Source organism: Tenrec ecaudatus, chromosome 14 (assembly GCF_050624435.1).
Source record: "Tenrec ecaudatus isolate mTenEca1 chromosome 14, mTenEca1.hap1, whole genome shotgun sequence".
NCBI classification, from domain to species: Eukaryota; Metazoa; Chordata; class Mammalia; order Afrosoricida; family Tenrecidae; genus Tenrec; species Tenrec ecaudatus.
The window spans coordinates 94979707-95051795 of NC_134543.1; the positions used below are offsets into that span (position 1 = coordinate 94979707).

The window sequence follows — 72089 nt, forward strand, 5'->3', positions numbered from 1 at the left end:
TGTATTACCCTAAGGCAGACTCGGCTGCAATGTCTCCCATAGTGAACCAGTGTCCTGCCTCTAGAGAGCTAGTTATCTCCTTAGCACCTCCAAATGAGTTTATCAAGCTGCAAACTTATTGACAGGCTAAATGCCACCCCTTCACTCTTAATCCTCGCAAATTGACAACAGATTCTATAACTACCTCAATATCTATTCTACATCAACTGAAACAGCCTAACAAATTCAAGAACAGTTGATAAGACTAAAGGAGTTCACAACATTGTCAACTTTGCTTTAAGAAAAAATTAGTTTTATTACCTAAATGTCTTCCCAAAAAAGTCTGAGTAAGAATGAAACTTCATTTGAAGAGACTGATGAGTCATTGGTTGATGGCAGGTTCCAACTATGGCCCATTCCCATGGAAACCTATGGAGGAAGCTGAGGAGTGTTCACCAAGAGAACAGGGACCTGTGCCTGAGGCTACAGAGTATAGACAGTGATAGCAATAACCGCTAAAGAACACATCCCACTAGGCTTTGAGGAGAAAAAGTGACGCAGCTGGACAGGATTTGAATGTCTTGAGTGACTCTAAAGACTTACTGACTCAGCAAATTTTGAAGAGCACTGTCTTGTGAGCTACAAAAAAGAAAAATATATGAATCTTGGTCTTAGGAAGCTCTTCAGAACAGGTCAGAATGAGGAGTCTTGGTGAAGTCGTGGGATGTGTTGGGCTGCTAACCACAAGATCAGCCGTTTGAACCCACTAGCACATCCAAGAGAGAAAGATGAGGCTTTCTGCTCCCATCAAGTTTGCGAGCCTTGGAAACCCACAGGGAAGTTCTACTCTGACCTATAAGGTGGCTCAGAGTCAGAGTCTACCCAGTGACAGTGAGACGCGTCAGGATCGACTCGATGGCAGTGATTTCGGTTGTTTTGGTTTTGCTTTTTGAGAGGAAACGACTTTTGTCTCTCCCCCATCCACGTATTGTGACTTGAAATATGGGACTGCTGTAAGCATCTTGGTGCCATGAGGTGGTACACACGCCAAAAGAGGAAAACTAAAAGATTGAGACAAACCATGAGGTGTAAAGGCCTGGAGAGCCTGAATCCTGCTGACATCCTTAACCCTCTGCACAAACACCGCAGCCTTCCCATCCCCGGATTGCTGGTTAAGAAAATAGTAAGGGCCCCTGCACTTTAAGTCTGCTCATCAGTTATTTGGTATTTGTAACTGATAACCAATTATTTATATATATGTTTTAGGGAACAGTACTCTATTAATATCATCCCTTTAGACCTGTACTCTCTGGCAGAGCAGGCTCTGGGGACACATGGGTATTGAGCACTTGGAATGTAGCTAGTCCAAATTAAAAATTAAGATGATCTAGATGTGTACAATGTCCATCTGATTTTAAAAGTCTACTGCAGAAGAAAGGGGGTACAGGACATTTTATTCATTGTTAATAAAATGATATTGAAATCATACTTCAGACATTTGGAACTAAATAAAATGTGTTAAAATAGTCACCTGTTTGTTTTTTACCTTTGTAGTGTAACAACTAAAAAATATAAATTTATCCATATGTCTCACATGCATTTCCTTTCTACTGAACAGATCTGGTTAGAAAATAAAGCCGTTCCACAGATAAGATTATATTGGAAAAACAGAAGAGGAGAGAGATCAAATTATTAGGACTTGGTTGGGATAGATCAGTTGATCCAAATGTTTTGCACTATTGACCTAAAAGTTGGTAGTTTGAGCCCAACTCAGAGCATGATATGGAGTTCTGGTGGTGTTGCACATTACACAATGAGCTGCTAACCACAAGTTCAGTGGTTTGAACCTGCCAGCTTCTTTGTGTGAGAAAGAAGAGGCTGTCTATTCCTGTAAGATGTGACGTCTCAGATACCCAAAGGGGCCGTAATACTGTTTTAAAAGGTCATGATGAGCCTGAATCTATTGGACAGGGTTGCTATGGGTCTGAATCAACTCAATGACTGTGCATGCAGGACCATGAAGAAAGGGCTGGTGATCTGCGCCTTTCAAATGTATCGCCAAGAAATTCATATGAAGCGATTCTACTCCTGAGGTCACATGAGTCAGAATTGACTCAACAGCAATGAGTTTGGTCTGTGTGGTTTCAGGTAGTGGATCACGCCATAAGCTGACACCATTGAGCTTTCTTCACAGTCTCTCTACTCCCTTTACTTACATGCATTTAGGGACCAAAGAAAGTATAACATAAAGTAGTGTATGTAGCTGATCGGTCTCACTCTATCTAGCCTTTTCTGTCATTTTACCAACATTGACAACTTTCTCCCCTTTCTGAATTTAAAAAAATAAATGCGCACCATCACTCTGTGAATCCTCTATCTTAATGCTCATTAAGATCTCGGCTCGGAACTCCGTCCAAGCACTTCTGTCTCCCCAGTCCTCCTCCTTGCTTTCCTGCTTCACTCAGTGTTCCTCAAGACCCTTGCTGTCCCACCCTTGGCCTGACCACATCAAGTGCATCAGAATTGGATCTCTTCACCATAGTTGAGCTCAGGTCAGTATGTATATAATGGGGCAGGGCTGGAGGCAAGGGGCGCTGCACAGGCATGAGGAAGCTACTGAAAATGTCGGAGGTGTAACTAGAAGAAGCATAATATTCAATCATTTTCCAAGAAGAACATGGAGGCACCATGGGGGCTGAACTTTTTCCAAAGGAGAATGGAGGCACAGAGAAGGTTCCCCACTGCTCCTGTCAGCAACCTGAAATCTAGTTGAATGTGTGAGCAGCCGATGCAATTCAGCTAATCAGAAAAATGTGCAAACAGTTGAGTTGCTGTCTTCTACAGAAAACTTTAACACATGACTTTTGAAAACATCCCAAATTCTAGGGCAAAAGAAAAATCAGTCTAAAAGCCGTTGGCGTTATCTTGTCATCAATAACCCACTGCTGTGCAGTTGAATTCTGATTCATAGAAACCCTTTTAGACAGAGTGGAGCTGTCCCACAGGGTTTCCAAGGTTACAATCTTCCCCGACACAAGCTGCTGCATCTTCCTCACTGTCATACACTCAATGCCAACTCACAGTGACCAGAGGGCAGCAGAGAACTGCCGCTGTGAGTTTCTAGAGATCAAGATTGTCAAGTTGTTCGGTGCTGTTAAGTCAGTCCTGACTCATAGCAATGCTATTGTACAACAGAATGAAACACAGTCTGGTCTTGCACCAGCCTCACAATTGTTCTTATTATGTTTGTAAGACTGTAACTCTTACTATAAGAGAAAGGCTCATCATTAGCCTGAGGAGCAGCTGGTGGTTTCAAACTGCTGACCTTGTGGTTAGCAGTCCAATTCGTAACTACGCCACTAGGGGGCTCCTGGTGCGTTTGAAACATTGACCTTTTGGTGCGCAGCTGAGGACTTACCCACTCCACCACCAGAGCTCCCTTATCGTCAGCAAGTCCACTCAGTTTCAAAAGATTTAGTAAAGTCGATTAGGCCCAAAAAGAGATTTCTTGAGTACCCTTTTATCAGAAGAGAAAAGTCACATATGTGATGAGAAGGGAATAAGCCCGACAAAGTAAGCATATTAAAAAATTTTTATTTGGATCAAAGAACTTAGAGAAAAAAATAAATGATCTTTCTACCCTTCCTATAGAAAATGCTATTAAAAATGATACTAAGAGGCAAATTTTAAAGTTTCAGCCAAAATAATGGAAGGGGGAAATTAATATAAATAAATGTCAGAGAGCAAAAGTATTGTATTGATTTTCTCTTTTATTTAGTGTGGTATTTTGTGCTTTTTCTCTGTGTTTCAAAATCGATCATTTCTTCGTGATTCTCCCCACCCTAACACATGTAGGTTTTGTCTACTTTTGGATTTCCTTACTTATACCAGGTCCCCATGCAGTGAAGCATCAAATGCCATAACTTCTCAATCCACCTTTGGATCTCAGAGTTAAAGGCAATGCCCTTACCATTTGGCCAGTAACGCCTGCTTGCTGGAGCTCTTCTGCTCTCTGACTTCCTTGTCAACAACCCCAGCCTCACTCACTCCACTCAAGTCCCTCTCACCTCTTGCTGTTCCCAGATCACACCAACACGTCCCTGCCACCAGACCTGTGTACTGACTGTTTTCCTGTCTGAAATGCTCTTTCCCCAAATATCACCCTGATTTTTTTCTCACTCTCTTTGGGTCCCTTCTAAAATAGTACCTGATTAATTACATCCATCCTTTATACCTCTCATCTCTAGCACCTTTTCTTGCCTTGTTTTCCTTGTAACTATAGCACCATCTAATGATTTAAATGGGAACTCTGATGGCCCACTGGTTAAGTGCTCAACTGCTTGCAAAAAGGTGATGGTTTGAACCCACCAGTGGTTCCATGGGGAAAAGATGTGTCCAGGAAGATTTTGACCATGTTTTTACTTTATTTATCCTTTTGCAGATATAGCTATTAGCGTTTTATTACCTATGTTGAACTTATTGGGAAGCAGGAGCTTAGTTCTTGTCAACTAGGACGTGGTTACATATAAAAGAACCAAAGGAAAGAAAGGCTCCAAATACTACTGAGGATATAGATGGTGTAGGCGCACAGGTTACTCCCATTTCTGAGATGATAAACTAGGTGAGCAATATTTTCACTACTTAGCACCTGAATTTAGCTTATTCCTATTGATTAAGTGGTAAAGTCCCATTGATAAAAAGCAACCTGGAGCTGATCCTATCCCACTCATGTTTCAATACCCTGGTGCTATGCGTGAGGTTTGCTGCCCCGACAATGTTTGGATGCCATCCATAAGGTCCTTCCGGAGTGGACATCCTATTCCTTCTTTGTAGTCTGTTCTTAATCCAGAACTTCTGCTGAAACCTGTCCACCTCGGGTGGCCCTGCTAGTATTTTAAAATGCCAGTGGCACAGCTGCCAGAAGCACAGCAACACACAAGCCATGGCACACAGTCATCACAACAATGGTGAGGATGGCGCATGACTGGGAGGTGTTTTAATCTGCTGTGCACAGGATCGTTGTGAGTCAGAACTGACTTGACAATGTCAAACAACTCTTGTTTAAGTAGTTGACAATCGTGACATCTAGAAATGAATATGCCCACAGTCAAACCTTTAGTCATAGCCTGACTTAGAACGTGCATCCACATCTCTTATTCTAATGCTGGTGCTGTTAGATGGCATCAAAGTCTGCCAGTCCACAGCACCTCCATCGAAAATGGACTCTGACAGGATCTTTCTCAAGCTCATGGTGGTACCACTTCGTTAGTGAATCACAGGCAGGTGCTAGTTAAAGGTCAAGCCAGCCAAACCCATTGACCATGACACCAATCTGTAATAGTATTTTCCAAACTTGCCCGGTCAAAAAATTGGGTGGGGAATTGTTAATAAAACAGATTTGTTGATCTCTCCACTAGAGACTAGAGACTATGATTGAGTACATCGTGGTAGGGCCTGAGATGTGCAAGCTTATCAGCTTGCAGCCAATTCATCTGCTCTGCCAGCTTGGGGCGGGGGATGGGGTGAAATGTTATAAAAGTAATAAAATGTTATTGGTTGGGATACATGATATTTTTATATCACTTATTAATGATTTCCCCATGTGACTCTTAGATCCGTAGTCAGCATTTTTTTCCTGCAATGAAGCAGATCGAAATAATTTGACTTTGCAGGCCATATGGGCTCCACATTAACGATTCTCCCGACCACTGTAGTGTGACAGCAGGCAAGCACACTGTGCAATGAGTGGAAGGGGCTCTACTAAGACTATTTGCAAAAGCAGGTGCGTTGCTGGATTTGGTACATGGGCTGTAGTTTGGTGGTTCCTAATTTAGAGACCTACCAAAATATAAATCTGTAATTGTATGATTAAAAAGAGTTTTGCTGCAAGCAGTAAAAACAAATTATTAGTGAGGTAGGGTTTTTTTTGGGGGGGCGGCGTTTCTTGCACACAGTAAATAGACTTAAATGACTACATTATTAGGTTAGCAATTAACAATATGGAAATAAAATGATAATTATTATTATCTAACTCCAGAAACTTCTTAAACATAAGTTCCCAAACTTATTTGGGCTACTGTTGCCTTTTCATTAAAATTTTAAAAAATAATTTTCGGCTCAGTAGTCCCTTCGCGTTTAGAAACTTTTGTACCGATGACTTCTGGGAAGATGGGGCTCAGGTAGAATCACCCACCCGATGCTCCCATTGTTCGACAGGAAAATTAAGAGATAGAAATGATAGGCATTCCTATGGAGACAGCGACTGGATTGACGGTTTCTGGGGGGCGTGGGCTAGGTGAGCGATGAGCCAATAATGACAGGAAGAAGGGAATATTAAGGTTTCTAAAATTGATGGTGAGGAGGGCCTTTCTGGTCATGTTTGATCAATAGAATTGTATTTGAGAAGAAGTACTGAGAGGTGAATGATGGGTAAACATGATAATGGGACAAGAGGAAAAAGAAAAGGAAAAGAGGAAAGAAGAAGAAAGGGGAAAATGTCAATATTTAAATATAAGTATATCTGTTTATATATGTATATAAATGCAAATGCAACAAGGAAGCAGAAGGATTTGGGGCCTCTATTTAAATCTTACTTTACTACAAGAACTTTTTTCTAATAATGTGGCACTGTATAATACTCACCTTCCTGCCATGATAACTGAAGACAAAATGGGTGCATAAGCAAATGTGGTGAAGAAAGCTAATGGAGCCTGACTATTAAAAGATATAGTGTCTGGGATTGTGTTAGTCTGGGTAGACGAGAGAAGCAAATTCATAGACACTCATATGTGTATAAGAGAGAGTTTTATATAAAGGGTAATTATACATTAAGAAAGCATCTCAACCCAGTCCAGTCCAAGCCCATAAGTCCGATATTAGCTCATATGGGAAGTGTTATAGATCCAGTGGCATTGTAAATGTCTTAGCTCAGGCAGGGGTCTCCATGTGGCTTCTCCAGGTTCAGGGTTCTGGCTGCATCAGGGTAAGTCCATGTGGCTTTTCCTCAGGGATGTCTCGCAGGGAATGGGCCTTGTCAGTAGAGTCTCCAAGGGAGTGAGCTGAGAGAGAGAAAGTGTCTCCTGCCTCCAAGGAGGAAAAGACAGGAGTTCCCAGAATTCTCAGGAGAAAACTAGGCCCACACAGAGGCCTCATTGGCTATGATCTGATTGACAGACTAGACTCCAGTCCTTCACTCTTAATCCTCACAAGTCCCAAATTGACACCAGATTATGTAACTACCACAGGGGTATTAAAGGCTGTAGTCAAACAAGCAGCCATCTAGTAGGGAAGCAACAAAGCCCACATAGAAGAAGTACACCAGCCTGTGTGAACATGAAGTGCCAACAGGAGAAGGTATCACAAGCTCAAAACCAAGCAACCAAATCGATGCGAAGGGGTGGGGATGCAGTGGAGACCCAAAACCCACTTGCAAGTTAATTGGACAGTCCCTCTCAGTAGGACCACATGGAAGGAATGACTAACCCAGGGTGCAGAAGCAAATAAGTATCTTCAAATTCTTTAATATTTCCTCCCCTTACTATTATGGTTCTTATTTATTTTACCTCATTGACCATGTTAGACTTGTATAATTAAGATGGTTTGATACATGAAAGCCAAGAGAGATAATCCTTCAGAAATAGTAATGGGAGTAATGGTTCCCTGCCATCAGGGAAGTGAGGGGGAGGTGGAACGGGGGAGGAGAGTTAGGGGGTGTTGACAGCATTGATGGCTGCATAAATCCACTCGAGGGGAGTGGACAATTGAATTGTATGTGAACGGATATATTGGATGATGTAAGATGCGGCAAATAAATAAATGAATAAGGGTTCCTGGGAGAGGGAGGGGGAGGGAAGGGAGCTGATATCAAGGAGTTCAAGAAGACAGAAAATGTTTTGAAACTGACTGTAGTAGCAAGTGTACAATACTGCTTGATGTGAATTAGGGAATATTATGTTATCTGTAAGCTCTCCCAATAAAATGATTAAAATAATTTTTGTACCATAATCCATAAGCCAGAATAAAATATAACCCTCTGGATCATTCTAGCATTCCCCAAGTTACGGTATTGCCCACTTTGGGAAACAATGTTCTAGAATTTATTTCCTTTTATTTTATTGCCTAAACATGGATCATATGCTAATACCAGGACCCATGATTAAGTTTACCATCCCTTAAAAAAAAGAAAGAAAAGAAAATTGCCTAAAATTTGGTATAGAAAGAACCTGAGATCCACTAGTATGGATGTTATAGCATGACTGTAGGGGAGTCAATTAACCATGTCCACCACAATCTGCCCCACTGATAATTCTAGCTTTCTCACAAACCTTCTTCCAACACATGTAGTTTATACAAGAGGCTACAAAACAAAAACAGAATTGTTTTTCCAAAGCTAGTATTTAAATTTTTTTACAAAACACCTTATCACCTTCAAAGTCCTCTCCATGACACTTGATACATTTGTCAAAACTGTGATTACATTCTTGGAAACATTTTTCCAACTCATCTGGTTGGATGGCTGACAGCACCTCCCTTGTTTGTTTGTTTTTTCCTTCGTCTCTTCTACATTCTTAAATCACTGTCCTTTCATGTCCCTCTGAATTTGAGGGGGAAAAAGTTGCACAGAGCAACATCAGGTGAGTCAGGTGTGTGGGCTCACTGAGATGGCTGCGTGAGCAGGCATATTGTTGTGGTGGCAAATCCAGTCCCCCGTCTACCACAAATCAGGCCCTTTTTGTCACACACTGTCATGCAATCTTTTCAGAACTTGTAAATAGAAAATTTGATGAACAGTTTGAACTGGTGGAACCAACTCCAAATGCACTATTCCCCTCACATCAGTGGAGCACTTTTTCAATTTTGGGGGGGTAGGGCGGGGTGGGCAGGGGCCTTATATATGTGCATTCACCTTCTTCCCAAGTGGGAGAAACAACAAATCACAAAATCATATTGAATTATTATATCTAAGTTAAAACCTAGAATTTCTACCCAACCATCTTCTTCACTTGGTACAGAGATAGCTTCTTACAGACCTAAAGGCTACTGCCAAAGAAAAATCTAGCTATTCCCAATACACTCAATGTATCATGGTCAAAAACACTCAATAAATCATTTTATTTACTGTTTACTGGTGTATCCTCTCGCCTGTTAGACAGGGTTAGAGAGGAATCTGTGCCTCTTCAATAGAGAGATCTGCAGTAAGTGCGTGGTGAGTCCATCTGAGCATTCTCTCCATCACCCTTTGTCTCTGTGAACTCTGGTCTGTCCTTTGGGAGGATATCCTTTCATTATTAATTTCCACATTTCTGTCTGTGATGCACATTCAAGATAAAGCAGAAGTCCAGGTACTTAGGGATTTTTCCTCGAGGTTCAAAAAGTATATGCAATAAAAATAGTTTACAAAGACAATGTTCTACATCCTACTTGGGTGGGCAGTCACTGAAGTCTTGAAAGCTCATGTGGAGACATCTAAGGTGCAGTTATTGGTCTCTCCTTGTCTGGAGGAAAGAAGATGGATATAAATCATAAGGCATGAAGAAACAATTAATCCAATGGGTAATGAACCATGCACATATCAGTCTCCACAACCCTGAAACCAGAAGAACTAAATGGTGCCAAACTACCACTACCAAATGCTCTGGAAAGGAAAGTCCTGGTCATCATAGGAGGAAAAAAATGTAGGGGGAAGCTCAAACACTTAAAAAACAAACAAACACAAAAACAGGATGACACATTGAATAGAGGCAGGTATGATCCCTGAGACTATGAGCCTTGGTTACTCTGCTGGTCTGGAACTGGACTCATTACTGCAGAATTCTCAGTCATTTAAGATCAAAAGAGCAGCAAGAAGCCAACAACAAAGTTCAGCATGTTGGGAAAGAAGGAGATACAGAAAGAGCAAACACAGGGAGAAAGCAGAATAAATGATGGTACATTGAAGGGGATTGCGTTAGACATGTTGAGACAAGATATGTTGGAATTGTTAACTATAAGACTGATGATCTGGTTTTTTAAACCCTTACCTAATTCTCAATACTTTTAAAAAATTATATGTAATTGTTGTCTCTGCTTGGAGTATCGTTACAATAAAGTTCCATTAAAAAATCAACAGATTCAGTCCACTTGCTTCTGGTCAATTTCTTGCATTCATAACCACAGCTAAAGATCCCGTCTAGACACAGTCTTTGAGGCTGAGAATTTTTGTCTCCTTACTGCCAGATCTTATGTTCTTCCCAATCCTCTGGCATTTAACACATAAGTAGATCTTTGTGGTGAGATGCTCTAGTGTTGTCAGTCTTAAGGGTACCACTTTCCTGAGTCTGCTTCTTGGAACTCGGGGTAGCAAAGGCAGCTTCTCCAAGCCTGCAAGAGTGCAAGTTTGGAGATGAATCCATTCATTTAGATAGGTCATAGTTCGAGGACACGTCTCTTAGCAAAATCACACTTTCTTCCCACTCTGCTTATAGATTAAAGATCTCATCTAAGTGGACCCTTTTCAATAGGACTTCTTGTCTAACAGCTACTAAAATAAAGCAACATATGCAAACACCCTTCTTTATCCCTTCAATCCTCGTACCCCTATAATGTCAATATGTCTCTGAATTCAAAGACTTGTCTAAATGTTTACTGTGCCAAAAGCTCCCAACTGATAGTTGAGCCCGCAGTGCTTACCCTCACCTGCCCTTTGAAGTCTATTTCTTGCACTATTGTATATACAAAGGTTCTCCCCAAATGGGAAAGGGCTCTGCTGGGCAGAGCTTTCATGGTATGCATTTTTCCTGCTAGGCAAGCATCCAGCAACTCCCTCTGAGTTACTATACCCAGTGGCACTGTCTAGGAAGGGTCTCTTTTTGCGTGAAAGCAGTTTCGCTTGAACCTCGTTTTTTGTGATGGCCAATTTAAGAGAACAGAGTGCGGCTGTGAAATTTTGCTTCCCGCTCAGGAAAAATGCTGCAGAAACTGTTGTGATGTTGAACATAGCTTACAAGGACAGCGCTATGGTAAAAACTCAACTGTACAAGTGGTTTTCTCATTTCAAAAAAGGTGAAATGTTGATTGATGACAAATCTTGTTCTGGACATCCATCAACTTCCTGAATGGATGAAAATGTTGACTTGGTGCATTTGGAGTTGGTTCCACCAGGTCAGACTGTTAATCAAGCTTTCTATTTAGAGGCTCTGAAAAGATTGTGTAACAACATGCAATAAAAAGGCCCGATTTTTTAAAAAGTATTTACAAAATAAATAAAGAATATCTGAATATGTACTAGAGAAATCGATGAGGTCAAACTCAGTGGGCTGAGACTTTGCTTTTCTCAAAGTCTATGTTTATTCGATTTTGGGGTCTTGGGGTAGCCACTTACCAAAATTAATTTGGCGATGAGCCCATCAAAATACTTACAGAGTCAGATGGTAATTGAAGCAAAACAAAAGAACATAATACAAGAAAACAGATTAATTCAGAAATTCTTTTACCTGGGATGACTCCTGGCAGTCTGTGGACACAGATAAGATTCAAAGGGCTCATCTCAGTACTGAAACGTGGGGGTCCTCCATATGGGGGTCCTTGGTGTCCTGAGAGCTGCCCAAAGAAATGCACCTTTGGGACGGTTGGGGGGAAAGATCTAATAACGATTAGTAAAAAAATGAAGATGTTCTATTATGAATTATGTGTCAATGAAACTGTTTAAATTTTTTTAAGGCATGATTTGTGGCAGATGGGAGGCTGGTTTTGTCACTACAACAATGCACCTGCTCATGCTGTCATCTCAGTGAGTCAGTTTTGGGCAAAAAACATCATGCCTCTCTTGCCTCGTTCCATGCGACTTTTTTCTGTTTCTGCAAATGAAGAGGGACATGAAAGGACAGCAATTTGACAACATAGAAGAGGTGAAGAAAAAAAATGAGGAGGTGCTGTCAGCCATCCAAACAGATGAGTTTGAAAAATGTTTCCAAGAATGGAATTTGACAAATGTATTAAGTGTCATGGAATGTACTTTGAAGGTGATAAGGTTGTTTTGTAAAAAAAAACAATTTAAATACAAAGCTTTGGAAAAAAATCCGTTTGGGGGAGTAGGAGTGGTACCCCCTCAGAGTTGAAAATTCAATTAGGTGCAATATAGGAAAGAAAAAAAATTTTATTCTCACATGAGGAATCTACATGTAAATACGTAATGGCACTGGTTCAAGACAGCAAGACCTTGAATCAACACTGTGATTCTTTTGACCACCACCTCATGTGTGCAAGATGGCTGCAGCACACCATCACACCACATCCAAAGATAGGTGTGGTCATTACATAATGTCCTATCAACTTGATAAATAGGTGTAGGGGTGGAGTCTAGACTGCCAATCAGGTCATGGCTTGATGATGCCTCCTCATGGGTGTGGCCTTCTCATGAGGATTCTGGGAACTGTCTCTCTCTCTGCCTTTGTCTTCCTGTTGACAAGCCAATTGGAGACTTTCGGAGACCTGCGAGAGCCCCTTCCTCTGTTTTCACCTCCATGTTGATGAGACGCATTGAGCTACGCGGAGACCTGCAAGAGCCCTGGAGATGTTTCTACACCTCTTGATCCACAAGGCTTTGCACCCACCAGCCTGCGAGCTTCATGCATTTTGCCTTATTGCATGTGCTGCCTGAGTCTGCAGAGGGATTTATGGACTCATATTGGACTTATGGGCTAATATCGGAATTATGGACTTGATCTTGACTGGGCTCGGTGGGACATTTTCTTAATATACAATTACTCTTTAATATAAAGCTCTTTCTTACACATAGATGAGTGTCTCTGGATTTGTTTCTCAGTCAACCCAGACTAACACAATAGCTCATAAGGAGCAACACTATACAGAGCATTTCTCTGCAACTTCTGTCCCTTACATCCCCACACCCTCCAGCAGTTTTCTGGTTAAATTTCATTGGTCTTAAATCTCTTAAGTCTGCTCATCCATAGCCAAAGGTTGGGCTTACCTGCCATGAAATCCAAGAATTCCTGCCTGGAAAAAAAACAAAAAAAAATTCCTTCTTTTAGCAAGGAAGAGGTTCAGGTAATATGTTCAGGTACTGAACTCTAAATATCAGCGTGGTATTTTTCCCAACAACATTAACAGGAACTTGGAGCATAAATTACGCAAAAAAGTAAAAGAACAATTCTTTACATACACTTTCTTGAACCTCTGCAAATGACACAGTGCAGCTATGGGCTGTACAAGAACATCTAAATCAAGCTGCATTTCTTGTCTTTTGTTGCATAACAAATCACCAGAGATATATGGCTTAAAACAAAACACCGACACAACATTTACCCACTATCTCACCCAGCATTTTGCATTTATGGCAACTTTGAAAAAATTCTCAAGCATTGCCTCTGAGGATCTGGGCACTGTAGAAGGCTATCGCTGGGCCTAAGGTGCACTCCAGGGACTTCCCAGATGGTACTCTGGAAGCACGAACAATGGCAGGGAAACAGGAGGAAAAGTGGCTGACTGGCCACAAGACACCTTCTCCTTTATACACCAACAGGGTCTTGGCCAGCTACCCAAGAGGCAGGCAGGCAGGGGAAGTCTGGGCTTGGAGTCAAAGGTGGCAGGGTGATCAGTGAAGGAGGTGGGGAGGGAGGGGAGATGGAAAGGGACTGCATGGGGGCAGCAGAGCCATGGTAAATGGTAGATGAGAAGGGTCTCAAGCCAGGACAGACTCTGGGAGGCAGTGGTTGGCAGGTAATACCAGTCTCCAAATTAAACTCAAACTCACAGTCATTGAATCAGTTCCAACTCATAGACTATGGTACCCACCACCAACCAGCTCCCATAGGCTCTGCAGTGGTGGCAAAAGCATGGTGGGAAAGAGGGACCACCACACCACATGCATCCAAGACATGCCCAAAGTCCCTAGCAGACAGTCAGTGATGGAGAGAAAGAGGGGAATGGCATTCAAGACAAGGCAGGACCCTGACTCTCCCAAAGCTCTGATTCCACATATAACAAAGTACTGTGTTTGGAACACAACCACGTCAATAAGTGAGGAGTGGCCATACCAATTTAGTATCACGGTCCTGTAATCAAGACACGGAGCCCTGGTGATGTAATGTTTACACGTGGGTTGCGATCTGCATGGTTGGCAGTTCAAAAACACCAGCCCCTCTATGGGAGAAAGAAGGGCCATTTTACTCCTATAAATTAGTTACAATTTCAGAAACTCTTAGGGGCAATTTTATCCTGTTTCTTAGAGTCACTACGAGTCGGCATTGACTCAATGGCAGTGAGTTTTATTTTGTTTGTTTTTATTTTCTGGTCATCAATACTGGGCAGTTTTGACTGTCTTTTGTTTTTGTTTTGTTTCTGCTGAGGTTCTCCGAAGGCTAAAATCAAGGTACCAACTAAGAGGAAAATTACTTTCAGGCTCCTTCAGAATTCGGTTGCCTGTGGTTGCCATGATGTCCCTGTTGCCTTGCCACCTGGCAGCCAGGGGCCTCTCATCTCCTGAGGCAGCGGTTCTCCACCTTTCTCCTGCTGCGACCCTTTCACACACTTCCTTCTGTGGTGGTGACCCCCAACCATAACCTTATTTTTGTTGCTACTTCATCGTTGTCATTTTGCTCCTGTTATGCATCGGGTGACCCCGCGAAAGGGTCCTTTGACCCCCAAAGGGGTCACGATCCACAGTTTAGGACCTAAAGGCTGCTCTCTGGTCCTTGCACGGGACCCCTTTTGTCTTCAAAATTGCCAATGACATGCTAAATCCTACCTTTGCTTCAAATTTCTGACTTTCCTTCCCATCCCCAGCTGGCCAACATGCTCTGTTTTCAAAATGGTAATGTGATGGGATTAACCCAAGTTGATTGATAATCTCTGCATCTTAAAGTCAACTGATTAAGAACCTTAACTACATTAGCCAAACCCCTTTCGCCGTGTAATATAACATAATCACAGGATAACACGAGGGGATAAAGCACCTGGGGCATCTTGGAATGTTGCCTTCAACGGTAACTGTCACAGTAAGCTGAAATGCTGAAAACAAATCATGTATGATTAGTGCCGTCTACTAGGGATAATTAAATTACTTAATTACCCAATTTGAAAATTACTGAATGTGTCTCCAAAGAAGATGCCTATTTTGGAAAATTACAAAAGAAAACTGAAGAAAGGATAGATGTTTCTGCAAAATGGGAAATGTTTTGACATCAAGAAGGGTAGAAATTATAGCAAGTTAGGAAGGCCCCGGTAACTGCTTCCACAGAAACAGAATCTTTTCACATAAGGAGTAATAAACACCACCCCGTTCTGAGGAGCATAAGATTGTGAAATGAAGGATAATTCACAATACATTCAAAGGTTATGTTTTTGTTTTGTTCTGTCTTAGTATACGCATGAGTCCCTTATGTAAAACCCAAAGAGATGCCCAATGTTCATGAACAGAAAATTAGGTGCCTTGTTGATTCCACCAGCCAAAGAAGTATAAACAAATACTTAAAAATAATCAGTCTGAAGTGACCCTAAGTGGTTCCCACAGGATGGTCCCATGTCGTGGTGTAAGGACTGCACCAAATGTATGTGCCAGAGGAGTAAGTGCGGGCTGCTGGTCAAGTCAATCTTGCACACCGACAAAGAGTGCCCACTCTGCGACAGGCATGGAGCACTGGACGGGATCCCTGTGCCTCAAAGAGCAGCAGATTCCAGTGCCGAAACCACAATGCTGAGGAGCGAAGGGATGTGGGCAGTGGAGGGATTAAAATAATTTAACACCCAGTTCACTGCCCTAATAACTGTTTAAGTATAAAAATATGATATATCAAAAGGCAGTTTATAATTTCATCCGCTTAATGCGTACACAAAATTAGATGGTTATAAGACATAATTTTTAAATATTAATAAACGTATTAAATAATACCTGACCCAAAAAAAACCCAAACCAATGAAACTCCTATTTAAGATATTTCCATACGGCTTCCTGATTGGCATCCTCACTTGCAGCATTCTTTGCCTTTATCCAAGCATCATCGTCTGTGTGATTTATCCTTAATCATCACTTAAGTGGAAGAGTAGGATTCCATTCCTTTAGGCAGTAGTCATTACGTAGATATTAGATATATTTGAGATATTAGATATATCAACTTGTCTTCTCTGAACATATTATGTTCAAATTTGGAAGAACCCTTTCTGTTTATGCTAATATTATAGCAATAGTTCCGATAACATTTTGAGCTCTTTGAATTCTGAGGAATTGCATGATTCACTCAGAACATCTTGAGGGGCCTTGGGGCATAACACAGACAGCATGCGACCCTCTCTTTATGTGGCACTTTTTTACTCATGCTATATGTTTATTTACTAAAGTAGCAATCGCAAGGGAAGAAAAATGTGACACTTCATCAAAAGTATAACAAGTTTTAAGAAATGAATAAATATTATAAGCATGTTTCTGTCTAATTTTTTTTAAATCATTTTATTGGGGACTCATACAACTCTTATCACAATCCATACATACATCAATTGTATAAAGCACATTTGTACATTCATTACTCTCATCATTCTCAAAACATTTGCTCTCCACTTTAGCCCCTGGCATCAGCTTCTCATTTTTCCTCCTGCCTCTCTGCTCGCCCCTCCTTCACGAACCCTTGATAATTTATAAATTATTATTTTGTCGTATCTTACACTCTCCGACATCTCCCTTCACCCATTTTTCTACTTTCTGTCCCCCAGGGAGAAGGTTATATATAGATCCTCGTAATCGGTTTCTCCCTTTCAACCCAACCCTCCCTCCATCCTCCCAGTATCGCCACTCTCACCACTAGTCCTGAAGGGATCATCCATCCTGGATTCTCTGTGTTTCCAGTTAATATCTGTGCCAGTGTACATCCTCTGGTCTAGCTGGATTTGTAAAGTAGAATTGGGATCATGATAGTTGGGGGTGGGGGATGGGGAACAGTTAGGAACTAGAGGAAAGTTGTATGTTTCATCGTTGCTACACTGCACCCTGACTGGCTCATCTCCTCCCTAAGACCCTTCCATAAGGGGATGTCCAGTTGCCTACAGATGGGCTTTGGGTCCCCACTCTGCACTCTCCCTCATTCACAATGATATAAGTTTGTGTTCTTTGATGCCTGATAACTAATCCCTTTGGCACCTTGTAATCACACATTCTGGTGTGCATCTTCCATGTGGGCTCTGTTGCTTCTGAGCTAGATGGCCTCCTGTTTACCTTCAAATCTTTAAGCCCCTAGAGGCTATATCTTTTTATAGCCAGGCTCCATCAGCTTTCTTCACCACATTTGCTTATGTACCCGCTTTGTCTTCAGCAATTGTGTCGGTAGGTGAGCATCATGGAATGCCAGCTTAATAAAACAAAGTGTTCTTGAATTGAGGGAGTACTTGAGTGGAGGCCCAATATCCATCTGCTACCTTAATACTAAACCTATACATATATGCACATAGATCAATTTCCCCATCCTCATAGATATATATATTTACATATGTACATGCCTTTATTTAGACCTCTATAAATGCCTTTGCCTCCTAGCTCTTTCCTCTATTTCCTTTTACTTTCCTCTTGTCCCACTGTCATGTTCAGCCTTCATTTGGGTTTCAGTAATTCCTCTCGGTTACATTACCCTTGATCACACCCTATCAGGACTCCTATATCCTCCTCACCACTGATTAGGATCACTTGTTGTTCCCTTGTACTTGGGTTTGTTAACACCACTTCCTTTCCCCCCACCTTTGCCTCTCCATGTCCCCCTAGAACTCTCAGTCCCGTTGTTTTCTCCTCCAGATAGTTCATCCAGCCTATCTTATTTAGACAGACCTGTGGAGATAATAACATGCACAAAAACAAGACAGAACAAAACCAAGCAACAAAAGAAAATAAAACAACAAAAAGCCAATGACAAACAAAACAAAACAAAAAACACAACAACAAATAAAACCTTGTAGTTATTTCAAGTACTGTTTGTTGGTCTTTAGGAGTGTTTTCCAATTGAGTCTAATGGGGTGCCAAGTCCTGGCCCCAAAGTCTATTTTTGGTATTACCTGGGGACTTCGTTGCTCTGTTCCCCCTACTATTCTGTTGCACTTCCTCAGTGTTTTGCCTCGGTGGGTTGGGATCAGATCGGACACAATTCCCACACTGTGTCTCCAGTGTTGTCCCCTGTAGGGCTATAGGTCAGTGAGGATTGAGGCATGTCGTGTCTCATAGTGGGGCCAGCCATATGATCTTCTTTGTGGATTGGCTGCTCTGAGTGGGAATCTCTTGGTCAAGGCTCGGTGGGCCAGGATGTGCTCCACTCTCTCTTCCACCCCCTTCATTTACTCCCGTGTGCTCTGATCAGACATGTCCATCTCCCTGAGTTGCAGTTTCAGTGCTTTCCTCTGAAATAAATTCTTCTGGGGGGAGGGGCAGCTGTCAACATAGTTGGGATTGGGGACAGCCCCTCAGACCTCTTCACTGATTCCCTACTCCATGCCAGCATGTTGCATTCACATCTTGTAGCACTGGGTTAAAATCGGATCCCTCTTTACCTGTGGAGATAAAAACAATACCCTCCCTTGGGTGGGTTAGTGCCCTGTTCCCCTGCCACCCATTTCTTTTTTATTTTTTCCTTTCCCCTCCTCCTTTTTAGCTGGCTACCATATGTATTGCTGGATTTGGCCTGGCCCCTGCCATATTACCTGATCCTTGCCCCAGGAATGTTTGTACACAGTAGCTTTTTCCTATGCCCCTTTTGCATTTTTTTAAAGCTTGCATCAGTGGCCTCATGTTGTCCTTGTCCTTTTGTGCTTGGCTTATTTCGCTTAGCATGATTTCCTCCAGTTCTTCCAAAGCGGTGATGTCCTTCATAAGTTCATAATTGCTTTTTAGTGATGCATAGTACTCCATTGTATGTATGTACCACAGTTTTTCAGTCCACTCATCAGTTGAGGGAAATTTGGGTTTCCAACTCCTTGTAATTATAAACTATGCCGCGATAAACATTGGAGCACAGATGTCTGGCTGTGGTTTGTTTCTTGACCCTTCTGGGTATGTGCCCAGTAGGGGGATTGCTGGGTCATATGGTGGCTTGACTTCCATCTGTTTTAGATATTGCCAGATCGATTTCCATAGTGGCTGTACATACCTATAGGTCCACCAGCAGTGGATGAGTGTTCCTGTCACCCCACAGTCTCTCTAACACTTGTTGCTTTCTGATTTTTTTTTAATTAGGCTATCTTTGAGGGTGTTAGGTGGTATCTCATAGTTGTTTTAATTTGCATTTCTCTCATGGCTAAGGATCAGGAACATTTTCTCATATCTTTATTGGCCATTTGGATTTCTGCCCCTGTGAAACTTCTGTTCAGGTCCTTTGCCCACCTCCTCAGTGAGCAATTAGTATTTTTGTATTTGGATGCTGGCAGAGGAATGTGGGTTTTAGTAATAAGGCCTTTGTCTGATGTGTCATTGCTAAGGATATTTTCCCAGTCCATGGACTCTCTTATTACTCTCTTGGTGAATACTTTAGATGTACACAGTGTTTTATCTTCAGTATATCCCATTTGTCAATTTGTGCCTCCTCTGTGTTTGTGTCCTTCCCTATTTCTGATAGCCTATGTATTCCCTGTGCCAAAGTTCTCAAGTTGGTCCCAATTCCCTCATTGATGGCTCTAATAGTTTGGGGTTTAACTTCAAGATCTGTGATCCACCTTGAGTTCATTCTTGTGCATGGAGTAAGATAAGGGTCTTGCTTCGTTTTTCTGCAGGTAGATATCCATTTTTTCCAACACCACTTGTTAAAAAGGGCATCTGCTTCCCATTGGATATTTTTGGGGCCCTTATCAAAGATCAGTTGTCTGTATGTGGATGATTTTATTTCTGGGTTCTCAGTTCTTTTCCATTAGTCTGAGTATCTGTCATTATACCAATACCATGTGGTTTTGACAACTGTGGCTGTATAATATGTGCTAAAGTCAGGTAAAGCAAGCCCTCCCACTGTGTCCTTCTTGGAGATTTCTCTGCTAATTCTGGGCTTCTTTCTTCTCCATATGAAGTTGGTAATCAGTTTTTTTTCCATTTCCTTGAAGAAAGATGAGGGTAATTGTATCGGGATTGCATTAAATTTATATAGTGCCTTGGAAAGAACTGGCATCTTGACTATATTGAATCTTCTAATCCATGAGCATGGGATATTCTTCCATCTGTTGAGGTCGCTCTGGATTTCTTGTAATTATGTTCTGTAGTTTTCCTCATATACATCTTTTGTTCTTTCAGTCAGGTATATCCCTAGATATTTGAATTTATGCTTGGATATTGTGAAGGATACCACCTTTTTGATCTCCTCTTGTGTGGTCTTCTCCGATGTGTATAGCAGTCCGATGGACTTCTGTTTGTTGATCTTGTATCCTGCCACTCTGCCAAACTCCTCTATTGCTTCCAGTACTCCCCTTGCGATTTTCCATATGTAAAATCATATCATCTACAAATAACAACAGTTTCACCTCTTCCTTCCCCAGACGAATACCTTTGATGTCACTTCTTTGCCTTATACTGTTAGCTAAAACTTCCAGTATGATGTTAAATAGGAGTGGGGACAAGAGGCATCCTTGTCTGATCCCCCGTTTCAGTGAGATTGTGGTAGTCTTTTCTCCATTGACTACCACATTAGCTGTGGGATTTTCATATATAGCTTATATTGCCTTGAGGAATTTTCCTTCCATTCCGTTCTTCTCAAGTGTTTTAAACTGGAATTGGTTTGGGATGTTGTCAAATGCTTTTTCTGCATCTATCGAAATTACCATGTGGTTCTTATAGTTTTCCATGTCCATGTGGCGAATGATACTAATGGTCTTTCGTATGTTGAACTATCCCTGCATCTCTGGTTTGAATCCCACTTGGTCATGGTGAATTATCTGTTTTATATAGTTTTGTATTCTATTGGCCAGTATTTTGTTAAGGATTTTTGCATCGATGTTCATTAGGGATATTAGTGTGTAGTTCTTGATTCTTGTGGGATCCTTACCCAGTTTTGATATCAGAGTTATAAATAGCTTCATAGAAGGAGTTTTGGAGCTTGCCATCTTTTTCTATGTTCTAGAGGAGTTTGTGTAGGATTGGTGTTAGTACTTCCCTAAGTGCTTTGTAGAATTCTCCAGTGAAACCATCTGGTCCAGGGGATTTTTTTGTTGGAAGTTCCTTGATAACATTGTCTATTTCTTCTATTGCTGTGGGTCTATTGAGATTCTTGACATCCATAGGGGATAGTCTAGGGAGGGATGGTTTTTCCAAGAATTTGTCCATGTCTTCCAAATTGTTGAATTTATTGGAGTATAATCCTTTGTAGTAGAGTGTAATTATCCTTTTGGTTTCATTAGGGTCTGTTGTAATGTCCCCTCTTTTATCCCTCATCCTTGCTATTGAAATTTGTTCCCTCCTTTTTGTGGGTAGGTTTTCCAGCAGTCTGTCGATTCTGTTTATTCTTTCAAAGAGTCAAAGTTTAGCAGCATTATTTTTTCCCATAGTTTTATTATTTTCTCCCTCCTGAATCTCAGCCTTGGTTTTTATTATTTCTTTTCTTTTACTCTTCGTGGGATTGTCCTGCTGACTGTGCTCTAGTTGTAAATTTTGTGCCAGCATATCAATCACGAGTCTCTCTTCCTTTTTCAGGTATGCATGTATTGCTATAAAACTTCCTCTGATAACTGCCATTGCTGTGTCCCATAAGTTTTGGGACGTGTTCTCATTCTCGTTGGTTTCTAGAAATTTCCTAATTTCATCTCTGATCTGTTCCAGTCACACTCCTTCTACAATAGAGAGTTATTCATCCTCCAATTGTTTGCTCTTGTTTTCTTCCTCTTCCTTTTGTTGATTTCCAGTCTTATGGCACAGTGGTCAGAGAGGGAGGTCTGTAGGATACCAATGTGCTTAAATTCATGTAGATTCACCTTATGGCACAGTATGTGGTCTATCTTTGAATATGTGCCATGCAGGTTTAAAAAGAAGATGCATTTTTGTATTTTTGTGAAAAGCTCTGTAAATATCTATCAGGTCCAATAGTCTAATTGTAGTGTGTAAATCTCTATCCTCCTTGTTGATTTCCTTTCCCTATGATCTGTCTTTCTCAAGTGGTGTATTGAAGCCACCCACTATAATTGTTGAGGCTCTGATTTCTTTTTTAATCTTTTGGAGTGTTTGGTTGATGTATTCAGCTCGTCTCTCATTTGGGAAATATATATTTACAATGATTACTGGTTCTTTGTCTATCATTCCCTTGAACATTATATAGTGTCCCTCCTTATCGCTTTTTATGGTCAATTTTATTCGAGATTAGGATTGCAATCCCTGATTTTTTTGAATTGTTGTTTGCTTGCTATGTCTTTCTCCAGCCGTTGATTCTCAGCCTTGTTTTGCTTGTAGTCTTGAGATGTGTCTCCTGCAGGCAGAAGATTGATGGATTGTGTTTTCTAAGCCAGTCTGCTAGTCTGTCTTTTAATGCCTGAGTTCAGTCCATTGATATTATCTCCATCTGTGGACATGTGATGTCATCTTAGACTTTTTTTCCCCTACCTTCCTTGCTCATTAGTGTGTTTTGCATGTGTGTGTGTGTGTGTGTGTATCATTCTTGACTCTGGGTGAAGTTGTTCTATGTTCCAGTCTCTTATTTATGCTTGGTGAGAGTTGTTCTTCTGCCCATCCTGGGTCAGCAAAGATCTTTCGTAGGGCTGGATTTCTTCTTATGTATATGAGTTTTTCCTCATCTGGGAAGACTCTTAACTCTCCATCTATCTTGATCGATAATTTGACTGTGTATTCTTGGGTTTGAGTTGTTTTCCTTCAATTTTTGGAATATGTTACTCCACTCTCTCCTCTTCTTCATAGCTTCTGCTGATAGGTCTGAGAATATTCTTATTTGGGAACCTTTATATGTGAATGGTTGTTTTCCCTAGCTGTTCTCATGATTTTCTCCTTTTCCTCAAAGTTGGATAGTTTAACTATCATGTGCCTTGCTGACTTCTTGGGATTCAGTCTAGCTGGTGCTCTTTCAGCCTCCTGAATGGTTCCCTGGTTTTGCATTCATTAAGCTGGGGAAGTTTTCCTCCAAAAATTCTCTCACAATTGTTGCAGATGACTTCCTTGTTGTCTCTTCCTCCAGTAATCCTATTATTCTGAGGTTGTTCCTCTTCATAGTATTAAACATAGCAATTAGGTTTTCTTTAGCTTCTCTGATGGTCTTATTAGATTTTTGTTCACGTTTGTTAAAGTTTGCTTGGCTTTCCTCCAAGTCACTAGTGTGGTTCTCTGCTTCCTCCAGTCAATTCTGGAGATCCGTGAGTCTGTTACTAGTTGTTGTTGTTTTTTTATCTCCTCCCTAAGCTCTTGTATTTCCCTTTGGTGTATGGACTTTATCACTTCTTTAATTTCATCCTTTTTCTGTATTTCTTCCCTTATATCCTGTATGACTCCAAGCAGAATTCTAAAATTTTCTTTCTGTTACAGCTCAATGTCTGCTTCTTCTATGAATGTCTTTAGGTTCAGGACATCTTCTGCCATTAACTTTTGTTTCTCCTGTTTGTTCGTTGAGGTCGTTGAGACTGATTGCTGTGCATAGCTTTATTTTAGAGGATCCAGGTGCCATCTTCCAGGGAGTCAAAGAGCACTGGCTCTTTCTGGGAGACTCGTAGGAATGCTTCTTCAAACTGCCTACAGCTAATTTCACTGTGGAATTAGCCTACTGCTTTATCCTCCTGTGCCTTCACTCTCAAGGGGTGTGTCCCAGAATGCTGGTGGGTTGCCTGCTTTGATGTAGAACACCGAGAATGGTGGACAGAATTGCCCTGGCCAGGTAGATCACTGCGGAGGTTGGGAAGTTTCCTACAGCAGCTTGGAATGTTGGCAAGTATTGGCTGAACTCCCTTAGGCCATGTGAGGCACCAAAATAAGTGGGAGGAAGTTCCCTCAGTCACTTGGGACAACAGAGGAAAAATAGGAGCTCCCCTAGCCACGCAGGCAGAAATTCCCTGGTAAGAAGTTTGGGAGAGTATCTCCTGATGGAGGTTGGCCAGGCTGTCCCCAGCCTTTGGCTAGGCCGCACAGGGTGGAGATCACCTAACTGGGCTGGGGGCAGGATTAAATGCCCTAGGCTGAGGTCAGAGGTCTGGAGGTTGACAGTGGTATTAAGAGAACAGGGAAGAAACAAAGAGGAGATGAAAAAATAAATAAAAATCTAAACCCACTGAGACTGTCGGGGGATAGAGAGAAGAGAGGGAAACTAAAGTAACAATATAGCTGAGCCCCGATCCCTGCCCATGGAGCTGCAAGAGTTTTATCCCTTCCCTGAAGCTGCAGCAAACTGTGACTGTGCCCCTGCACCGGTTCCAATGGTCCGGGCTCCAGTGGAAACAGTGGTGGGGCTAAGGTCATACCCTAGCCGGCCTCCACTGTGGTAAGCCAAAATCCTCCAGCCCCTCAAAACCTTGTGGATCTGTGCCTACTTATCTTTATGATGATCCTCCTGCGATCAAGCAGTGTTCGATTTCCCTCGTAGTGATTTCTGTGGAGTCCCTCTCGTATGTGTTACTCAGTCGCCATCTTCCCGAAGTCCCTGTCTAATTTTTTTATACTGATGGATGGAATGAACATTATTACAGGCAGTTCGAATACAGTGTTGCATCAATGAATGTTAAAAAAGAGTAAGGAATGTAAATTTGTGATTTCCACATTGGGCTGCTCCCTAGCCACCCACTTTAGAGAGAATCCTGATTTCAAGTATTAAAATAACAGCCAGTTGGCCACACTCAACATAAAACTAGACATTGGCTCTGCCTAGCTGTGACAAAATGACTGAATCCCACCCCTGAATGTGGGTGAAAGATGTTTAACCAAAATATAAGTAAATTTGCATGGGCAGGGGAGACATAGACATAACCTGAGAGACTGTACACATTTAAATAGCCCCTAATAGTTCTCCTTTCTTCAATCACAAATGCAAAGGAGAAAGCTACTTTATCTCCACACTCCAGAGCCAGCATTCAGACTGCTGGAAACCCATTTCCTCTTTCATAGTTGCCCTTTGAATCGTTAAACTTAAGTAGAAATCACTGTCAGGGATTTTCTCTGGACCAAAATTTCTTGAAGTATTACTCAACATGAAGGCCATTTTCCAAATAATCTTCTTAAATGCTATCACCATCTACTACCTCCCACTTCTTTGTACCACACAGGACCACACAGACACACATATGCAGATACATTCTTCCCTCATCCTACTCAGAGGCTTGATAAAGTCTTTAGAGATGATTTATCATCTATGTAACTAACTGCAAAACTGCTGCCCAAACACTCTATGAATCCATACCCTATGATAGTTTTTTCAACATAGCAATGCCATTCATGTTATCTTACTGTGTTATCTTGATGTGAAATCCCCAGAGGTACCCATAAATCTATTGTCTCAAACCTTATGGGGGATAGTGTGCCACCCACAGACAGTATAGCTTATTTTCAGTCTATTTTAGTCAGCAAGAGGTTAGGAAGTTATATTTCTTTTAAGACATCAGAGTCAAGAAAAAGGAAACACGTAGAGAGGACTGCTATTTGAAATGTAAGCCAAATATTTGAAATGTCGTTGTGGAGGATTAATTTGTATCACCAAAATACACGTTGATATTCTAATCTCTGTGCTTGTAAATATAATCCTGTTGGAAACAGGTGGCGTTTTTTTATGTTAATAAAACTATACCAAAATAGGCTGGGTCCTAAATCTAATCTCTTTTGACTATTAAGGGAATAAAAATAGACACAGAGATACACAATGAGGAAATGCAATTTCTTCTTCAGCTTGATGCTGACATAGCTCTATGGACCCCTCAGAGATCCTGGAAACCCAGTTTGGCGATCAGAAATTGAGAAAACAGCTCTCTGATGGATACATTATCTAAGATTTTGACCCCATGTAAATGACTCAACTTTTTACTGACAAGTAGGCAGAATGAGAAATGGCTGGAAGTGTTTTCCCAAGGTCATTTTGGCTCGATATCCCTTATTGTTTGTCCAAGTAACATGGATGCCAGAATACTAATGAGAGGGGATAACATAGGAGGTCAGCATTTTAGGAAAACTAAGCAAGGTAATTAACAGTGGTTTGGGGTTTTATTCCTAATTCTGCAGTAATAAATAAATGAAATTAGGATGATTTTTCTTTATAATAGCAAATCAAGTTAAATCTGGAGAGAAACAGTAAAATGCATGAACATTCTGTGATTCATTCTTCCTTAGAGAATTAAAAAATGTATATATTGTACATACTGTATACATTTGCACTTTACCCAAAATTCCTTGTGACAGGTGGTGGGAAACGGAGCGAAGAGAAGGAGCAGGGGGATAACTGAGTCACAGTAAATGGGAAAAGAAAAGAGGCAACTTGCAACAGAACAAATAAAGAGCCAACAGACAAAAGGATGTTGGTGTGATGGTGGTGGTGACCATGTTGGTGGGAGGTGCCATGAAGTTGTAATCGTTATGGGAGTAGGGTGTCAGGTTTTTTCTCCCTACTCACTAGCTATGAGTACAAACCACCAGCCTTCCGGTTCAGAGCCAAGCTAGTAGCCATTGAGCCACCGGGGCTAATTATTTGAAAACGACAGGGGAAATCTTAAAACAGCAACTCAATCATTGAATATGTGCGTCACACTAACCTTGTGCTAGAAATCTCCTGGCAGGTCCTGGGAATGCAAAGGTAGAAGTGCCCCCTTCGTAGAGTTCCCAAACTGATGGGGCTGCTGCCAGGCTGCTGAGTGGCAGAGGATGCCCTTGGAGTTGAACAAAGTGATGGCCTGAGATAGGCAAGGCAGACTTGAACGATGAGATGAAATACGTTCTAGAAGGCGTCATGAACTCTGGAAGAAGACACGGGGTGACCAAGACTGCTTAGATCAATCTGTTAGGGATAGCTTCACAGAGACAGTGATCGCTAAGCTGACCTCAGAAAATGAATGGGGCGCCATCAGGCAGAGGAAGGAATCAGGCGGCAGCAACATTCATCTTTTCTGAAGTCTAAAACCTTGTGATCCATAAGCTGCTTGATTTTAAAAACCAAAAAAAAAAAAAAAAAAAGCAAGCAACTTGGTGTTCCAAAGAGGACCTTTCTCAAAGTCTCCCAGTGAAATGACATGGGGACCCAGGGAAAATGCATTGGAATTGCGCCTGAAGGGAAAGCAGGATGTCCTGTCTTTTCTTTTGAATCACGAGGACAACCACCTTGGGAGCCCTCTTGGAATTGTTTGTCCTTCTCTTCTCTCCAGATGGAGACACCCTATGCCATCTAAAGGCCCCGCGGGGCTCCCGCTGAGTGCCTGCATTGTATCTGGTTACGTCCTTCTATTCTGAATACTCTCTGGACATCCAAAGAAGTCACTAGGATTGGCGGGGGACTTAGTGGAACTTGACACAGGTTGCAGTGCCTCTCTGAACGGGAATTAAAAATCCAGAAATGAGAATGGTTTGGGTAATAATTAGCCTCCGACTCACTTAATAGCACGATATAAAATACACAGCTCTCAAAAAAAAAAAATCAAACTGCAAGCAACCTCAAGATCCAGAATCCACCATTCTACCTCCCCTGACAAAAGAATGTGGGGCAGGAGGGGGCTTGCATTACTAATGGCTCAGCATAAAGGGCAACCTGCCTGAAGGCTTCTGCAACACAGAAAGGTTCGTTTACACTTGTTTTTGTTGTTAGTGGCTGTGGAGTAGGCTCAGATTGTTGGCAGTCTGACGTTCAACAGAACAAAACGTTGCCTGGTCCCGTGTCATCTCAACTTACGTTTTTTGGTTGTGCGCCGTCAAGTAAATGTGGACTCACGAGGACCACAGATGACCTAGAGGAAGTGCCCCATGGGGGTTCATAGGCTGACATCTTTATGGAGGCAAATCACCAGACTTGTTCTCTGAAGAATTGTTGGGGGTTTGAACCACTGGTCTTTCCATTACCAGCCGAACCCTTACCTGTTGTGCCACCAGGACGTTTTAATTTACCTTTAGACCTAAGGGAAAAAGCATGAAACATTTGGCTGTAGATTCTGAAGCCTGAGCCTTTTCAAATATATTAAAGACTTGCAAAGGTTGTTTCTAAGGTATTATGTACCCATGAGTCTTCACGTACAGCAGGTACCTCCTATGTTCAAATCATTAAAGAACTTCAATTATCAATTAAACCTCATAAGAGGGTAGAATCTTATCAGCAGAATGTGTCTGGGATGTCCCACGAGGAAGTATACAGAAGATCTTGCTAATTCAAGATCTCCAAAATCAGATCTCTTTCATGTAATGCCTACCATGACCTCACTTCCTGGTGGACTTTTTAGCAGATCCTGAATTTCTCTACGCCAAAGTGTCCTCAACTACAGAAGGAGGCCAATAACAGTAACTACCTCAGAGCGTGGTTGCGAGCACTAAATGAGATCATTTGCACAAACGATCTAGTTATCTTTTAATTACTCATTAAGTCAGCTATTTTTGCTCACTCAGTTCCTGATAATTTCACTCTCAATTGGAGGTGGGAAGAGAGACTGAGGATGTTGTTTGGGGTTTTTAATGGCCTTGCCTTCTAGTTTATTTTCAGCTGCTTGTCATAACAATGACAGAACCTTTCTGCCTTCTTGTTCCTAGTGTTGGAAAGTCTTAAGCAACAAGTGACTGTGGCAGCGGGCGTGGAGAAAGGTGTTAATGTGTGCCAAATACTGGAAAGAAGGAATATAAAAGGGTGGCGGGAAGCAGTTCAAAAGGATAGGCAAATAATTGAAAAGTGGAAATTATATTTCAGGCCAAATCCATTACAGCACAGATTCTTCTGACACATGGAAACCCTAAAAGTCACAGAGTAGAACTGAGCAGTGTGTGGGGTCCTCTGGGCTGTACTCTTCACAGGAGGAGTTGGCCAGGCCGTTCATCTCCAAGCGTCTGACCTTTCAGTGAAGGGCCAAACCAGCAGAAGCCCCTAAAAACCTATACTGAGGACAACCTTCCACTATCCCTGTTGTTGTTGTTGTTGTTGTTAGCTGCCTTGGAGTTGGTTCCCAATGCATTACACAGTGGCACACTACCCAGTCCTTCACCATTCCCACGATAGGTTGCAAATCAGACTGTCGGATCCATGGAATTTTCAGTAGTTGATTTTCAGAAGATCCGAGTGCCTTTGTTTTTTTTAATCTATCTTAATCTGGAAGTGGAACTGAAACCTATTCATCATCATAGCAACAAAATAACTTCAATTGACAGAAGGCAGCAGTTGCATGTCAGGTGCTTGGTTGGGAATTGCATGGAAAAAGAGAATTCTACCACTGAATCATCAATTCCCTCTTCCATGAGTCATAAGGGCCATTAAACCAGAGAACGAAGGAGCAGACCACTAGCACAGACCTGGTCGCATAGCCGCCCCGCAGTTTGGGGCGATGCTGGCACCACACATGGGGATGTACTGAGACGATTTCTGCCTGACCAGTGGCTTCACCCTCGATGAGATGGGCCCCAATTCACCTGGATCTCTGTAATGCTCTCTCTAGCTCATGTGGGCAATCCAGATTAATCTAGACAAGAAACAGATGCACTCCGACAAAAAAGGGAAGTGGGGCAGATGGAGAGTAGAGGAATCATGACAAACCTCAAGTCCTGCGTCTCACCTCCGTCAATGGTAAGCAGTTGGCTGGTGCCTTGTGACCTTAGTTTTAATGTTTTTGGAAAATGACTTATGACATAAGAAAAATGCTCTATTATTAACCAATCATTCTGCCTCCCAGCTGTGACACGGATTCATCTGAAAAATTCCTTGGGAGGTTCTGCTTGAAACTGTGGTTTCTTTTCAAAGGAAACCAACAACCGGGTTGGAGGGGTAGGAAATTATGAAGGACAATCATTTCCCTATGTCTTCTGAAGACTCTTCTAAAAAGGGGAGCGTGTACCTCAAATAAACCCCACATGAGTAAAGACCATTTTATAGTAACACTCACAGTTTCTTAAAGACTCATGGACAGTCAGTGATTTGAGAGTCTCACAATGCACTTCAAACGGGTGCTTCTCTGTGACTCATGGTGAACCGCTGGGGAGGGAGGGTCACAGGGAGTTCCGGCCCTTGGCTTCCCTCCCTGTAAAGTGAACGTGAGAATGCGCCGACGCACATCACAGGTGGTGTGTTTCCAGAGCCTCGGACTGAAAACCATGAACCCAGCTTCATACCAACACATACGGGTCCCCTTCTGAAAAGCATTAAACCAGTTGGGGGTGGGGTGGAGTTCCTGGTTGTATGCTAATCAGGTTAAAGTGATTTGTTACAAATGATCCGGAAGACAAACCTATGATTTCATTAGTGATAAAAGGGAGGATTTCTACGAGTAAAGTCGGACAAGCTCATGGAGGCTGACAGAGCCTGGGTGATTGTGGAAAGAAAATGCTTCCCTTCGTTCTGTAAGGGAAGCCCTAGAGGAGTTTGGGGACTGTCACCATCTGTTCAGGAAAACATGCATCAACATAATGCGTTCCACATGCGAGTTGTTTTTTAATTTTTCAAACAGGAATTAATCTTCTGCTAGTCCAAATGGTGAACTATAACCATTGTCGGAGGAAGCTATGTCGAAACCATTTCAATCCCTCCCCTCTCCCCACCCACTTCCCAACACTGCCACCAAATCATGTGTGTTTCCTGCTTTTCCTCTGGCCCCTTCCGATGGTGAAAATCGAAGACGGCAGTCTTCAGCATGAAGTATGTCTTACCAGCGTGAAAACCCAGGAAGGAGCATCGTGATAAATGCAGAAAAGGTGGACATTGTCAAGGATTTCATTTCACGGGGATTCACAACCTCTCCCAAGAAGCAGCCATCAAGAAATAAGGTGAATATTGCATTGGGTGCATGTGCTGCAAAAGGCCCCTTCAAAGGGTTGAACAAAATGTAAAAACAAAACAAACACAAAAAAAAACCAAAAAGACAAACGTGGACCATGGAAAAACAGAACAACGAAGGAGGGCAGCCGAAGAACTCCTGTCTCTGAGTTGCAGGGTTGGGGAAGAATATTACATACACCACGAACCATTAGAAGAGCAAATGAATCTGTCTTGGACAAAGGACAGCAAGAATATTTTTTAAAGTGAGGGTGGCAAGTCTGTATCTCAGTTTCTTTGTACGTTACCCGGAGGGACCATCCTTGGGGATTGGACAAGTAGGTCAGCAGAAAGAGGAAGCCCTTCAGGAAAGTGGATTAACACAGTGATAGGACCAAGGGATTCATGCTTGTGGGGGTGTTCCTGGGCTGGGCAGTGTTTAGTTCGGTTGTGCATAGGATTGCCATGAGGGGAACCAGCTCGACAGCAGGCAACAAAAGCAAGGAAATAATTTGTGCATGAAAGCTAGGAGAAACTAATAAATCATCTCCTTTGCAAATAACAGTAAATTATAAGGTTGCAGACCTCCGACCCTAAATCTCATTCTTCATGTGTCTATAAAGGCATTTCTAGCTTCCTTCCCTCTCCAGAGCCACCCAATGGCTTGTCCTCAACCCCACCATCGAAATGAAAGAAGCACCATCCAAGCCCGGGCGCCTACTGCTGGCTGTGCCAGGCCCTGTCACTCTCACTTCTCTCCTTAGCCCTCTCTCTCCCGCGCCTATGTACATCTGTATTGATCTCCGTGCAAGCTTTCTTAATCCTAACATTTGCAGCTGCCAAATTAACTGCATTTTATATCCTATTCAAAGCAACACTTTCTCCTCTTATCACCTCCCACCTGCCTCCACTGCTCCTCCGACGGACACATTCAGTGCAGACCTGTCATTCAACCCGGTCAGCCAACTGGTACTTACTGAGCCCAGCTCTGCACCCAGCACCATGAGGGACACAGGAAAACATGAGCTCACAGTACTAAGTGTATTTCCAACCGTAAGGAACTCATGGTCTTTGAGGAAGAAGGTTGAACACTTAGAGGATAAACAGTAAAACCATCCATTGTGAAATAATAGAATAGACAATGCCAACAATGAGGATCTCGAATGTAATCCTTCGATTTTATATGTATTCCCTCCCAAGTGTTAGGCACTTGTTAGGGTAGCCAGAGGAAATTTAACTTTTCATCCTGTCTGGTTTAAATTGTCTAAATTGTTGAAATGGTTTAACATGAAATCCTGCCTGACCCAATTGCTTTAATACTCCCTTTAAGTAATACTCACTATGGATGTTCACTTTTTAAAAAGCTAAAACCTTGTAAATCACTTTCTCAGAAGGTTTTGTGTAGCTCTAACCAACTTTACTCCATGGTTGTCCTTTGATGATAGTATCTAGATTTATTTCTACCTAGCAGAAATATTCATAGGGAAAAGGGAGTTGTATCTATGACAGGTGTGTCTAGCAAGCACTATTATGGGTTTTTTGTTTGTTTTATTTTTAAATAAGAAAAGAAACCCCAAGAACCCAGTAGTATATCAGACTAAAACATCTGTGCAGCATGACACAGCAATGCAGTCTTGTTCACATCAACTGTGGCTGGTATAATAGGTGTTCAATAAATATTTTTTTGGTTTGATGAACATTATCCTTTCAGTTAATTCAAGAGATAACTTAATATATCATACCAATCCAAATAGCAAATGAAACCAAAGAAGTAACTTCCTTATCTGGTAATAAAAAAAAAAACCTTCTTTGCATGCTAGATAATTTCTCTAACTTAAAAAAAAATGTTTTAAAGGTCAAAATAGTAACAAGCCACAAAGATCATCATTTCTACAAATGTCCAGGAATGACTCCCTGAGACTCAATGCCTCAATCGATGGAGAGGTGACTAATAAGGAAAGTACTGTAGTTGCATTTTCACTTATGTTCCTCTAGGCAGTGGCTCTCAGCGTTCCTCGGGCCGCCACCCTTTCATACAGTTCCTCATGTGGTGGTGACCCCCTGATCCATCAAATTCTTTTCATTGCTACTTCATCACTGTCATTTTGCTACTGTGATGAATCATAATGCAAATATCTGATATGCAGGATATATTTCATTGTTACAAATGGAACATCATTAAAGTGATTAATCACAAAAACAATATGCAATTATATGTTGTGAAATATTTATTTCTAATTACAAATAAATGAAATGTTGTCTTGAAGCATAGTGTAGCGTAAAACAGTCTTCATGCTGGTACTCCTATGTGGGCGCATCTGCATGTGGGTGGATCCGCCTAGAGACGGATAGAGGAGCGGTGTCTCAGTTCCTAAGGCCATCAGAAATATGTGTTTTTTGATGGTCTTAGGCAACCCCTGTGAAAGGGTCGTGTGACCCCCAAAGGGGATGCAACCCACAGGTTGAGAACCACTGCTCTAGGCAGTCTTTGTAAGGTTCGCTATTTTGTGGGATTGGGGGGGGCTGCTTGTCTGTTTCCTTGCTTGCTTGCTTACTTTTTTGTCATCCCGTTAATGTCTTCCAAATCCTCCTGATGTTGTTAGAAATAAGAACAATTATCTAAAAGAAAGAACAATTATCTCCATTTAAAAAATGAACAAGAAGATCTGGCCACCCAAGTAATACTCTTCCAGATTCGATAGCAGTCAAACTACAATGGAGACAGTCGAACACATACCCCTTGGAGAGGTAGGGAAGGAGAGACGGGTGGGGGGGGGGGGGGAGAGAGAGAGAAAACGGAAAAGGAACGGAGTCTTTGAGACCTTGGGAGGAATGGTCAGATCTAAAGCAAAAACCAAAACCAAGTCTGTTGATAGGTCTCCAACACATAATGACCACACAGGACAGAGTAGGACTGCCTCATAAGGTTGCCAAGGCGGTGATTTTGATGGAAGCAGGCGGCCTCGTCTTTCTTCTGAAGATGGCCAGCCCAGAGAACAGCTTGGTGAGTCCAAACCTCCGATCTTTCCATTGGCAGCTTGGCCAGCAGGACTACCTTGAGCACATCTTATAACCCCCAAAATATCAAACCCACTGTCATTGAGGCAATATCAGTAGGCAATAAAACTACCCCATAGGGTATCCAGGGCTATAATCTTTTTATTAGAAACTCAATATCAGCACAATCCATACACACATCAATTGTGTAAAGCACACTTGTACATTCATTGACCTCATCATTCTCAAAACATTTGCTCTCCAACTAAGCCCCTGGCATCAGCTCCTCATTTTTCCCCTCCCTCCCTGCTCCCCCCTTCCTCATGAATCCTTGATAATTTATTAATTATTATTTTGTCATATCTTGTCCTGCCTGACATCTCCCTTCACACACTTCTCTGTTGTCCGTCCCCCAGGGAGGAGGTCACATGTAGATCCTTGTAATCGGTTCCCCCTTTTCAATCCCCCATCCCTCCCACCTCCCAGTATCGCCACTCTCAGTACTGGTCCTAAAGGGATCATCTGTCCTGGATTCCCTGTGTTTCCAGTTCCTATCTGTACCAGTGTGCATCCTCTGGTCTAGCCAGATTTGTAAGGTAGAATTGGGATCATGATAGTGGCGGGGGAGGAAGCATTAGGAACTAGAGGAAAGTTGTATGTTTCATTTTTGCTACATCGCACCCTGACTGGCTCATCTCCTCCCTGAGACCCTTCTGTAAGGGGATGTCCAGTTGCCTACAAATGGACTTTGCGTCTGCACTCCATACTCCCCCGCCCCTCATTCACTAATCTTTAGAGAAACAAAAGAACCAGACGGGCTGAACAGCCACCCCTTCAGTTAGCAGTCAAGAAGTTTAACCATTGTGTCGCCAAGGCTCCTTGCTGACCAAATCTAAGGTGAAAACCAAAGCCAAATCCATGGCCACCAAGTTGATCCTGACTCCTCATGACCCTAATTGGGGAGAATTGCACCACAGGGATTCCCTAAGGCTTTGTAAATTTTTACTGGGAGCAAACAGCCTGATCTTTCTCCACTAAGTGCTAATGGGTTTGAACTGCTGACCTTGCAGTTAGCAGTCTAACGCTTACCCAACACCGCCACCGCCACCGGAGCTCAACAACGTAAAGCCTGTTCAGGTTTTACTCAACTCCTTTGGTTTCTGAGCTGACTCTGGCACCTCGTTAGGAGGCCTTGTCTTCTCTGTTGGTAGCCCAACATGGAGAACACATTCACTTATTCAGTAACAATTTGTTGAGCACCTACTGTGTGCCAGGGACTCTTATATGCCCTGGGGGTGTGAGAGTGGACAAAACAGACCCAATGTCTCTTCATGGAGCTTAGATTCTAAGGTAGTAACAGAAAAATCGGAAGCAGAAAAAAAGCTATATAAGTTACATAGATAGCTTATTAGTGCTGAGTAGTAAAGAGGGGCAGGGAACAGAAGGATATGAAGTATTGAGGGAGGGGTGGAAGGATGAAATGGATGAAGCCAAGGTATCCTATCCCTCACACAGAATGAGTTAGGAGGCTGACTCGGCTACAAATTGTTGAAGCCCTTTCTCCCCTTTTCAAACAATTTGCTGAGCTCTTCCATCTAAATGCTTGGTTTTCATTCACAGGACCACTCCTTATTTCTGGTGTCATTTTGAGTGAATTACCTAAAGTTTCTGTCTGTGTCTCGATTTCCTCTTGTGCAGGATGGAGTGGGTTGTGCTTGTGGCATTGTGAGGCGTGGCTGACCTGGGAAGAACAAAAGGAGGGAGCACACCCCGAATGGCAGCACGGTGTTTGATCTCTGAGCAACTCAACTCAACTCACTGCCACCAAGTTGATGCCCACTGATGGGGACCCTACAGGACAGGGTAGAACTGCCCCCGGGCGTTTCCGAGACTGTCACTGCGAGCAGGAGTAGAAAGCTCAATCTTTCTCCCACGGAGAGGCTGGTGGTTTATAACTACTGACCGTGAGGTTAGCAGCTGAACGTGAAACCTCTGTGCTTCCAGGGCTCCTTCAATAGATATTAGATTTTAGAATTTAAAAAAATTACTGCTAAGCTTTCAGTTCAACGATGTTAGAATGGGACTAATGATATCGAACCGCCTCCCTGGATTTTGAGAATCAGAGGAGGTGAGACATATAAATTGTTGCAGGAGCCTGCATATAATAAATAAGGCAGATAGGTTTCGTGCTCTTATTATTATTGTTAAAAAAAGTAAGAATATTTTTTTTCATAACAACTGCAACAGAATTTTTTTCAAGAAAGTAGTCATTTGGATTCATCAGTAGGGCAAGGATATATACCTGCAATACTCCAAGCATTAAAAAAATGGAAAGGCAGTGACAGGGGGCCCGGGGGACACACTGGAAGGAAAGACAAGACCAAAAGGGAAAGAGAAGGAGCGAGGACCCAAGGAGACCTGTAAGGCTGGAGATGTTACACAATGAAGAAAATATCGATCTGATCTAAGGATGGCACGGTGAGATGCAGTTTACAAATGGTGGAGCTGCACAAAATGAAATCAGAAATGATTGGTTTTGTGGCGACATGAACCCCTCTTCATAGCGCCTGTGATTCAGAATCTTTAGTAAAAGCAGTCTACTCACAGGGTTCCCAGGTGACTGTACATATCTGTTTCATTGGGTCTCTGCGTCACTGGTCGTGTCTTTGTATGGACATTCTGCGTGGCGTGTTTACCTAAAACCAAACCAAGCTCACTGCCATCAAGTTAATTCCAACTCATAGTGACCCTACTAGACAGAAGGAAACGGCCCCTAGGGGCTCTGGGATTTAAAGTCTTTATGGAAGCAGACGTCCGCACCTCTCTCAAGCAGAGTTGGTAGTGTCAACCTGCTGGCTCTGCACTCAGCAGGCTAACACAGAACCCACTATGCCGCCAGGACTCTAGAAACTTGCCTCACCCTGGGGGAAAAAGTTAGAAGGGTAAGATACAGCCAGATTGTAGGGGACTTTGCAAGTCTTGCTGACAAATGAAAATTGTATACAGAGGCAATGAAATGCTGTAAACAAAACCAAAAATAAAAAATTGATGGTAACTTTGGACTCTTAATTATAATTGCTTGAAGAAAAGCAAATCTCAGCTCATTTACATTTATCTATTTCAGATTATGGAATCAAATTGTCATGGGGTAAATAAATGCATTCTCTCCTCTTCATGTAAGCTCATGTATTAACTCTGGCTATTATCTGTGTTGGCTAGTCCTTCATTCTCCATGAGACAAGCCTGGGGTCGGACAGAGGAGCCAGAAAAGACAAGGAAGGAAAACATCCTATTGGTGACCAGACCCAATGCTCAATTTAATTTCCTCAAGTCCCTAGGATAGTTCTGTTTTGCTGTCTTCAATTATTGTTTTCTATAAGCTGATGGTCCTAGAGCAGAAAGAAGGGCTCCCTAGCTCATCTCTAAGTCTTAGCAGAAGGGAAATAAAACCCAGCAAATCAGTTCCTAATTCTCTGGTGAAGAAAATCCATTACAAGGATGGTTGCCTCTGGAAGTATCTCAACAGGAGGCACACCAAGCCTTTTCATTTCAATGACTAGGAAATGAACCAACTCAGGCTAGACGGCTCGTGAAATTATCCATCCCTGCATCACCCATCAGTCATATGATAATGTCCCGAGCTGTAGTGACTATAAAATACTCATATGAAACACCAGCCTCGTGGGAGTGAAGAAATCAGGATCTCCCACCAGCACTGCTTCCCAATAAAGATTTCACAGCCAAAGACTATGAAAGAATAGAGCAAGGTTTAAATCTTTCCGTAAAATATGTGTTCTGATGGGCCCAAGTATACATTAAACAGATTATTTTTATTAAAACATCTCACCCCGAGCTGTTATTAAAACATCTCCACCAAAACTGACAGTCAAGGGTAGTCCTTCACGAGAAGGCAAGTTAAGCCCTTCATGGGAAGACCTTGGCAAGCAAGCAAGTACTGTACTACTCCGTCCCTTTTATTCCGAGTGAAAATTAGCCACTCCCGGTAATGTGCTCCCAAGAAAAAGGGGGAAATAGACCACTATCCGAGTTGTTTACTTATCTAGAAAAATGGCCCCTAAGAAAGGCTGAAGCAGAGGTAGATGGTTATCCTGATGGAAGTGATGACGATGGGGGAAAAGATGGAGACGGCGGACAATGTAAGACATGAAAAAACAATAATAATTTATAAATCATCAAGGGTTCTTGAGGGAGGGAGCGAGGGAGGGAGGAGGGAAAATGAAGAGCTGATACCAAGAGCTCAAGTAGAAAGAAAATGTTTTGAAAATGATGATGACAACATATGTACAAATGTACTTGATACAATGGATGGATGGATGGATGGATTGTGATAAGAGCTGTACGAGCCCCCAATAAAACGATTTTTAAAATAATAATAAAAAAGAAGATGGTGCCGATGACAATCAGGAAACACAGCACTGACTGGCCTTTGGGTATCTCTGATAGAAGGAGCCCTGGGGGCTTTATTGGATAAACATGGGCCTGCTAACCACAGGGTTCGCTATTCAAGCCCAGCAACTGCTAGCCACGAGGTCCATTGTTCAAACCCGTCAGGCGCTCCAAGGGAGAAAGATGAGGCGGTCTGCTCCCGCAAAGATGTACTTGTCTAGGAAACCTTGTGGAGCAGTTCCACTCAGTCCTGTGGGGTTGCTGTGACTGGTCCTAGGGAGGGGCTGGCTGATGGGGAATGGCGAGGGGTGGCTGATCATTGATAAAGTATATAAACTCTAAACCTGTAGAAATTAAACCTGGTGTTGTAAAATCTAACTAAGACTGGTGACTACTATGAGATTGTGCAATCACTCTTGACTGAAAAATAGATTTGCCTTTGGTGTGTGTGAGGATACGTGCATACTTTTCATTACAGTGATATCCGTATCTTAAGGATGACCGCACAGTCTGGTACAGCAAGGAGTCCTAGGGGGGCTCCTTCCTCAAACGTGGCCATTTCCCTGGATCCCTCCGGTCTGTCTTTCCAAGGTATTCATTGCATTCGTCACACATTCCATTTTTCTCACAGGAGCAAAGAGGCCTTCTGTGCAGCTGTAAGTGGGGGTAGTGGTTACACCACGTTGGGCGCATTGGGCTGCGATCTGCATGGTCAGCAATTCACAACCAGCGGTAGCTCCGTGAGAGAAAGACTTGGCTTTCTACTCCCATAAACAATGATAGGCTGAGGAACCCACAGGGGCTCACGATGAGGTAGCATTGACTCGATGGCAGTGAGTTTGCTTTAGCTTGGACGGAGGTGCTTCAAGTGTGACCAGAAAGTTCTATGCTCCAAGGGCCAAACCACATCGCAAGCGTGACGCACCTGCTAGCATTTAAACCACATTTGGGGGGAGATAAATATTGTTCTCTAGGGTCACTTTTTAAATACCCCTACGAGAAGTTATGGGAGAAAGAAGGGCCTTTCTAATCCCCTTAAGGGTTACAGTCTCAGAAGCCTATAGGGGCAGCTCTCCCCTGCCCTAGAAGCTCACTCACTAGGAGTCAAGGTCAACTTGATGGCAGGGAAAAGTGACACCTGGTCACTAAAGCATACATTTTCACGCCGTTATTAAATCACACTAAAGCTACTTTATAAATACATTTTCTTCTTTGGCGAGCTTCAAAAGGCAGAGGCAACACTCCTGAGATTAGGTGAACTGAAGGATCCCCCAAGAGAAGGACACTGAGGTAAGCTCACAGGAGCAGCGAGGTCAGTGGTCAGGGAGGGCCGAGACCATCGGTCCTTACCACTCCCCGCTACCATGCCACCCCCGCTTCCCGCACTGCCCGGTCCACTTCTGAAAATGTGGAGATTCCGTGTTCACTATCGTTACGCTTTGGACTGCTAAGGTCGGCAGGTCAAAACCAGCAGCCGTTCCAAGGGCGAAGGACGGGACTTGCTGCTCTCATAAAGAGCTGTAGTCTCGGAAATGCACAGGGGCAGTTCTACCCTGCCCTGTAGGCTCACTAGGAGTCGGCATTGACTTGATGTTAGTGAGTTTGGTTTGGGTATATCATTCTCCACCAAGAGCACTACTAGCTGTTAACAAATCCTCCTTATCACACAAGTAAAACTTAAATTTCGGTATGCAATGAAAACACCAATGTCCCGGTAGCAAAACCATGGGGGCGGAAGCACATTCCTTTCAGATTAAAATTGACCTGCTTCATCTGACTCTTTGTGTTATGATTTTGTCTCCGTGGCAGTAAACCCTAAATCTGAGTCTGTCTGGAGTCTTCCCTGGATGCCCTGCAAATGTGCGCCATCCACAGAGTGATGAGCATAATGGAATATGAACAAATGATCCATGGGCCCAGCCCTTTGTTTTCAAGAGCCACTGGTACCACATCCAGAATCCGCGAGGCTGGCCGTGATGGGAAACAGTGGGGGAACGACGGAGCTCTGCAAAGAAAATGTTTGTGGCCTCAGATGGTTTGTCTTTATCATCATTTTTCTGTCAGGCCCACACACGTACCCCGTCACAAGTTACCAGATTTTGACTCGCTCTGTAAAAGTGGGCGGAAAAACCAGGAGGGTCTTTCTGGGGGCAATTCATTCGTGTATATGGATTCAGGACCTCAGAGCCCTGCAGGGCACACCACCGAGTTGCCAGCGAGTTCTCCCTCAATGGGCGCAAAAGTTCCTCTGGAATTTACAGAGCAGAAACCTTAAACACACATCGCCATAAGAACCAGATTACATAATGTCTCCATCACCCTCCTGACAGCTACAATTATGAGTCAATCTCTGGTTTAAATACGAAACCGGAAGCTTCGTGTTTCCCCTCTGACTATGTGGCAGGCGAGCTCTGCCCGCCTGTCAGCTTGGAGATCTGAGCTGCCCCCACAGTCACTCATTTAGCATGAGACCAAATGACGGGGTAATTAAAAGCAGGGCTGCAGAGACCGGCTCAGCTCGAGGACCAGATGTTCTCCTGTTTAACCAGGACCCACATAAGAAATAGGCATAGCCCCCTCCCCCTCTGTACATTCCCCCACCCCCACACCTTTTCTTTATCCTCTCCAGCTAATTTCCGGCTTCTGCTCTTTCAGTCTCACAAAATAAAATAAAATAAAAAAATAATAAAAGTTCCATTACTGAAAGATGACATGTTATTGAACACATGATGGCAAGTTGGTAATGTGCCCTTGTAGGCTCCCCTTGGTACTTCTTAAGGCATTCCAATTCATAAGACATTAAGTTGCCCTGGCAACCTCACATGACTAACAGCTCCTTAGAGCCCCACCTAGCTGCAAGGATTTGAGTCAACATGGGCCACTTAGTAGCCCAGAGACTGTGTAAATAGCACAGCTTACTGATGTTTTAGGAGCCAAAGAGTGGCTGAATGAGGCCTCCCCTCCCTTCCCATGCCCAGAAGACAGGACAAATAAAAATCTCCACCCCGACTTCCCGAGGGCTTGACAAAGAAGGCAGTGGGTAAGCTGGAAAACAGGAGAGGTTTTCTCTTCCCCTGTTGGCTACTGCACCAATAAAAGGGAAGCCGGGGTAACTGTGCCACTCTCCCCCGAGGGAAGGCAATATGGGATGGAGCTGGTTGATGCTCTCCAAGTGGATGGGGCGACTTTCGCATGTCCCTTGGCATCCAGAATCTGGTCCCTTTCCGGACTGCAGGCTCCTTTGGTGCGCCAACCCCACAGGCCTGAAGTATAGTCAGGGGAATGAAGTCCATTGCCAATTCTATGGTTTGTGATCATAGACAGTGCCCTTTATTTCTTGAAGACTGTTTCGTCATCTGCCTCCCTCTCTTCAGGTACCTGTCACCCATGGCAGCCAGTTGTCAAAGTCCTAATGTTGTTAGCTACCCTCGAGTCAGCTGCGACTCAGATGTGCACAACAGAGTGAAATACTGCGCAGTCTGCCCCACCCACACAATTGTGTCTCGGCCTGAACCTATCGATGAAGCTTGTGCCAATCCATCCCTTAAGGGCCTTCCTGTCCTAGCTGCCCCTCCACTTTCCCAAGCATGATGCCCTTCTCCAAGACTGGTCTCTCCTGACAATATGTCCAAAGTATATATGACAAAGTCTTGCCAACCTTGCCTCAAAGGATGACCCTAAATTTCTAGGTAGTTTAAAATAAAAGGTGTTAACAAATCCTGAGTATTTCCAGATTAATAGGTATAATCCTTTAAGGAACAGATATACCTAACTTGATAAAGCATGATTGTTCATGGGGATTTTTCACTTTAAAAATGTAATCAGGTGACAGCCTTACATTTGGAGTATAATGTCCTCTTTCAGATCATTAGTTTTTTAAGAGTCAAGTAAACCCAAGACACTGCCCGATAATGACCAATATGCGAAATGAAGATAAAGCACCCACTTAGGTATGTGTGTTTCAGAGATTGAAAAAAAAAATGAAGCATATCCATAGTCAAAAAGAAAGTGAATTCAGTTTCTAAAATTTAGTTTTACATAATAATTAAGAGGGACATCCTCACTTCTGTGAAGTGAGGGTCACTGCCACGATTGTATATCTTTCTGTTCCATTCTAGGATCATCTCACATCTAGGATCTGACACGAACGGTGTCCAGTTGGCAAAGCTGATGGAAATTGGACAACATGAGAAACCTAGCTTCTCAGGAATGAACACCACATCAATGGTGACCAGAATGTCAGTGCAACGATGCAACCTGCTCTACAATGACAAGAAACAAAGTTGTAGGCAAGTGTATACTGGCACAAGCAAGGAGTGCCACTTTTGGGGTGCCACTTTTAAATGGTACTTCAAATTACTCACCAAGTATATACACATGAGTGTGTGCATGCGTGTGTGTGTGTGTGTGTGAGAGAGAGAGAGAGAGAGAGAGAGAGAGAGAGAGAGAGAGAGAGAGAGAGAGAGAGAGACTGGGGTAGAGGTGAAGAGGTAATTGCCAATTTTTTCACTTTCATTTTATTTGAGTGGTATATTTCCCGCATGAACTAAAAGGTATGTTTGGGGGTAGTATGCCCTTCTCTTTAAGAACTTTCTGATGGGATGCAAAATTGTATTGCTTTTAAAAAAATCAAACAGTAAACAAATATACATATTCCGGGCCCTAACTCAAAAAGAAAGAAAAACTCACCCCCAACTCATAGTAAGCCTATAGGACAGAGTAGAAATCTAGCCCCAAGGGTTCCACAACGTTGACTCTGCAGGAATAAAAGGCCTCAGAGGTCTGAGCCAGACTCCAAACAGCAACTTAGGATAAAGAATGAATGACTGACTATGACCTTTGCTGATCTGAAATGTGTGATTCACCCCTGCTAGTGTGAACACTCCACTCAATGGGTAAGAATGCCTCCTCCATCTGAATGCCTCCCTGTCCCCTGGGTCAGTTCAGGAAACATGTGTAGCATGCCTGTGTATCAACATGGTTTCCTAGCCTTTCCTTCAAACTCCTCATCAATGTCTGACGAACCAAGCGTCCCTATCTTAAACCAAGCTATCTCACTCTTAAAAAGCTGGAATCGAGTCATTTCTGGTGCATCAAGATTCTCTTGAGCAGAACAGAACTGCCCTTGTGGGCTGGAAGGCTCTAAAACTTCAAAGAAGTCGAAAACCTCATCGTTCTCCTGAAGTGAACGTCTGGTGGTTTTGAGCTGCTGCTTTTGCCATTGGCAGCCCTATCCATAACCCTGCTGCCACCAGGACCACACTTAGCTCCCTGCGTGTGTGTGTGTGTTCTCAGTGTGAAAGTAACACAACAGAGAGGTAGACAGGACCTTTTCTATTTAGAAGTTGACTAGAGATGCCTGCCAAGTGCCCACTTCCAGTTTAGAAAGAATTCCACAAGTGTCTCGAGCTTTAGGATACCGTTCTGTAGTCTCAGGGCCCCGGTAGTGCAGTGGTTACACGGTTTGTCTGCGATCTGCAAAGTCAGGGAAAGACGGGGCTTTCTAGCCCTCCACAGTCACAGTCTCAGAAACACAGCTAACACTATGAGTCAGCCTTGACTTGATGGCGGTATAGTTTAGGGGACCCATTGCAGCGTGAACAATAAGAGAGTGCAGCGTGGCTCTGGGGGGAAAGAGGGCCACTCTGGGGTCTCTCGGTTGTTTCAATGAAGATTAGAGAAATCCGTAGAATTAATGCCAAGTATCAAACTAATGGCTGCATCCTAGTCCTTTGGCATAAGCATGAAAGGGTCGCAGGTTACATCACTTTCCAGATCTGGCTGTGACACTATTTCTAGGCACGCAAGGTGACCACTCCACCCCCACCTCTGAGAAAATGGAAAATGACGCGCAGCGGCCTGAGCAACAACTTCCTCCTGCAAACACCATTTGTCACCGGCCCAAATCTTTACCAAGGCAGGACAGGTGGGCGTGAGGTGTCCCAAGAGGCCTTTCAAAGCAGAAACTCCCCGGCAGGCAGGATCCGCCTGACTGGAGTCCAAAACGGGGTTCCACCCACCGAGAACACCAATCTGTTTATGGGTTCCCTTTTATGATGTTACAGAACGTCTGCGAGAGAGGGAGCTCCAGTCCCCAGCGGGGCTGCCCAGGGCCGGCCCCACAAAGGTGCACACACAGGCTCCGAGACGGCCCTCCCCGCCTCCCGGGCCCGCGTGAAACGCGCTTCAATTGCATCAAAGGGCGCTTCTCAGTGGGGTTTCGCAGGAGCCGGCGAGCGGGCGAGCGCGCGGCCCCGGCCAGGGCTCCTTCCCGGCTGGCCCGCATTCCTCCGCCCGGCGAAGCCAAGGCGCTGGGGCTCCGTCGGGAGCGCCCGGGGCTCATTTCCATTCCCCTCGCATACAGCCTCTGTTGTGCGGCCCGGCCGGCCGAGGGGAGCCGCCGCGGCCGGCGAACAAAGCCCCATTCATCCCGGGGGACGGCTTCCTCCCCGGCCGCCTCCCGGCCGCAGATGGGCTGGCCGCGGCACGCCAGCCTGCAGCCCCGGGCTCGCCGCCCGGCCCGGCGCGCACAGGGCTGCGATTCAGGCTGCGGGCTCTGGGCCGGGCGGCCCGGGCGGCTTTGTCAGCCGGCTCCACAATGAGCATCCAATGAAACCCGCTTTCATTGCTGGGCCGGGGACCTGCAGACACTGAGCCTTTTCAGCCCGGGAAATCCTCAGTTTACTCACGGCTGGGGGAGTGGAGATGTCAGTTTCCTCGGCCCTCCCACCCTCCGCCCCCCCACCTCCACCCACCCCACCCCCGTCCCCCCACCTCCACCCACCCCACCCCCGACCGGTTCCCCCACCACTGGCCCCTCGGGATGGTGCGGCCCAAAGTTGCAGAACTTGTGAGAAGACTTTTGTTTCTCTCCCGGGGCCTCCGAAATCCCGACGAAAGGGTCACTTCCTGACTGTTGTGGGTCTGCAGTCAGAGTTCCCACCCTCTTGCGACTCAGCAAAGAACGGAATTGCCGAGCTTCGCCGCAATGGTCTCAGGATTGACACATCCCATCCTGGGTTAAAATTTCGGATTGTGGTTTTTACAATTAAGAGCTGGCTCTCCCCCCCGCCCCCGCCACCCCTGACCCTCACTTTCCCCACTCCCACTCTCCCACCAGGAAAAGGTAGAAAAGAAACAAGGCAAATAAACACCCCCTCCACCATCACCCCAACCAAGAATTCCCCAGCCCTGTTCACAAATTTCAAGCACATTTCCTCTGCCCCACATATCTGACAAACAATAGGTCAAGTAGACAGGGCCCCAGCCTCACTCTTCCTTAGTTTTCTGGCAGCTCCCGAGGGGGTAGGGGGAGGTGGGGGAGAGGCTTGATTTCCAGCCCGCAGAGAAACAGCCTCCGGTCCGGTCTGCATGCGGAGGGTGTAGATTAAACACGGCCTCGCAGAATCAAAGAGCACACCCACCAGATAAAGGAGGATTTATCGGTCCTAATCTGTCCATTGAACAGATAAGTGAGCTGATAAACCCTGCAAGGGGAAATGACTTTGCGATGCTCAGATGGAAGATGAGTCCTCTTAGTAAAACTTGCCCTCAAACTTTAGCATGAACCTTAGAAATACTTTTCAAAAAAAAGAATTCTGAGAAAAATCATGATTAAAAAATAATCACGTACCTCATATGTCCTTTTTGCCTCTGGGTCAGAAAGGGCCTGCCCTTGAGGTGATGGGAAAAGGATGGGAACTTGTGCTTGAAACGAGGCTTAGAAGAGAATCAAGTCTCTTTGAAAAGAATGCTCCCTGTGTTTCTTCAACTTCCTGCATTTTGAGCATTGCTGACCTCTCTTCTCAAAGTGAAGTATGTGCATCCTTGATGGCGTTTAAAAGCACAACAGAACAAAAAACTGGTCACTTCTGACTTTAAGACTGCTGTCCTCTGGGGGGTGGGGGGTGACCCAAAACCCCATCAGCATCTTAAAATGGAGATTTTAAGGGTGACTTTGCACCAATTGTTTCTGAAGATGCAAATGATTCTGAAGAGAAAGAGCTAGTTTAGCATGCACTAGGAACTATACATGCATTATCTCATTAAATCCTCACAATAGCCTATAAAGTGTATTTGAGTTTAAATTCTGAGCACTAGGTTTGCAGGAGGCTATGGTTTACACTGGGAGCCCTAATCCATTTTGAGTCTCCCCGTGGATTCAACCTCCATGGAGTTTTTTCTGACCATTGACCAGCAATGAAAAAAGCTTTGTCTTCAGGCAGAGCATGTGTGAAAGGGGATTACTACCACTTCCCTAGCCAGCCCAGTGAGGGGCAGCTTTGCCCTCAGCAGCTTGTCAGCATGTGCCCTTGGTGGAAACGGGGGTGCTAGGGTTCCAAAGTCATGTGTTATACATAGGGCCCTGAACCAATCTTAAAAGCCCTTCTCAGCTACAACAGTGTGTGTCTATACACCAATCATGGTCCCTTTCTTGTTCGGAAGTTCCATCTGCATCTAAGGCCAGCCAAGGTTTTGTGACAGTTTCCTTTTTTCCCTATGTCCTACTTAAGTGCCCACATGGCTATAAATCTTTGAAGACTCTTATGACCTCCTGCTGATGGTCTCCCTCATCGGGATGGTTTGTCTTGTCTTCACCTTTGTATGTATTCTGTTTCAGACTTAGTAAATGGGTCTCGATAAATTATATTTGAATGTGGGGGTCTCTTTTTCCCCTAGAACAGAAGTGAATGCTATTCCTGTCCCCATTGTACAGAACAACAAAACAAGGCTGAGAAAGATTAGCTTCACTTTAACACAGAGTAAGCCTGGTCTCTTTCACACTAAGCATATCACACACACACACACACACACACACACAAACTTATTGCCATTGAGCTAATTCTGATTTACAATGACCCTCTAAGAGAGAGTTAAACTTCCCCTTTGGGGTTTCTGAGGCTATAAATGTTAATCAGAGCAGAAAACTTCATCTTTCTCCTTCAGGGCAGCTGGAAAGTTCGAACTCCTGACCTTGTGGTTAGCAGCCTAACACAGAACACATTATGTTGCCTGGACTCCTACGCTAGGCATCATGACTCTATATACAAACATCAGAAAACACTCAAGGTACACAGGTCTGGAGGTGGGAGCATGGGCAGCTCCAGCTAGACAGAAGTCTTGGTGCTGAGTCATGCCTGAAGGCTCCCAAACCCAAACTCATTGACATTGGGTTAGTGCTGACTCAGAGCGACCCAATTAGAGTCTAACTGTCCCTGTGAGTTCCCAAGTCCTTCAATCTTTATAGGAACAGAAAGTTCTCATCTTTGGGTATGCAATGTCATTCGTAAGCACAGGTGGTCCCACCCTCTCGGGGATAAAGTGGAGCTTGCATGCAGCCTCCAGGGAAGGAAGAGGACAAGAGGACAGGAGCTGGACCCTGCAGGCCACAAGGGGAACATTTTGTCAGGAGACTGAGCTGAAATGGCCCAAGGTCCTGCCTTTTGCCCTCCTCTGTGCACCCTGGGTCCCAGTGGGTCCTCTCCTTTTGAAATAATGTTTGAAATAATGTTTTGAAACACTTGGGAGACCCTCTGCCCCTAGCAGGGCAATTCAGGGGTGACCCCACTGCCCTAGCTCTGCAAGGCCTCAGTGAAGAGCTGCCCTCCAAACATCCACCATGCCTTGCTAGATAGGGGTCATGGCCCTATGGGAAACCAAGTCCACCCTTTTTAGCCCAGTGACTCGGTATGGGTCACAAAATGGAAACAAGAAACCTTAAAGCCAGCATGGACTGTGCCCCCGACCAGAATACTGATAACTCCAACAACCTGAGGCTCTGTCACATCTGAGTAAAAAGAGCTACCTCTGTGTGTGTGGACTGACAGCCCGGCTCCTTCGAACCCACTCACACTGACCCTGAGTCGAGCGTCACTATTGCCCTACCCTGGTCACAGTACAGGCCGCCGACCAGTCTACACACAGCAGAAGCCTGAGGCTCGGCGGAGACCAAGCCCCCCACCAACAGTCACCTCTGGAGCATGCCTCTCTAGGCACCCTAGGGCTCACATGGGCCTTAGGACTAGCCTAGACTTTATTGCCCCCGAACAAGGGCCCATCTGTCCATGGGTGCTCCTAGGGGCCATTTACATTCTTATTTAATCCTGTTTGGATCTTTAGTCTGCTTATAGTCCCCGCAGCTCCACACCTGGTCCTTAATGTTACCGTCTCGAGGGACCCTGTTGTCCCCAAGTTCGATGCCTGCCTAGTACTCAACTGTGGAGGTTTGACTGCTCCGTAGCACCTAATCACCTACGTTGCCTGTGAGTACTACACACCCTCGAGAGGGACCGGGAAAGTCCTGGCAATGAGAACTGAGATGTGGAAAAGGGACCCATGAATTAATGCCTTGTAAGGGGGGTAGACATCCTCTGGACCACTGCTTGGTGGGGCTGGTCATCTGATACTGGCTGTCGGAGAACCAAAAACAAATTCCATGTGGTTGGGGGACAACAGCTGTCAAGCGCAATAGCAAAGCAGCTCCTTCCATGCCCCGGATCCCTAGTTTACACCAACCAACCTGAAAGGGATGCCCGTGAGTAGTAACGAATAGGGCATCAAGGGGGTGGAGGGAGGAGATGTAAGGAAAATCTTAATAGGGAATTTTAACCTTTGGAAAAGAAGCCCAATGTCCAGCCTCACCCTGTATACTTCCTCATTTCTGGAATGCACCCATCCCTGACCCCTTTACTCAGGATCACAGCTGCACTAGAACACGCAGCCTGTTTCAATTCTATGACTTGTTCACCTCTGTGTGTGACCTTACTCATGCAGATGAGGTATAAAAGCTACGTCCACCCGACATTCTGGAACACTAGTTCTTCTGGGTCACCGGCTCATAAATATTCCCTCTTTCAAGTTCTCCAAGAGTGCTGCCCAGGTCATTTCCAAGTTGCAGTTTTGCTGTTACAGAACCTTGCCTTCAGCAGCCTAGCATGCATTCTACTACCGCAGGACAACTCCTTGTCTGAAAGCTCGATGGTAATATCTGCCTCATCCTGTGCCACCGTGGAGAAAGGGGAGACCCCGGATCATCTCAAATGGGTAGCTCAGTGGTTAAAGACCTCCGATGTGAAGCGAAGGAACCATCTGCTCACAGAAGAAAGATGCGGCACTCTACTTGTATAAAGATCGCAACCTTGGAAACCTTAGCTAGTTCTAGAAGTTTCCTTCTGTCCTATAGAGCTGCCCTGGGTTAGAAATGCTTGGCTGCTTACTTCTAAACAGGAGCACTTCAGTCATTTAACATGGAGACTCTTTTTCCCACGTAAAATCATGCCAGTTAATAGTTACTACCTCTTCTGAGTTGCCTTGTGGTAGTCCCTTGTAAGCAATGCTCTGTAAAGGCCAATGGTTTACTATGTCAAACAAAACAAAATTAAGAGCAAAAACAAATTTTGACCCGAGGTCAACTCGGTGAGGGTGGCTGTATTATAGGGACTATTGGAGGCAGTCTCCTTCTCGCCATGTCAGATTTGCAAAGAGCTATCTCAGGAAAACGACTTAACCTCTCTTCCACATGCCCAGATCATTTCAAATGAACTCGCTTTTGTTTGAGTATTTTCTGGAAGATTCCAACTCCATCTGGATTTAATTTGACAAATGTCTTACTGATTGGCCTACAAAGAAATGCTAATCTCTCTCTCTCTCTCTCTCTCTCTCTCTCTCTCTCTCTCTCTCTCTCTCTCTCTCTCGTTTAGGTACTGTCACAAACTATGCTATTATATTCTTATTTGGACATTCCCTATCATTGGAGAGGAATGCCCCACCTCACCTCCACCCCTTAGGGTGGGCTGGACTGCAAACTCAATGGTCAGCTGTTCAAGTGCACTGGCTGCTCCCTTGGAGATGTTGAGGGCTTCTGTTCCCATAAAGAGTTACCGTGTCAGAAACACCATACAGCAGTCCTGCTCTCTCTAGGGAGGCACTATGAGCAGGAATTGACTTGATGGCAGTGGATTTGGTTTTCTGATTTTCTGGTTTTGGTTTTCTGGACATTGTAGCTTATTGCTGATTTTCAACATGATAGTAATCACACTATAATAAAAACTCTGATACATATAACCCATCTACATATACAAATATCTCCTTAGGCTGACACTGCCCGGTACAATTGTGTGGATTTTGCTACAGAAAATCAATCTACCCTGTGGGGTAGTATTTACCCCTAGAAAAAAACAAAGGGAATAGTCACCGTGAGAACTACATAATGACCTCATGGGACTTCCTTAGCTCATATATATCGTGGGAAATGAATAAAAAGATAACATCATAAAACTCATTGCGCTCATGTTGATTAGGATTCATAGTGACCCTTATAGAAAGACCAAAACTAACACTAGGGGTTTCCAAGACCATAACTCTTCACAGGAATAGAAAGTTTTCTCTCTCTTCCAAAGAGTGGCTGGTGATTTCAAACCGCTGATCTTGGGGTTGGCAGCCCCCATTGTAACCATTATACTGCCAGGGTTCCTCATCTTGGACAACAGTGGGACCAAAACCTACCTTGTGGGACCAAGAACTTGTTTAGGATGTGATATGGACGCTGTAATATATTACAGTGTTTCTTCATTTAGTAGATCTAATGCATCCGTGGCCAGCTTTAAACAATGAGCAGAGCACTGCATAGCAACAGAAAAGAGGGCTTTGATCCAGAGGGTTAAAGAAATGCAGACGCCGCCATGGTGACTGTACTCTCATAAAAAGATCGATCTGTGGAGACCATAGGAGTGATCCGAACCTTTGATCTTCCCAAAATTTAGAACATTGTTATATTACTTTATAATCATTCTAAAAAGTGAAGCGGAGTCAAGACTCATCTGATGGGATCGCTTCCTGGGAAAGCGGGGCACCAGCTGCTCTGTCAGCAGTCCCCAGGCAGTTTGCACTGGGGCCAGCCCTGGCCGCCTGGAGGTGGAGGCCGCATTTGATGTCCCTGCATTTGTACATAGCTTCTTCCTCTCCTGCCAACAGGGAGCCACCCTGGTGGCGAAGCAAACAATGCCCTGCCCCACCACTGTCTCTGCTGGGAGGCCTCCTGAAGGCCAGTGCCTCTTCCAGGGGCTCTGAACTTGCAGGGGGTGACTCCCCAGAGCAAGAAGCCATGAAAGAGAAACAGCAGAAAAGCCCCTCAAACCTAAACCATGTGGAAAGACAGGCCACACCACTTAAACCAGCAATAATTCAAAGCTACAGAAAAGCCCTATTACTTCCACATTCTGGAACATCATCTGCCGTCCAGCAGGAGAATCTCCACTGATGCAGTGCACTGGTGCTTCATCGGCACCTTTGTGGGCTAGGAAAGGCAGTCAGTGTAAGGTTTCTAATTAGATGTCATCACAGCCCTTCTGGGAGAGATATGCAAATAACTCATCCAGTCTGATTACCTGAGGAGTATAAGATGTGGCTCAAGTCTGCCAAGGAGGAAGCGGAAAAGACCCTCTGGATTTGACAATGGCCGAAAAAATTCCCAGGCCAAAGGATGAGCGCCAGATGCAGTGTGCCAAGGGGTGGAGAATGAATCAAGATGGTTCTTTCTTTCATGAAACTTAACCAGTTACCTTCACAGCGGTGCTGACTCCTGTGTGTCCACGTGGAATTGTGCTCTGGGGAGCTTTCAGCGCTGTTTTTCAGAAGTACACTACCAGATCCTTGTTGCCAGGCAGCTCAGAGAGGACACTAACTTCCAGCCCTTTGGCTACTAGTCCCATTTATTAACTGTTCGTGCTGCCCAAGGCCTTGGCTGTGAACGTGGACAGTGGTTTAGGCTGTGAGTGGCAGTCAAGGGTTGGTTGTTTTGCACAAGTGCCCGAGGCCTTGTATTGTTTAGGGATGGAAGGATTCAGCGAAAGGAAGAAAAGAAAGATTGCAGAGAAGAGAGGGGAGGGCAACGGCAAGTGATCATGCGCTTAACCAGTACCCTCTCTTCCTCTTGGAATTCGTAGTTTTTCAACATCAAGTTGCCAGATTAAGAGATTTTCCCTTTGCGTGATTTTAAAAGGACTTTCCAGTCGAATATTTGTCTTATGTAAATCAGGCACTTTAAAAAATAACTATGACCATTTAAAATTTATTGATTTTTTTTCATCTACTCTAAATAAAAAAAGCATGACTATCTCCTTCCTTACTTTTTTCTTTCATCTCAACATCATTACCTGAACAACATGACTTCAAAGACGCAGCCACCGAGACCAAGATGTCACTATCTGTTCGGAAAATCCTGATTGTTCATAAATTTAGAGAAAACAGGAAGCTGTTACCTTGGGGAATATTATATTTTTTCTTTTGGAAGTATTTTTGTCCTTAGTTACATTTCTTCTTTTATTCATTTTTAATTATTTATGTTTCAAAGCTCATTGAATCATGGGGTCACCAAATATGGTTAAAATAAATTAGATGAAAATAAATATTCTCTGTTTTCCCCATTAATTTGTTACTTGATTTTTACCCCAGTAAATTAAAACTAATGCTGGCTTCCCAAAAATAGATATTTGGACAGAAGATAAAATAATGAAATGGAGCAATCCTTTGTGATAAATTTTGGTCTTTTCAAATATAAGGCTTTCTACAGAATTTTAGTGGTCAAAGGAAATGACAAAGTATAGGGTCCAGGCAACTTGAACAGGAAAGTTTATTTTATCCATTCTCTGTCCTTTAGAGATAATGTTACAGTCTAAAAATGAATATTTCCTGTGGCTGTAACTAGTAGACTGCCATTTATTACTAGCATGAAAGATATTTATTATTTCACAGTCACTTATAACCAGCACCTAAATTTGCATTGGAACACTAAGGGGCCTGCAATATTGAGTTAGGTAGAGAAACTAAAAATCCTAGTGTGTCCTTATGATGCCATACCTATGTTTCAGGTAAGGTCCACAAAAAAGGAATACTGCTTCGTATGGGTTGGGTTTATACCAATTATATGCTATAAATCTTAACTTCTCTCTGGCTATGGCTTTAATCCCATTTGGAAATGGATTGTCTTTATTATGTTACCCAGACAGGCTTAGTTTGGTGTATATCTTAAGTTGATCTGTTGTGAGATATAAAAGAGATTAAACAGCATTTGAAAGCAGAGATGGGGGGAAGAGAGATATCAAGCCACATAAAGATGGCCCAGGGGAAAAAGCTCTGGAGAGAAAAAGACTTCCACGGAAAGAGAAAGTCTGTTTTCCTTGGAACACTAGAGGCAGAAAACAAGCTGGCACCATGAATCAGGATTTCTAGCCTCACAAATAGAAGCCCTGGTGACATCATGGTTACAGGTTGGGTTTCTTACCACAAGGTTAGCAGTTCAAAACCAAAAGCTGCTCCATGGGAGAAAGACAAGGCTTTCTACTCTCATAAAAGTTTCCGAGTTACAGTCTCAGAAACTCACAGGGCCAGTTCTGCTCTACACTGTAGGATCAAGATGAGTAGAAACTGACTCCCTGGCAGTGAGCGTGAGACCCTCCTAAATGTGAGATAACTAAGACAGAGTTCAGTACTGTGAGTAGGCTGCTACAGTAACAAAGACCTAAAATGTAAGAAATCGCTTGGGAAGCAGGCTCTGGGTAGAGGATGGAAGAGTTTTAAGATGCCTAATAGTAAAAACCTAGATTGCCTTGAAGAGCTTGTTGGTAAAAGTATGGATGTCGAAGGCAATTTTGGTGAGAGTTCAAAGGGAATCGGGGAGAGATAAAAATCTGTATGGTCTTAGAGAATACACGGTGCCAACAATAGAATGTGGTTGACATGTGCGTAGTAAATGTGTTTCTGGTGAGCTTGAGGAAAACTATCGGCATTTGATTGGACATTGAAGGAAGGGCGATGCTTTTTACACAGTGCAAAGAACTGTAAAATACCTGAACTATTTTCAAATGTTTGGCGTTAGGGAGAACTTTTAAGTGACAAACTTGGGTGTTTGGCTGAAGAGATATATGAGCACATTTTTAAAGGGACCGTATGTTTTCTACATTTGGAAAATTCAGTTTTACAAACCGAGGACAGCATGTATCCTAGAATTTTCACCAAGGGTATTGCTACATTCATCAGCTTAAACTAAAGTATACGGGGGTGGGGTGGGATCAGAGAACATTGTCTGCCTCTTGGCATATTACAGGCAGAAAACAAGCTATGCCTGCTGTCATTCAAGGAAAGAAAAGGGCCATCCCTGGAACAGGATGGGATTTAGCATAACTGTTAGAAAGAAGATGAGAAGCAAGGCCTTCTAAGTTTTAAAGGCCACAGCCACCTAGGTTTCCGAGAGTTGAATCTGCACAAACTCCGGTCCTCAGTGTGGGCCTACCATTAAGATGTGCAAAGGGAATCGGGCTGCCACCCAAAAGTGAGGAAACAGGGCTGTCAGACTCAGAGGGCAGAAGAATGAGCCCTTCCAGAGTCAAGAAGGAGGCACCAACACCCAGATGGACTAGGAGGATACAGCCACTCAAAGTCAAGGAAGCAGGACATTGCGCCAGTGGGCCTCAAAGACAGGGTTCAAGTTCTTTCACCCAGGATTCCTAGGGCATGAACAGCCTGCGAAGTCTGAAGAGCAAAGCCATTGCCAAGTTGTTCTCAGAATACCGAGGGTTAGTGTCAGGTCTTGAAAGCTAAGGCAACTTGTTCTGCTGGGTTTGTACTTGCTTGGTCCTTGTTATTCCTTCTTTCCCTCCAATTTCTCACTCTCATAATGAAAATACGCCCCTTGTGCCCGGTCCACCGTTTTACTTTGGAGACAAATAACTTGTAGCTTAGGTATCACAAATTGACAGATGAGAAAATTTCACCAGAATTTAATATGCTTAATGCCTTACTCATATTTTTAGATGATTCAGAAGATATTGGACTTGGAGTTGATTGAAGACTTTTAGGATCTTATGATGAAGTGAATATGTTTTGCACATGCCAAAGACATGAAATAGGGAGGGGGAGGCAAAGAGTGAAATACTGCAGAATGAAGTGTATCCAAAAGTATGCTTTGTAAGTTCTAACCTTCATGCTTTGATGTATTTGAATTATGATGTTAGTAAAAATCTTCCAATGTACTCTCAACGACCAGAAGAACAAACCAATCGATCTTGGAGGCAGTACAATCAGAAGTACAAATGTAAGTAAGAAATAGAAATGGCTAGACTTATTCTCAAGTACTTTGGATATTGTTATTAGAAAAGCCAGTCCCTGGAAAGGGACATTACTCATGGTGCAGTAGAGTCGTCATCTTTTTTTTAATGAAGAACAGTGACTACAACGATGTCCTCAAACAATCGTGAGGACAGTGCAGGACCAGGCAGTGTTTGTCCTGTTGTACATGGGGTTTCTTTGACTTGGAACAGATTTTTTGCACCTCTCAACAACAACAGGAGAAAAATGGGGCTTTCTACTCCCATAAACAGTTATAGTCTTGGTAACTCACACGGGAGGTTTTACCTGTCTTGTAGAACCACTATGAATAGTATTGAACCAATGACAGTGAGTTTTGTTTTTGATCAACAACAACAACCTACTTTGGTCATAATCCCACTGGATAATGAGTTGTCTTTGCTATTTAATGAGGAGACAGGATTAGTACAGAGTATGACTTGAGTCTGTCTCTTTTAAGATATAAAAGAGATTAAACCAGGATTGAGACGCTGAGATGGGGAAGACAGCCACATGAAGATAGTCCAGGAGCAGATGCTCAGAAGAGAGACGGGCTTTCCTCCAAAGCTGACAAGAAAAGAAAGCCTTTGAGCCTGCAGCTTGAATATAGACTTCTGGCATCCTGAATTGTGAGAAAATAAGTTCCTGTTGGTTAAAGTCATGTACTTGTATATTTCTCTCATAACAGCAATAGATAACTAAGACACTGCTTTAAATAAATCTTATTTACCTGATCAATTGGCAGCATCTTTTACTAATTTAGCCAACAAATTTTCTATCAAGGTGGCGGGGAAGGGGAGGTGCAAAGGAGGGGAGGGCTGGGCATGCAATAAAGGTCACGCCCCTTCCTGCTTAAAAAATTTTTTTTTCTATCAAGGTTCCTCATCCATTATTGAGTCAAGAAATTTTCTGTAATCAGCACAGGGTACCAGGGAGGGACAAGAGAAATCCAGTATTTTATATACATCCTTCAGAAAATTATTTGGTACAGTAAGAATTCTTTTATGTGAATAACCATCCCCTTTACCTATTATGTAATAAATTTTATTTCCATATTCAGTTTTCTGTTTTAAAATAGAACATTCATGAATAGATGAAGACTATCTGAGAAATCCTAAACTCTGTCATAAAATAAATTTTTTTTAAAAATGCAACCTATCGGTACAGAAAAGGACTTTGGTAGAATTTTATCAGGTCTGTCTTTGTATAGGAAAAAAGCTGGAGATATTTCTAGGAACTCTCAATTCACATTTCAAATGTTTACAAAAGTCTATTTCTTGACCTTTTTTGTCATTCAACATTCAAATTCCCCATGAGTTTGTTTACCATTTTAGATTGTTAAAATATGGCAGCGGCTCTGGGCTTCTAATTATATTTGCATTGTTATTATGATATCATTTCGGTGTTGAAAGGAGCCGTAGGAGACTAAAATCTAAAGCAAATTTTAGAAAAGAAAAAAAAAATCACCCCTTGTACCAGTTCTTGTTAGGATGTGATGAATGCAGGAAGAAATATCTGGTACAGGAATTCCACTGGAAAATAGCTTTAGAATTATGAACATGTCAATGAATGTTACGTGATCGATCACTCTCAATCACATATTTCATGAAGCTGAAGACATAGATTTTTCAGAGGCTTCTAAAAAACATTTGCAGAACATCTGTTATGTATAGGCTAGATGTCCCATAGGATTTAAGGATAAAGACGCAACTTCTAGCTATGATTGCATCCAAGATGTTATGAATTGGATTATCTGCTCCCAAAATATGTGTTGTAATTCTAACTCCTCTATCTATTAATGTGATTCTGTTTGGAAATCAGGATTTTTTTTGTTGTTGTTGTTAATGAGATCAGCTATAAGAGGACATAAAATAAAACAAGGACTCTACTTGCATGGGATCATTTCCAACCCCTAGTCATCCTTTAGGACATCATACAACTTCTCCATAAACACATTTTACGAGAAGGCTCATAGCCCTTTTAAGAGGGATCAGTAATTTAAAACAGCGTTTTTAGAGGGATCAATAATTTTAAGGAAGGCCTGGAAGACCTCACACAGTAATTCCGGGCAGAGATGATGGCAGCTCAGAAGGTTATGGAACTTTTTTTGGCGGAGGGAGGATTCCAAAGGAGTAATTTTGGAATATTTTCTCAAAGGACACAAGACAATCATGGTGCTTACTATAAAGTCGGCGAATCTTTACTGTAGCAGACAGCCTCATCTTTTTCCTTCAGAGCAATTGGTAGGTCTGAACTGCTGACCCTGTGGCTGACAGCCCGACATGTAACCCACTATGCCATGTATACTCAACCTAACCACTTGTTATTTGTATAAAGAAAAAACTAACACAGAGCCAAACACACATAGGGAAGACAAAGGTGATGTGAGGGTCACCAAGGAACTCCCAGGGCTATTGCCAAGGAAGGAAGCTTCATTGCTGAGATCCTGGCTCGGACTTTCAGCTTCTAAAACTGTGAGAAACTAAATCCCGCTGTTGAAAGCTACCACTGTCAGTTCTGCTACAGCAACAGCAGAAAACTATGACACCGATTATGGAAGAAAAATAAAGTGGCAGACAATAAAAAAGACATCTTCTATCTGAGAAAGAACAAAGGGGAAATAGTTGTTTTAAGAAAATGGAAAATAATATTGGTGAAAAGAAAATTGTGCCAGTTAATTTTCCTCATCATGAATCAGCACCTGCTCAAGGAAAGCAAAGTCTGCCTTACGATCACTTACTGGGAAATGGTCCCATCAGCCCTACCGCCTGGATCTTGTCTTTTCAGATTTGTAGGGCTCCCAAATCTCAAAACGAATTTAAAAAGAAAAATGCAACTTGATTCCCCGTGCTGTCAACATGGTGTAAATTGAAGTGCACCGTTTTCTTCAAAAAAGGCCTTAAGAGAGGAAAACATCACCGTCAGAAGGGCATAGTACTAGACGGAGGACATCTTGAGAAACAATATCTCCAGATTTTGAGATTTTTGTTCAATAAATATTTTTTATGATTTTACAGAAATACATTTTTACTTAATCTCTTATGTGTCTAATATATGCATATACTATAGAGCATCACATGTACATAGTGTGTGTGTATATATGTATGTTCATACATACATAGATTCTTATAATTACTGGTCAGAATAGTTTCTTTCCCCACTTAGTGTTCCATTCTATTTTCCAACACGTATCGTTCTCTGTGGGTTCTTCCCGCAGAACAATAGAGAATATCTCAGCCCACTTAGCTATTATTTCTATCCTTGGATTCCTTTCAATACACTTGGGTTGGGTTTTTTCCTAGTGTGTCTCTGTAAATGTGCTTTTCTATATTTGTTCTGCACATGACTGCTTCAGTGTGTCTCATCTTCCTTCCTTCCTTAATAAACTATTTTGTTAGCAGTGTTTATTTTTTCCTCTCATCCTTTATCCTGTTGCAGTTATTTTTAAGGTGCTACTGATTCCCTAACACCCAAACTGCAAGGTAGAGTATGTCAGTTCTGCTTCTCACCAGGGTTGTCGAAAGGTCACACGAATCTTTGCTTCTTTTAAGATAACTTCTGTTGTCAATTTCCTTGATAAGTCTACCTTCTTATTAAAGGGCTTTAGACCTTGGCTGAAGCTACATCTTTTATCAAACTTCTAATTAGATTGTTTAACTGTATTTTTAAATTGTGTATCATGGGTAGGTGGGGAATGGAATGGAAAAGTAATGAAATTTTTCCACAAACCTTTTGAAGGCCCTCCTCATATTTGAGTGCCTAACTGCCTCAAAAGAAATTGCAAGGAATGAATAAATCCAAGAAAATTACTTTACCTTGCATCTACTATGCCAATATTTTCATATACCACGACCACCCTTTGGTTAAGATGAAAAATGGTCATTTGAAGCGTGTTCAGAAGCAGCTAAACACTTGTGCCAAAATAATATTAATTATTCTATGCGAGGAAGAAAAAATTCATTCTTGGTTTATTGATAACACCGTATGCTGGTGGAAAGTGGACAGCAGCACCCCAGCTGCCCTTTTCTGAGAGCTCCCTGCGGGACAGTGGTGAAGAGAGTCCTCTCAGTGTGCAGAGCTTTGCATGGTACACCTAGTCATTCGGTTCGTTTTGAAGGAGAACTAGCCAAAGATGTGCATGCATCCTGATTCATGGGTTATGGTCACTGGTTGGCGGGCTGTTCAGGGGCTTGAAAGGAGCATGATGGAGAAATTGGTGACAAGGAGGTGTGGGGAAGAGGTATGTTAATAGACTTCCTGAGGGGAATCAAAAAAGTGAAGATATTTGCCTCTCCTGTGAATAATCACCAAAGGCCTTTTTATGTCTGCAGAGGAGGATTTAACTAATGAGGTGTGTAGGATGACACTTAATTTGGAAACCAGTCATCCTCTTGCTCCAGCTATTCCTATCCTTGCCCAACAGGCTCACGAACAAAGTGGCCAGGTTATGCATGGGCTCAGCAACATGGAGTTCCACTTGCCAAGGCTGACTTGGCTACTGCCAGTGCTGTGTGCCTAGACTGCCAGCAATAGAGACTAACACTGAGTCCAAGATCTGGGACCATTCCTCAGGGAGATCAAGCAGCAACCTGATGTCAGGTTGATTATGTAGGACTACATCCTCCCTGGAAAAGGCAGTGTGCAATTCCGGGTAGACTAGCGAAACGAATCTAGAGACACTCGTCTGTGTGTAAGAGCAAACTTTAATCAAAGAGTAATTGTACATTAAGAAAACATCCCAGCCCAGTCCAGATCAAGTCCATCAGTCTGATATTAGCCCATAGGTTCGATACTAGCCTAGAAATTCTTCTTCAGACTCACACAACACATGCAATGATGCTGAATGCATGAAAATCACAAGTCAGTGGCTAGAAAGTCTTGTGGATCCACTGGCAGTTGAAGCATCTCAGCACTGGCAGGGTCTCCATGTGGCTCCTCCAGCACCTGGGCTCTAGCTCCATCAGCATAGCTCCCTGTGTCTTGTCAGCAGGAAGGTGAAGCAGAGGATCTGGGTCTGGCCTCCAGTGAGTTATTTACCTCCGTAGAACCTCAATATGAGTTCATTAGGCTGTGACCTGATTGATAAGCTAAACTCCACCCTTTCACTCTTAATAGTCTCTAGTTGACCCCAGTAAATATAAATACCACAGGAAGCAATTTGTTTGTACTGGAATAGGCACTTATGCAGAATACAGATTTGTCTTACCTGCTTCTACTAAAACTACTGTTCATGAACATATAGAATGTCTGGTATTCTATACTGCACAGCATTACCTCAGATCAAATGAGTCCCTTCACAGTAAATGGAGCATGGCAATGGGCCCAAGCTCACCGAATTCACTTGTCTTACCATGTTACCCATCATCCCAAAGCACCTGGCTTGATAGAACAATGAGATGGACATCTAAAGACACAATTACAATAACAACTAGGTTGCCACACCTTTCACTGTTGGGAAAGCTGTATATGTGCTACATCAGCATCCAATATACAATGCTGTTTCTCCAAAGACCAAGGTTCACGAACCAAGGTCCAGAAACCAAGAGGTTGAAATGAGAGTGACACCACCATTCACTATGACTCCTAATGACCCACTCACCACACTTTTGCTTCCTGTCCCTGCAAGCTTATGTTCTTTGGGTCTGCAGGTCTAAGTTCCAAAGGAGGAATATTCCCACCTAGAGACACAACACTGATTCCACTCAACTGGAGGTTAGGAATGCCTCTTGGCCATTTTGGACTCTTCATGCCTCAGGATCAACAGGCAAAGAAAGGTGTTACTGTACTGAGTGGTGTAATCGATCCTGATTTCCAAGGGGGAAATTGGATTATTATTGCATAGAGGAATTAAGAATATGTCTGGAGTCCAAGAGATTCCTTGGTTGTTTCTCAGTTTTACCATATCCTGTGATTAAAGTTAATGATAAACTATAGCACCCTGATTCTGACATGACTACTAATAGCCTAGACTCTTCAGAAATGAAGGTTTGGGCCACATCACCCAGGAAAGAACCACGACCAGCTGAAGTACTTGCTGAGGGCAAAGGGAATATGAAACGGATAGTGGAAGAAGGTACTGCTAAATACTAGGTATGGCAATATGACCAGCTAAATGAAGGAGGACTGCGATTATTATGGATAATTCCTATATTATATGTGCATCAAATATTCTTGTTTTAGTTGCACTCACAAAATGTAAGAGAAACTAGAGCTAGTTGTGTTTTCAGTTATTTGCACGTTAGTTGTACCATGTTAAGTGCAATGATGATTTTACTATTCTCTTTTGAGGGGTGGTTATGTATAGTTAAAGAGTTGTGTCTAGATGTCAACTTGACAAGGTGATGGTGAAATTTTATGTCAACTGGATGTATCTGGGTGAAGGAAGATGTGGAGCCCAACCTATCCATCTGGTCCCACCTTGATGCCTGAGAGAGACCCTGAGCTGAATAAAGCTTTTACTTGTCCCTTTGCTTTCTGCCGGATCTAGATCTTATGTCTGGTTCATCAATCTCCTGTTACATTGTCTGCTGATCACAGAAGTCTGCTCATCATCAGTAGACTACTGACCCTGACTTCATTAGGCCAACTTTGGATTCATTCAGCTCTGCATCTACCAGCCTGTGGCCCTCTGGCTTTATCTTCTTGCTTCCTTTTCATCAGCTCCTGAAGCTACATGAGTCAGGAGAAGCTCCAGCTTACATCTGACCTACAGTATTGAACCAGGCTGGACTTACCTGCTTCTTCAACTGTGTGAGCCATTTCTTCTTATAAATCAATTTCTACACACACACACACACACACACACACACACACAGGTTTTGCCTCTCTAGTCAACCCAACTAACACATCCTTCCAAATATAAAAGAATGACTCTGTGCCCCTGAGACTCTGATAGATCCTAGTAAGCCTAGTTGGTGTCTGAAGTAGAGCTATTCACAGCTCTCTCTTTTTCTCTGGATACATGGTAGAAATGTGTTTATCCACAACCCCCCCCCCCCCCGAATTCAATGTTGATCATTTGAGTCTCGAAATGTGAGAAGAAGGAAGACATGGGTCTAACTGATTGCAAGGCAGAAAGCTTTAGGAAAGGACTTTAAGAGCTAGGATGAGTATTGCCATCGGTTCTTTGCATTGGGCCACTGTGACAAGCGATGTTTGCACACAGGTGCTGCCCTCCCTGCCTGGCACCCGCAGTGAAGAGAACGATGAGAATGTGGCCAGCCCCAAATGGCCATGTGGTAAAAGCAGCTGAGCTTTGGGAGGTGTTGGTTATTGAATCATAACCTGGGCTATCCTCTGTCACCACAGTTGAGAGCCCATCTGGAACATGATGATCTCATGCTTCAAGTCTAGACACTGATGCTTACAGTGATAAAGGGAAAAGATCCCATGGGAAAGAAAATTGGAATCATTGAAAATCACACCAAAGAACAGATATAGGCAGCAGTTTGAGTTTCTTATACAAAACAGATTTGAACATTCTGGAGACATTAAAGCGACTCTAAAAATAGAATAAACTGATGTAGCAATTGATGCTTTCCTTTTTCAACAGAAGTGTTTAAAGACCAGCTAGATGATGAGATGCCTGTGGATAAGACAGCTGTGATTGTTAGGTGCTATTGAGTTGGTTCCAACTCAGATACCCCGTGAACAATAAAATGACGCACTGTCCAGTTTGATGCCATCTTCATAATTGTTGCTTGTTGTGACCACGGTAACATTCATCTTCATTGGGGTTTGACCCTCTGCTCTATCTAAAGGGCATGAGACACAGTCTCATCATCATCCCATTTAAGAAACATCCTTGCTCTCCTGCTTCCAAGACACCGTTTTCGTTCTTCTAGCAGCCTCGTAGGCTAGCTCCTTCATCAAGCAGAGTCAATGTTCTTTGCCAGCACAGTCATTTAAATGCATCTGTTCTTCTTCAGCCTCCCATAGATGAGGTGGGCACACCTTTGTTCTCAAAGTGACATCCTTGATTTTCTAACATTTCATTATCCTCATTCCATCTGGAAAAGGAACAAATAATCTGAAAACCTGGGCTCCATGATGAAAGTAGCATCAGGATTAGATATACAGATAACGCAACCTTGCTTGCTGAAAACGACGATGCATAACACTTGCTAGTGAAGTTCAAAGGCTACGGCCTTCGGTACAACATGCACACCTCAACATTAAGAAAACAAAAATTCTCACAACCTGGGCCTTAAGAAACATCACGGTAAATGGCGAAAGAATAGCATTTTCCAGAATTTCATTTTACTGGGAATGAAATGGAAGCCAACCTCCTGCCCTTTTCCTCAAACTATCATCAAGTTGATTCCACCTCATAGCAAGCTTGTAGGAGTGGGTAGACTGCTCCTCTGGGTTTCTGAGACCATAACTCTTTACAGGAGTAGAAAAGTTCCATCTTTCTCCCGAGTGGTGGCTTCAAACTGTTGACCTTGTGTTGAGCAGCCTGATATGTAACTACTACACCACCAGGGTACCTAATGTAACATAGTGTGGCATAATATAATATGAAGAGTCTTTGAAGTCTTCTTTGAAGACTTTTTGAAGATAAAATTAAAAGATAATGGAAGTTTTATATGAACTTTTTGAAAACTTCTTATATACTGGATGGGAACAAACACACATATGATTACTTTTCTTAAATAGTAATTGTAAATAATGAATAGCCCTTTCAATGGCTTCCAGAAAACTTCCCTTTCCTAAATAATAGCTTTCAAGTACTAATGATTCATAGCTCCCTACTGAGAGATGGCTTTACAAAGATTTCTATCCCTGCCACTGTCTTGTGAATGGTAGATTTGGTTATATCCTTGACAGATCTTGTAATTTGAAATTAAATACTGGATTTATTTGCTCAAAGATATGGAGCCTTTTATTTCTAAGATTGGTAGTAGTTTCCAAAAAACATGAGGGGCATCCCTTATAAGGGAGCCTGTGGAATACTCCTACATAGGCCTTGGAAACCTTTCCTGGTTTTCAAAATGAAAATCCTGTGCCAATAGAATATCAATCTACTCCAAATGCATTTCAGAGAGATGAACGTCCAGCTCTTTTATTTCCGCTAAAATGCTGATAGCAGACAAATGTTGCAAGACTACATGGCCTTTTAGGCCGCAAGTTATGTCACTATTCTTAGACACATTGAAAGCATTAAGACAGAAGTATGTAATATTTGCTAAATTGCAGAATCTGTCATTTGTGTTGGCATAATTCCATGTACTTTACAGGATTCCATTTGCCTCTGGTATTTAACTATACTTTCTGTCTGCTAAAAACAATAAAAGAAAATCCTACAGACATTATGGAAGATTGAGCTCTTTGTAACCTTTCTGACATTTTTTTGGGGGGGGGATCTGTTGTGGAATTAAAGTGTCCAAACATTCATCTCAATTTGATTCATATGCAAAAATACCATACATACCAGAGATGGAAAGTCCTCTGTTGTAGCAAGCAAAATAATAATAATAAGGAAGTAGGAGGAGACAGGCCCCAGATGTCATTACCATAATAAGGTAGTGAGTGGTTGAGAACTAAGATTCTTGAGCCAGTCAAGCTGCTTTTCCATCGCTGCTCTATATTCACTAGCTCCACCAGATTCCCTCCCTAAAAAATGGAGCCACTGATAGTGCATACCTTGCTTATGAGTGAAATGAGACAAAACATTCATCATTCAGGGCCTTTGACATAGCAACCATATTAGTTATTTATGGTTACTTAACAAGTCACCCAAGACTTGTGGTTTAAAGCAACAATCTGCTCCTGATTCTGTGGAATCTAGGCTTGGGTTGGGTTTATCCTCCCCACCTAGCAATGGCTGACTAACTGATGCCTGTATAGTTAGTTGTCATGCTTGCAGGAGCTAGCTGACCCTGCATGGTTTTCCTCACATGTCTGAAAACTCCACTGTGATCGTTGGAAAGGCGAGGGCAGCTGAGAAGGACTTGCTCTGAATGATCTTTCTCCACATTCTATCTCTTGCTATAGCAGAGCAGCTTGGACTTGTTCACAGGTAGCTTCAATGTACAAGTGTTTGCCAAGCCTTTGCTTGCTTGTTTTCTGATGTCCTATCAGGCAAAGTCAAGTCACCTGGCCAAGCTCACAGTCTTTGCAGGAACACATTAAACAAGTGTGGATTCTTAAAAAGTTAGTGTCAGCAACCCACGGGGGGGGGGGGGTGTCATTTTACCCATCCTATGCTATCGGGTCGCTATGGGTCAGCACTGATTCAATGGCAGCTAGTTTTGGAATCCTCATCTTCATCAACAACAACAACACTACCATCTGAGCAGACCATGTTAATCTGAAATCAATAGATTATTCTTGAGGGAATAAATAGTGGTTCAGACTTGGCAGGCAGATAAAGAACCTGTATATAGTAAACATCCACTCTACACCTGGGTCTTTCCTACATGCTGGGAATACAGCCATGTATTCACCGCTATAGGGTCCTCTGCCAAGGAGCTGATGTTCCAGTGAACAGAAAATAAGACTTCAGAAAGAATGATAGGTGTTAATGGGAGGATATTCAAGGTTTTAAGCCTCTCTATTGATAGATTTCAGATTTCAGGTAAGAAACACTGTTTAGACCAGAGTAAGAGCAAAGGGTTGAGCAGAAAGAGTGAGTTTATTGAAGGAGGTACTTTGGAATGGAACTCTCAAGGGCCCTTAGTTTGTCTAAAGGCCTGGAAATATGTTGAGGTGGGCCTTTTATTCTGCTAGCGGCCAACATGCCACCATTGACTGGCTTTACAGAGATCTTCTGCTCTTGGCTGGTTTTATGTAGTGTACCTCCTCTTTCCAGGTAGGTGCACACCTGTACCCCAGACTTCATGGGGTGGTCTTGTCTTCAGACCTAAAACTCAGTTGTGGGGGAGTGGGAGCATCTGTCTTTCCCCACTCAGTCCTTCCACTATCTCTTGTCTCTTCCATTGGCAAGGAAATGTGTCCTATCTGCCCTTAAACTTCCTTTGTGCCAGAAAGGGATGTAGCGAAATGAGTCTCCACCTGTCTTTTTGTATTAGGAGTCCTGCCATTACCACCTCTTTGGCATTTGCTCATTTCTGTCTAGCTAACAATAGGTATATGGGATGTGCAGGAAGAATGGATGATATCAGGATTTCATCCTAAATATTTGGGTCTATTGAGAAATCTGTCCTCTAAAACACATTCTGTGGAAACACCTGGTCTCAATCATCTAAGACTAAAGGAGATAAACTAGGAAAATAGCATGATACATGGTGTTATGAACTGAGTTGTGTCCCCCCAAAATATGCATTGAAGTCCTGTCCCCTATACTTGTGGATGGGATCCTGTTTGGACAAGTGTGCTATTTATTATGCTAATTAATCCAGGCCTTCGTAGAATGAGTCTTAAAGGTAATGACTTCTGACTTCTCAAAGAGCATAATAGATACTCAGGCACACAGGAGGAAGAGATAAACTGAGGATTGCCAAAGAACAGTAAGAATACAGCTTTCCTCCAGTTCCTAAATGCTTCCTCCCCCGCAACTATCATGATCTGAATTCTACCTTGCAAGTCTGGATAGAGCAGAGGATGGACACTGGTGTAGATAGGAGCTGGAGGCACAGGGAATCCAAGGCGGATAATACCTTCGGAAAGAGGGAACCAATTAAAAGGATCTACATGTGACCTCCTCACTGGGGGACGGACAACAGAAAAGGGGGTGAAGGGAGACGTCAGACAGGGCAAGATATGACAAAACAATAATTTATAAATTATCACGGGCTTATGAGGGAGGGGGAGTGAAAGAGGACCTGATGCAAAGGGCTTAAGTGGAGAGCAAATGCTTTGAAAATGGTGGGGGCAAAAAATGTACAGATGTGCTTTACACAATTGATGTATGTATGGATTGTGATAAGAGTTGTATGAGTCCCTAATAAAGTGTTTTAAAAAAGAAAAAGAATTGGTGGCAGCACTGAGAAACTAGGGGGGAAAGGCTTATAGTAGAAATTGACAAAGCCAAGATGCTGGTTTGGACTTTTAAGTCTCCAGAACTGTGACAAGATATGCCTGTTCTAGCAGGTGGACATTGGACCTCCACTCTAGTACTCCCTCAATGCAAGAATACTTTGCTCTATGAAACTGGCATTCCATGCTGCTCACCTTCCCAAAACGATCACTGAAGACAAAGTGGGTACATAAGCAAATATGGTGAAGAAAGCTGATGGAGTCCAGCTATCAAAAGATATAGCATCTAGGGTCTTAAAGACTTGAAGGTAAACAAGTGACCGGCTAGCTCAAGAGCAAAAGAGCCCACATGGAAGAAGCACACCAGCCTGTATGATCACAAGGTGCCAAAGGGATCAGTTATCAGGCATCAAAGAACACAAAAATCATATCATTGTGTGCTCACCTCCCAGATACAATCACTGAAGACAAATGGGTGCATAAGCAAATGTGGTGAAGAAAGCTGATGGTGCCCGGCTAGCGAAAGATATAGCGTCTGGGGTCTTAAAGGCTTGAAGGCAAACAAATTGCCATCTAGCTCGGAAGCAACAAAGGCTACATGGAAGAAGCACATCCGCCTGTGTGATCACAAGGTGTCAAAGGGATGAGGCATCAGGCATCAAAGAACAAAAAAAAAATCACATCACTGTGAATGAGGGGGAGTGTGGAGTGCGGAATCCAAAGCCCATCTGTAGGTAACTGGGCATCCCCTTACAGAAGGGTCTAAGGGAAGAGATGAGCCAGTCAGAGTGCAGTGTAGCAACAATGAAACATACAACTTTTCTCTAGTTCCAAAGTGGTTACTCTCCATCCACTATCATGATCCCAATTCTACCTTACAAATCTGGCTAAACCAGAGGATGTACACTGGTACAGATAGGAACTGGAAACACAGAGAATCTAGGATGGATGATCCCTTCAGAACCAAAGGTGAGAGTGGCAATACCAGGAGGGTGGAGGGAGGGAGGGTGGGTTAGAAGGGGGTAACCGATTACAGGGATCTACATATGGCCTCCTCCCTGGGGGACAGACAACAGAAAAGTGGGTGAAGGGAGACAATGGACAGTGTAAGAGATGACAAAATAATAATTTATAAATTATCAAGGGCTCATGAGGGAGGGGAGAGCAGGGAGGGAGGGGGAAAATGAGGCGCTGATGCCAGGGGCTTACATGCAGAGCAAATGCTTTGAGAATGATGAGGGCAATGAATGTACAAATGTGCTTTATACAATTGATATATATATGGATTGTGATAAGAGTTGTATGAGCCCCCAATAAAATAATTAGAAAAAAGAAAGAAATGTCTGTTTTTTAAAGTCACTCACTGTGGTAGTTTTTGTTACAGCAGAACTAGGTCACTAAGACACGTAGTAAATTCTGAAAATAGCAATAATTATCACTGCTTCCTTAGAAAATAATCCCCTTGACCTTGATGAATTCCTTAAACACTAGTATGGAATGACAATCTCAATTATCAGACCAGGTGGTGGGCTCTGCAAGAGCACCCATGCTCTAGCCTAGAGCTGGTTGGAGGGATGACCGCATAAACCAGTACGATGAGATCCAGTGCCCCTTGAATAACCCACCACCTGGAAAATGATGTACGATGAGAAGTCTGGGGCTCTACGATCAAAGATGTCTTTGAAACATCACTCTGAATAAAATATCTAATTCAGAAATGGTCTGAGGGCCTCTGGAAATTACAAGAATCTCCTAGGAATTGGTTGGCATTTTAAAGAATGAACCACAGTCCCAGTGTAATGCAGGGACTCTGTTGGGTGTCCAGAGGAAACAACAGAGAAGCAGGTGGCCAGAATGATTAACCTGTATTTAAAACTCTGACTGGAAGATGGGGAACTGAGAATTTCAACAAATAATTTGCTGTTGATGAAATATAGCTCAATTTTTAAACTGAGGTTAAATGGGAGGTCAAATACGAAAAGAAAGGTCCATCTCATACATAAGAGAGTGAAGGCAGAAGTTTATTGAAGTCGTGCGCCATGATCGTGTCAGCTTACCATGGATTTCTTACTGTTGTTTGTTACCTTGGACTTGATCCAGACTCATGGTGAGCCCTGTATGTAAGAAACACCTATGATGTGTGAGTCCAATGGTCTAAAGCGGGGGTTAGCACACTTTGGAGATGGAAGAGCCGATTCTGCCCCTCACAATAATTTAAAAATTATTTGAGAGCCATAATATATTTTTACCAACAAATGAAATCACCATGATCTGAATCCTTTACATTTTTATTTTTCAGTTTTGTTTCAGAGTCACCTGTACATACTGAAAGAGCCACATATAGCTCCCGAGCCACAGTCTGCCGACCCCTGAGTACAGGAATCAACAGCTGAGTGGAGGATGAGAAGAAGTGGAGCTTTAGCTGGACTACACAACCAAAGGAAATGCTTGGAAGTCAATTTGGGTCAGCCAGGAACCAGGACACAGGAAGGTGATTGGTGACATACCACACAGTGAGTTGTTTTGACATGGTGTGTAGTCTGTTCCTCTGGTTACAGGCTTCCCTGACCACAGGCAAAGTTCGTCATTACTTCCTCCATTCTCACAGTTCTCTGCTCTTACGTCTACTTTAAAATCATCTCTTGACGTCTAGTCTGCCATGCACTGTACACCTCTACTTCCAAACACAAAGCCTGGCTCACTGAAGGCATCCAGGTAGTTGGCTTGGGAAAGAAATGCAATTGGGATGACGCCTGCCTGTAAGCCTTCCTTGACGGCCACAAGCTTTTTTCCTGCTGCATCAGAAGAGGTTGCCCTCAGAAACCGTGCTGAGCTGAAGTGAAACACACCCTTCATTCATCTTCAAATACCCTCTTTCATTCTCTTGAATACATAACTGATGTAACACTGCAAAACTTCCTATCGAAACTGAGGAATATTCCAAGTTAATGGTTTGAATTATAAGATGGCTATGAGCAATTTCCATCTTTTGATGAACTGGATATCTATCTTCCCAATGCATTTTGTTTACATTATACTTCTGAAGGGAAAGTATTTAAAAATAAACACGTTTCAAGGAAAACAAAGAGCAAACATTTTAGGACATGACGAGTGTGCAGCACACCCCACCTTTCTAGACAAGGCTTTGCACGTCCACGCCCAGAAGATTTAGCTGTTGCACAAACACATGCGCATATACGCCCACTACTTTAGGCTCAGTAACAGGTGCCTTTCAGCTATTTCCTTTTTCTAAAACAAGAAGTGTTGAGTCGGCGATATGCCGGGGGAACACTCTAAGCAGTGACTACTCATAGTGAAGACTTCCCATTGTTGGCAAAAATCTGCTTCCCCTTTAGCAGACAGGGCACGCCAGCTACAAAAGTTATCATCACTCGTGGCGTCTACCAGGCTTTGGAAAATATGGCTTTGAGGAGTCTCGGTTTAATTAAAAAATAGATCACATACGTAGAACATGTCCCAGAGTTTGCATGTCGGCCATGTAACTGAAGAAGTTTCCATTTTGAGATAAATGTAACTGTACAAAGGGCTTCTTATGTTTCAAGCACTGTGATTAGGTCTTGTAAAATATGTTCAGTCTGATCCAACAACATCCCTGAGTGAAGCGAGGACCGCTCTTTCTGACTCAAGAACCATGATACAGCTGAGATTCCCCCAATCAGGGTAATTATAGATGAAATGTGGATGGATCATCTACTCGGAAGGATTTTATTTCACTTTTTTTTTTTCATTCACCTCACTGAGAGAAACAGCGAGAGAATAGTCTTCCCTCAGCTCCAGGAATAGGATTTGGGACGAGTCAGACAACCAAGTACATATTTCCTCCCTCTGCTTATATTGCAAGGTGTTGGTTCATCTCTGAAAGACAAGAACATTTAAACTATGACACTAACATTCACTTCTGGCCCAAACCACCACGTTCACTTAAAATAAGAAGTGTGTGCAGAGGTTCAGGGTGACCCAGTTAAGAGCAGTCCCATTTAAAGCTATTAAGTGTGGTTTCTTTTCCAGTGAGGTCATTCTGCTTAATCCCTCTGGACCGAAACAGCCTATAAAGTAACCTCTCTAATAGCTTATCTCAGTCTGTTTCTTGGTGGACTAAAGGTTGAACATTTTCAGAGTGCTCTCTTAAAGAGAGGAGAAGCAAGAGATGGGTAAGACATGAGGGAGAGGTAAGCAGTACACAGCAGCAAAATGCTAGCCACATGAAGGAACTGCGGAAGGGCTTACAGACAGGCAGGAAGAAAGGTTGGGAGCCCTTCCAAAGAGGAAGTTGAGAGCCTTCCCATACACTTCTTCACCATAGAGTAGATCTGCCCCTGCTTAGACTCTACAGCAAGAGAGAGAAGATACAAAAGGGGCTGTATGCCAGAGTGTGGGTTTCTTCTGTGTTCCACGGTGAAAAATAAATTGCCACAATATGGCCTCATACTGTTTGAAGTATCATAATGACTGCTGCATGGAAATGTGTAAATAAAAAGGTACGTGCCTCATCAGAAGCTCCTTCATTGAACCACACCAGCCTGTACAAGGGACCAGTTATCAAACATCAAAGAACTAAACATCACATCAGTGGGTGCCCACCTTCCTGATACGATCAATGAAGACAAACGTGTGCATAAGCAAATGTGGGGAAGAAAGCTGATGGTGCCCGGCTATAAAAAGATATGGTGTCTGGAATCTTGGAAGCTCGAAGATAAACAATTGGCCATCTATTCAGAAGCAACAAAGCCCACATGGAAGAAACGCACCAGCCTGTGTGACCACGAGCTGTCGAAGGGATTAGGTATCAAG

At 43.1% G+C, this 72089-nt stretch overlaps 1 long non-coding RNA gene across 1 annotated transcript; it reads right to left on the reverse strand.

Moving 5' to 3' along the window:
* Positions 1–33022: 33022 nt before the first annotated feature.
* Positions 33023–45966, reverse strand: LOC142425477 (uncharacterized). The gene is made up of 3 exons (XR_012779668.1): positions 45850–45966; positions 33368–33431; positions 33023–33150 (listed from the first exon to the last, which is right to left on the reverse strand). It is a non-coding gene; the product is annotated as an uncharacterized LOC142425477 (long non-coding RNA).
* Between the last annotated feature and the right edge of the window lie 26123 nt (positions 45967–72089).